The sequence below is a fragment of the Procambarus clarkii genome, chromosome 86 (genome assembly GCF_040958095.1).
Source record: "Procambarus clarkii isolate CNS0578487 chromosome 86, FALCON_Pclarkii_2.0, whole genome shotgun sequence".
Lineage (NCBI taxonomy): Eukaryota > Metazoa > Arthropoda > Malacostraca > Decapoda > Cambaridae > Procambarus > Procambarus clarkii.
Genome location: NC_091235.1, coordinates 1,979,417 through 2,031,090, shown reverse-complemented (window position 1 = coordinate 2,031,090; position 51,674 = coordinate 1,979,417). Strand labels below are relative to the sequence as shown.

The following is a 51,674-nucleotide window of genomic DNA, read 5'->3' as shown; positions in this document are numbered from 1 at the left end:
CCATGCTGCCTTAATTACATGTCTTCACTTTGCTGGCATAATAATCATCAACCGACACCCTGCTGCTCCAGGAATCATCTAACGTCTCCCTGTTGTCATAATCATCAAACTGCTTGGTGCTGTCATAACAATCATCAGACTACATGCCGCTGCAATAATAATTATCAAACATCACCCAGCTGTCAAAATAATCAAACTAAACCCTGCTTCCATTATAATTATCAAACTAAACCGTGTTGCCATACTAATCTATAAACTAAATCTTGCTGACTTAATAATTATGAAAATAAATCCTGCTTTCATAATAACCAACAAACTAAATAATGATGTGATAAAAAATATCAAACATCACCCTGTTGACATAATAATCATCAAACTAATCCCTGCTTCAATAAAAATCAACACAATAAACCATGCACTGATAATAATTACTAAACTAAATCCTTCTGCCATAATAATTAATATACTAAATCACTCTGTCAAAATAATTACCAAACTAAACAATGATGCTATAATATATACTATACTAAATCCATCGACCATAATATTCATCAACCCCCCCCCCCCTTTCTGCTGCCGCAGTAACTATTAATGCTTGTCTGCTTGAATAATAACCATCACACCTCTCCCCAGTATTATAATAATCACCAAACTACACCCCTGTTACCAATGTAATCATCACACTACACCCTTCTGCCATAATAATTGCCAGTCTTCACCCTACTGGCATAATTACATCATCTTCATCCTGCTGGTATAATGCTCATCAAACATCTCCCTTCTGAAATAATAATCACCGAACTAAACCATGATTTAATAATACTTACTATACTAAATCCTTCTGCCATAATAATCATCGAACAAAACCCTTTTGCCATAATAATTATCAACCTCAATCCTCAGCCATAATAATTAATTGTGTCGGGGAAAGGAAGCCAGGTTATACATACGATACATGTTAGTCTTATACCGAGGTTTCTCCCCCCCCCACCCCCATGGCTGAATTACTGACCCCGCCCAGGATGCAACCCCACAACACGCTGACTAACTCCTAGGTACCTATTTACTGCTAGGTGGACAGATGCATGACGTGAAAGGAAACTCCCTAAACAATTTCTGTGTCATATTATTTTATCAGACTTAACCCTCCGTCCTTAATAATCATCAAACTGAACCATATTTCCCTAATAATAATCAAACTAAATCATGCTTCCGTAATAATTATCAATTCAATCATGTGCCATAAAAAAGCCTGCTGCCATAATATAATAAAACTTCCCTGCTTCCCCTATTAATCAAGAAACTAAATCCTACCTCCATAATATGTATCAAATTAAACCCTGTTTCCATAATAATTATTAAACTAAATCCTTCTGTCATAATAATCATCCGATTAAACCCTGATGCCACTTTCAAAGTATGTTCTGCCATAATAATCATCAAACCATAGTTCTAGCTTTGAAGGCATAATTACATCAGTTTTCACACTACAGTACTTCCATATTTACATCAGTCTTCACTATAATAATCATAAAAAAAAACTTTCTGTGATAATATTTATCAACTAATCCCTGCTGCAATTATAATCACCTTGGAAATCCCTGCTGCCATTAAAATTTTCTACGTAAATCATAATGCCTTAGTAATCATCAAAGTAACCCCTTTAATTATAATACCTTAGTAACCATCAAAGTAACCCATTTAATCATAATAATCATCAAAGTAACCCATTTAATCATAATAATCATCAAAGCAACCTTTTTATCATAACATTCATCAAATTAACCATTTTATCATAATAATCGTCAGAGTAAATCCTCATTCTACAATAAATATCAAATTAAATATTGCTACCATAATAATCATCAAACATCATCCAGCTGCCATGATTATCATACGTCGCCCTGCGGCCATGATAATAAATAAACTTAGCTCTGCTTGCTTGAAAATAATGAACCTTCATAATGTTGAAATAATAACCACCAATCTTCACATTAATGTTATAATGTTCCTTAAACTTCACCATGTTGCCATACTAATAATCCAACTTCACACTTCTACCATCATGAACATAAAACTACACCCTGCTGCCATAATAGCCATCGAACTGTACCTTAATAATAAAATTATCATCAAACTACTTCCTGTTGCAATAATAATCATCATATTACACTCTCCTGGTATAATTACATCAGACTTCACCCTGCTGTTATAATTACATCAGTCTTCACCCTTCTGGCGTAATAATCATCAAACGATACCCTGTTTCCCTACTAATCATCAAACTAAACCTCATTTTCATAATAGTCATCAAACCAAATCCTGCTTGCATAATCATTATCCAACTCAATCTTGGTGCCATAATAATCATCAAAGAATATCCAGATATCCCAAAACTTCAGCATATTTATATTCCAAAATTTTAGTTTGGTATTATCAACTTTTCAGATGATTTATAACTCATGATGTCTGCATGCAAATTTCACATGATTTCTTCTTACTCATAATTTTCATTTGTTACTATATCTGAGGGTGTAATTTTCTCCAACGACTGTAACTGCATGTAACAGTTCCGGTTCTGATGATGGTCACTATGCAGGCTGTCAATTGACAGAAATTATATATGAGAGCAATCGCCAAGGTTGGCTGTATCTCAGGCAGAGACGGTATGGCACCACACCATTCTCCAGACGATCACACAGGTATCTCCCGCCATTGGGTCGTTAGCCTTGCCACTGGGCCGTTAGCCTTGCTGCGGTGCCTGAAAGCTTTTCTATAAAAATGTCTAAAATAAATAGTTCTTACTCCAATTTTAGGTTATTTAGTGTTGTAGCTTATAGGTTCTTTATACCCAAACCCAGTGCCCATTAATTAAACAAAATAAGTGCAGGAGCAGAACTTAAAGAAATGCTGACGAAAAGCCTCTGGCACTAATTATGGGTTTATTCCAAATAATTACTACTTAACTGGGAGCTTGAATTTGTGTTACTAATCAAATCATGCCAAAACTCTCCAAACACATGAGGAATCGTTCCCATTACACTAGAATGAGGAGACACTGAGTCTCTACTCACTTCTATGGGTCACGTGAACTAACGGAACACTTTTGAACACCCCGACATTAACTGCAAATGACACATGCAGTAATCAAAAGGACATTGTTTAGAGTTCCAACAGGACATTCGAGCAATATATCATTCGAGCATTGACACCGTAATACACTCATCAATATATCACAATACTTAATCAAGTCCCTGGGACAATAGTAAACCACTGAATTAAACACGTCACTGAGACAATAATAAACCACTGAAATAAACACGTCACTGAGACAATAGTAAACCACTGAATTAAACACGTCACTGAGGCAATAATAAACCACTGAAATAAACACATTCTGAGACAATAATAAATCATTAAAATAAACACGAATATCTAAAACATTAATAAATCACTGCAATAACACGTCACTGAGACTTTAAAAGTGTAGTGTAAGTCAATAAGCTTATCCCTTAACCCAGGTCCAGAGCGTTCCTACTCAGCTAAGCGTTCCGACACTTGTAGATCACCTCGATTGTTCTGCCCCTCATCTGTTGCAGGTGAAGGAGGTATACTTAATTGGTCTGTTAATCACTGAGATCAACACAAGGCAACTTAAAAAAATTGTATATGCATATATCGTACTTATAGTAGGCCCGGTCCTGACACATCCTCTCGAAATACTTATATCCGTAACAGATAGACAGTGACCATCACCTCAATCCTTCACTTTGTTCATGGATGTTTTAGATTCAACCCGATTCAACAGTCAGTTGCACCTGGTAGCGCTCACATGGATATATCTTTCTCTACAACAGCACTCACTATCACGACTTAGAATCAAACAAATTACACGTATCGTGATTCTGGGGACGAACGGCAGTTAACATGAATGCAAAGGAGTGAGTAACCAACAGGAAGAGTTTGTGGATATTAATGGACACTAAATTGGCCGTGTTAGTTACGATGTAGTCTCGTTCAAGGTCAGCTCCCAGGTCAAAATGAAGTTTGGTGTGGCCAAGAAAGTTTGTTAAGTAAGTTTCCCTTTGTCTAACGGTCTAGTAAACGAATCAACCAATAGCAAGCAAAAGGAGATGCCTAAACCAATGGTAATCCAGTACACAAGTCAACTTGGTCGTATGCTGCCATAGAAAAGTAATCACGGAGGTTAGAGACCTGACTTCCATGACTGTGTGAACTGACCATTCTCTTTTGGGTGCACAATACTGCTCTCTTACTTCCCCCCCCCCCCCTCTCTCTCTCTCTCTCTCTCTCTCTCTCTCTCTCTCTCTCTCTCTCTCTCTCTCTCTCTCTCTCTCTCTCTCTCTCTCTCTCTCTCTCTCTCTCTCTCTCTCTCTCTCTCTCTCTCTCTCTCTCTCTCTCTCTCTCTCTCTCTCTCTCTCTCAAACTGACTGACTCTCATTAGTTGGTGTTAACCTTGCTAAAAATTTCCAGCGACCCAGAAACATGTTACTACATATCTCACCGGCAGCTATCCTAACTCTACTCCTTTACCAGTTACCCGTCTCCTTTACCATAGACATTATATCTCAAATTCAATCGCCTAAAACCAAAGCTGAGAACAAAAATGAAATACCATCTATGGTTTATAAGAGTGCTGCCCCTGCTCTTGCACTACCCATAGCTCTATTATTCAACATATCTCTAAAGTGTCATACTTTTCCTGATAGTCTTAAAAAAGCAAGAGTGACGCTAGTTCATAAAGGAGGCGAGACAACTGACATAAATAATTATAAACCAATATAAAATCTACCTATATTTTCAAAAATATTTTAAAAAATTATATACTAACAAATATATTCTCACTTTGTAAAACTCAACATATTAAGTCCCTGCCAGTTTGGATTCCGTTCCCAAAAGAGGACCAATGATGCCCTTATTAGTCTGCTTAAAATAATCTACACAGCCCTTGGCAAAAATAAGTTCCCAATTGGCCTCTTCATTGACCTGAGAAAGGCCTTTGAGACTGAAAACCATAAATATCTCTTACTTAAACTTCACCATTATGGTAACCGAGGCCTTGCTCTGAACTATATCCGTTCCTATCTCAGTGACAGACACCAATATAAAGCCATCAATAAAATAACCTCCCCCACTCTACCACTAATAGTAGGAGTGCCACAGGGCAGTATTTTAGGACCTCTTCTATTTTTTATATATATCAATTACTTGCCAAATGTTTCTAACATTCCTAAACCTGTACTATATGCTGACGATACTACCTTCATCTATTCTCACCCCAACCCCCACACACTAAATAATAGTATCAATGATGAATTAAAAAAAGTCCACTCATGGATTTCAACCAACAAACTCACACTAAATATATAAAAGACTTACTACATTTTATTTGGTAATAAATCATCACATGAAATTCAACTTCAGATAGACAACGTTAACATTAGCAATAAAAATATAGACCTATAATATAGGTCATTGGCCTATATATAGACAAGGGACTGAACTTCAGCTCCCACAAACAACACATAGTCAAAAAATTTATAAAACGGCCAGGACAATTGTTAAAATCAGATAATATGTTCCCCATTCTGCACTCCTCTCATTAAAATAGGCGCTAATATATCCCTATCTTACATACGGAATCTGTGCATGGAGGTTCAACCACTGCAAATTACCTCAAGTCCAACATTACTCAGCAAAAATCTGCTATCAGAACTATAACAAACTCTGTCTTCAAACAACACACAATCCCTCTGTTTAAGTCCCTTAACATGCTAAGACATACATTCTCTCCGCACATTCTCATGTGCTACTTACATGTACTAAATCTTGTTCCTATATGCCAATCCTGATCTGAAACCTTGCCTTGATAAGTGTAATAGAATCCATGAGCACCATACCAGAAATAAGTATATCTCTGATATTCCCAGATTGAAACAAAATCTGTGAAAGCACTCCATGCAATTAAAAGGACCCAGTCTATGGAACTCACTCTCTGATGAATTAAAAAATTATCCAACCTATGTCTTATTCAAAAGTTAAATAAAAATATACATAATTTCATTCCTCATAGTTTCCTACCTTGTGGTTCAAACTCACACTGTGTCTTGTTCTAACCACTTCCTCAGTATTAGTTCCTTAGACATTTTCTTACCAGTATAATCACCTCTGTAAATTTATGTTGTAGTTATTTGTTGATATTAAATCTTGCTTTAATGTACCTTTTTATCTTCCCTGATATGTTAGATTAATGATCTCCCCGAAACGCTATGCTTGTTAGTGGCTTTGAAAGAATGTACAAAAACCAATCTTATGTAATCTCACCAACCCACTGGTCCTTCTTATGAATAAATTATTATAAATTATTATTATTATTATTATTATTATTATTATTATTATTATTATTATAGATTGCACAACACCGAGTTCCAATGACGACTTGTATAATCCACTAGTTTATCGGAGACTGGGAATGTAACGACTCCTGGAATATCATGGGCGTAGCCAGCCATAGGTCTAGCCATAATAACCAACATGGCAGAACTAGGTCCCAGGCGAGAGGATTCTGGACTATGCAGTGAGATTTCATCCTGAATTACATATCATCATGCACTGACTTGCAAGATGTACTCACTTGCACAACTTAAGACAGTTGTGAAATTCCATTTTCTCACACTTTCCCATAACTTCTCCTTACTGATAACCATACATTCATCTTGTATGGTTAATCACATGACTTTTGATAACTCATAACTTCTAACATTCATGTAACTCTAGAATGTTTAACATCAATATTCCTTCTGTTATCTTCTGCATCTTCTTGCAACATTTTACAATCTTCTACTTTTACCAGACTGTCACTTAATTTAATCCTTTCATCATCTTCCTCTAATGTATCGTTTTGTTACATCACCCACCTGTTATCATCACCTACTTTCTCCATTCCTTGTTTCCTCCCTTGCTTAATCCCTTCCTTCTCTTATGCCAAAGGTATCCCAACATATATTTTGTAAGTAATAAATATACAGTGTAATAAGGAGGCAGGCGGTAGTACAAGTCGCTGTACCCTAGATGTAGTTTGTTCTCAATAATTAGGCGTCAATGATCGTCACTCAATAGCAATACATCAGCAGAAACTATTCGCTAACATATTTGGGAACCGACCTGTGAGATTTATATTTATTTAATTTATATGAATTTATATTTACGTTAATTTATATACTTCGATAGCAATTTGTATAATGATAAGTGGACTGTATTTCTGCAATAATCTCAATCTCACAAATCGATCCTCTACACATTAGGGGGGGTTTATATTTATATATATGCAGCTAATCAAACTACAGTATTAACTACATACATTGAAGAGGTTCCTTATCTTATAGTACAGCAGGCTAGTCCACCAGGTATAACTAGGGTGTAGACACCAAATTATCCTCTTTGAGGTAGCTTCCATCACCCAGTAACTGGTGCACAAATCTTGCTTCCTCGTCTTGACCTGTCAAAAGGGCGCTAGCTGTGAAGCCAGGTTCTATATATGACAAGCTATATCAGAGAAAACACTATACATGGAACAATAAAGACCTGGCTTAATTACCTTTAGTTTGAGGCGATTTCGTGATCTAACCGGACCACCCTATATCCTGACATTAATGGCCATAAATGAATGATAAACGGGTTTCGGATAGACACTTAACTTGAATTTGTAGACAGCGTGTTGATAATGGTACACTTTTAGTTTCCATAACACTACGTCCAAGTAAATTTAACAGGAGCCGAATTTGCTCCCGTGAGCCTCTGTTCTAGTATCAACAATGGCTGCCCTCCTTCCTCACTCTGACGCCTGGCTTACATTGTCCACATGTCAGAAAGTGATAGAAGGGTCACATTTACTCTACTTTAATATTGATAATTAAGTTAATTTATATGAGATGTTTTATGATGGTAAAGTCCAAAGACTAATGTATTTAAGAATAATTCCCAGCAGAATAGCTGGTGAATTATAATAGTATGTGGTGATGATATCTCGTTTTCTATAGACGGTAATTCCACTACAAGTTACGTTTTCTATGGGTAACTTGTTGGTAATACAGCTATTATCTGTATGATTATTAAATGGTGTCGGATTTTCCGACATAATTCCCCAGGGGCTGCTCACGGGTCGAAGTCCTAATTAGAACAGACGAACACCGATACTCCTCCTTCGAATTATTAGATTAATTTGATGTTAGTAGTTAGTAATCACACATTTGTGTGTCTGTTCGTACAGGACGGATGTCCCGTACTAGAGTTGCAGGGGTTAGAAGTCTAATGCGATTTCATTTCCCTGTCAACTCTTGAAAGGCTAATATTCAAGCCTTATTACATATTATTTAACCCAGAAGACTGGATGTGATCAAGTATTACAGTCAAGTATGATTCAGGGACTGCAGTGAGATCAGTGACATTAGATATAACTTGAAGTTTGTTCAGGTAACTGGTCACTGATATATAAACACTGAGGCCCATGGAATACATCTTGATTAAATAATAAATGTATCAAATCAGTCATCAGATTTATTGGGGTTTAATTTAGTTAATTGTTTCAGAAGATTGAATAGCTCATCATTAAAGTAAAGTATGGTTCTGAGACTGCAGTGGGTTCAGTGACATTGGTCGCAGTGACTTGTAGCTGTTTAAGCTACTGTTCACTGATTTGCCACTGAGGCCTCATGAACTCATCTTCAGCTTTAAATGATGATACTAACATCAACCTCTGTTGGTATAGTCAGCTGTAATCTCCTTAGTATAATGCTACTGGAGAAATATAATCAGCTGACAAATTTAGATTTCTATTGGTATTGTTTATCTGCAGGCATAGGTCTCCTCAGGCTTGATACTGGGCCTGAGAGTAATTTACCTCCTGCAGAGTTTAACATGGTTATACCCTGATATTTAGTAGGGCTACCGATGAATCGATGACAATAGTCTGTCCCTACAAGGAGACCGAAGTCGGTGAGGTGATCAGACTTAATATTATCTGCCAATTTTATTCCTCTATTTCTCAGGAATTTGGCTGTTGCTCTCAGACCTCGAACTTGTAGGTCTACTGGTATTTTGTCCACCACAATGGCTTGTACTCGACAGACGTACCTGCCTAAGCGTACTGATGGTTGTACCACCTGGTAGACTTGAGGTCCTGCATCTGTTACAAACCCTGAGATGTTGAATGACATCTGGGCTACAGGCCTTAATTGTAGTTCATCTGCCAACTTTTTAGTGATATATGTTCTTTGGGATCCTTGGTCAAACAACCCACGGGTATGGACCTTGGCCCTCTTATTCAGGATGGTAATTTGGGCAGTAGGCAAAGTCGTATTGCCTTTAGACTTTGCCGAATGGACACTCTTTGTTTGTTGCACCTTGCAGTACTGTACTGTGGTGGGAATGCTATCTTCCACCTTGGGTCTTGAATACGTTAATTTCGTATATTTGCACAGTGCTGCATGGTGCCTACCTCTTCTACACCTGTTGCAGGTGTTGAATTGGGTATCACAATAGTCTATGTTGTGTGACTTGAGACACCTTGCACATCTCCCTAATTCCTGGAGTCGCTCCATACGAGTGTCTCTGGTTGGATAATTAGCACAACAGTATGTTGAATGTTTCTTTTTGCAGAACATACATGTTCCCCAGCCTACTGCACGTTTGGAAGTTACCGGTTTGGGTGAACTAGAAACAGTAGGCTTGGAGGATGCTGCTGCATTGTCAGATTTTCTGCAAATTGATGTTTGAGTAATTGACTGATGTTTATTTGGGGTAGTTGTTTTACCCTTTAATTGACTCTTATTTTCTATTTCTGAAGGCTTGCAAGAGGCTTTAACTTCCTCATTTGCTCGTCGTTTGTTTATGATGGAATGTAAACCTTCAGTGATGTCCTGTACTGTCAGGATGGTGTTATGTTGATGTGCATATAATTCATCTAGTATATCGCTGGACAATTTTCGTTGAAGGACTACTTTGGTCATCCATTCACTAGTAGTTATATCAACCTTAAGACTGAATATTCTTAGTAGTGACTCAAACTCCATGCTGAAGGATTGTAATGAGTCAGCAGTCTGATCAGGTTGAGGTAAATCCAGCAATTGTAGTACTAGATGTATGACAGTTTTCTCATTGCCAGCATTATTCCTAGGAGGCTGGACTGGGAAATTAGTGCTGTCGCTATTTTCATTTACATTTTCTACTACTGGTTCAGCTTCACCTCTAGTTTGGAGGCATGTTAACTTAGTAGCTTCAGGTATTGGGTTTTCAGAAACCACAGAGACTGTGGATAAATTGTCTGAAAACTGCTTAATTTCTGGTGGTATATTATTGGGTGAAGCTGTAGTGGGTGAAGCTTTATCCTTGTTGATTAAAGGATCTAATCTGGCTTTACATTTATTCTCAAAAAGATCCAGATCATCGATAACATTATCTACGCTATTTGATGTACTTGCTATTTGTTCTGATTCAATTATCCTGTGTAAATGTTCCAACCTGCCTTGAGTTTCTTCTTCATATTGTGCTAGGTCAGACAGGAATGGTTCCACATCTTCAACTACTACGTCATCGTGGACTTGATTTTGGTAAGATTTCCTATTTGCTTTCAATATATGCAATTGGGTTTGAATCTGTAACAGTGGTATTTTCAACCGATGATAATTAATTACAGGCTCATATAACAACTGTTCATATTGGTTGAGATCCCTTGTTAGTTGGCGTTTGCTTGCTATTAAAGCACGCTTTGCTTTCTGTGGATTAGTCATGGTGACTTGTTAATTGGGCACCACTGGCTCATAAATTGTGAGCAAGTACTGATGGTAGCCTAGGGTAACATTCTGCATTCACTAGGCAATAATCCTACCTCTACTAGAGGTTAGCACTTAAAATTAATACACATTATATATATATACAATCATACACTAATGATTTGAGTGATAAACCAGTGTCACTGGAAGTACCTTTAGGTTAGCTCTTCTATATCACCCTAGGATGGTATTGACACTAATTAATCACTCAAAGGTGTAATGATCATAAGTAAATTATTATATATACACAACTCAACTCGAGTTGATAAAAATTACACCCAAAATAGGGTCTGCACCATTCATTAATGGTGTTAGGTTGTTGAATATAGTACAACTGACTATGGTAATAATGGGACTTGGATGAACGATAATAGTTCAACTAGTCAGTGTTAATATCCTACCCTGTTGTGGGTTGGCAATTGGTAAATATTATACTGTGATCACTAGTGCAATATATATTAAATAATTCTCTATTTTGGAGAAATAATATACACAATTATTGATAATAGCCTCTTAATTAGCCTCTATGAAACTTCTAATATTATCAAGAAGTATTAAATATTATTAGTGACCTCGCAAAATAAAGTCCACAAAATTCGTAGATAATCTCTCGCGAAATGTAACACCACGAAATCCGTGAACAATATCGCGACACAGTCACTAATTTGGCTGGCTTCTATATTAGCGCTGTCATTTCACGAAATAACACGCCACCAAATATCTGTGGGTGTGCATGAAACCGCTGACGAAGCTGAACTCGGCTGAGGGAGGCTCCTGAGCTTCCTCGAGGCTACGCTGCCGTCTTGACTGCTGGCTTTGTTTAAATAACACTGCACTAGTATATTTAATGAATCCACTGGATAACTGGTTCATCCGGTACTAAGATGACCAAATGTGGGTTCAAAGGACCAAATATTCCGGTTCCGAAGGTCCAAATAATTCGGTTTCGAAGGACCAAATAATGTGGGAACCGACCTGTGAGATTTATATTTATTTAATTTATATGAATTTATATTTACGTTAATTTATATACTTCGATAGCAATTTGTATAATGATAAGTGGACTGTATTTCTGCAATAATCTCAATCTCACAAATCGATCCTCTACACATTAGGGGGGGTTTATATATATATATATATGCAGCCAATCAAACTACAGTATTAACTACATACATTGAAGAGGTTCCTTATCTTATAGTACAGCAGGCTAGTCCACCAGGTATAACTAGGGTGTAGACACCAAATTATCCTCTTTGAGGTAGCTTCCATCACCCAGTAACTGGTGCACAAATCTTGCTTCCTCGTCTTGACCTGTCAAAAGGGCGCTAGCTGTGAAGCCAGGTTCTATATATGACAAGCTATATCAGAGAAAACACTATACATGGAACAATAAAGACCTGGCTTAATTACCTTTAGTTTGAGGCGATTTCGTGATCTAACCGGGCCACCCTATATCCTGACATTAATGGCCATAAATGAATGATAAACGGGTTTCGGATAGACACTTAACTTGAATTTGTAGACAGCGTGTTGATAATGGTACACTTTTAGTTTCCATAACACTACGTCCAAGTAAATTTAACAGGAGCCGAATTTGCTCCCGTGAGCCTCTGTTCTAGTATCAACAATGGCTGCCCTCCTTCCTCACTCTGACGCCTGGCTTACATTGTCCACATGTCAGAAAGTGATAGAAGGGTCACATTTACTCTACTTTAATATTGATAATTAAGTTAATTTATATGAGATGTTTTATGATGGTAAAGTCCAAAGACTAATGTATTTAAGAATAATTCCCAGCAGAATAGCTGGTGAATTATAATAGTATGTGGTGATGATATCTCGTTTTCTATAGACGGTAATTCCACTACAAGTTACGTTTTCTATGGGTAACTTGTTGGTAATACAGCTATTATCTGTATGATTATTAAATGGTGTCGGATTTTCCGACAACATATGCCTGACTGCGTTTCTTCTACCTCTCATTACTATATTCCTTCCTTCCTTGCAGCATCCGAAGCCTGAGGGAGATGGGAATCCTGGACTACCTGATGATGAGGTCGTTGCCTTATGCTGCCTTCTGCTCGAAGCCTTTTAAATCTTCAGAAGCCGCCAGCTCCCAGGACTCAAGGGCACTGGAACTGGCCGACTTCTATGGTGTCTTCGCTGTCTACGCCGTTGGTGAGGAGGCCAATAAAACAATGTGAAAATCCGGTGGTGTTATAGATCAAAGAGGCAGGAGGAAAGTGATAAATAGTGGTAGTATGACATACACAGGAAGTGTTTAAAAGAAAATATTAATAATGGCAAACTTGGAATTGAAATAAACTGACCTGATACCAGATACCTATAGGAGGCTAGAAAATAATTGTAAATATTGAATGAGAGAGAGAGAGAGAGAGAGAGAGAGAGAGAAAACGATGCGAGAGAGAATAAATAACAGAAAAAGTATGGGAGAGAAAAATTATGAAAGAGAAAGATATGAGGTTAGAAATGGAGCCGAGTCGGGGCTGGGGCCCCACAGGGGCCCGCAATGGGCCTGACAGCTGAGTGGACAGCGCTTCAGATTCAAAGTCCTGAGGTTCCGGGTTTGATTACCGGTGGAGGCGGAAACAAATAGGCAGAGTTTCTTTCACCCTGATGTTCCTGTTACCTAGCAGTAAATGGGTACCTAGGCGTTAGACAGCTGCTACGGGCTGCTTTCTGGGGCTGTGAAATAATAAGGAGGCCTTGTCGAGGACCGGGCCGCGGGGACGCCAAGCCCCGAAAGAATCTCAAGATACCCTCAAGAGAGTACTTATGAAAGATACAGTTTGGAAAGGCCTATCAATGAAACACAGACTCAGGAGAAAGCGACTAGGATAAAACTTCATAAATTATTTTTTAGTAAAATGAAAATTAAAAAACTAAATATGTGAGCATATATGATTGCACTTTAAAAAATATGGAATTTATTATTGCTTGATTATTTATGTGTTGGCACTGGAGAAGTTCAGCGCCCCAACCATTGCAAGACTGTACATCAGTATATTGAAAAGTTCTTTTTAGAGAATTTCACATATCCGTGAACCAAGCAGTACTAAGTAGCCTTGTCACCGTATCACAACCTCATAATAGAGGCTGAGACATGCGTGTACTTGTGTTGTCCAACTTTTTCCCAGCAAATATCTTGTTGCATTTTCCTGCCCACTTGATGCTAGTTATGTAGGAATCCGGGTTGTATGACTTTACAAGTCTGCGGTGATCTGGTGGTTGAGTCCGCGACTGGCAAAGCCTTAGTCACAGGTTTGCGCCCACCTTATGGGCCTAGTGGATTTTCACATCAATATAATACATCTTATCATCCAGAATTCTGGGTCACTTGACATCATTTTATGGGAGAAATCTCCACATTACATCATAATTATTCATTATATAACTGTGGGTGCTTCCTCATACAAGTATATAATCAAATAAATATTCGTACAAAATACTGCTTCACTTTGCACAAACTTTTTATGCTAGGAAAACAGGACTCTCTCTATGTCTAAATAATACTCAAAGTGATTTACACAGGCCAAGATTCAACGAGCATTTACGAACACGTCCATCTTTCCTAAATCTTTGGCGGCTTTGTTTACATTTATTAAACAGTTTACCAGCATGGAATTTTTCAAATCGAATGGTATTATTGTTAACAACATCCTCCTAGTGCTTCGGATCCCGTAAATTTTTAAAAATGTTAACAACGCCGCCAACGATTGAGAAAAGAGGTTCAGGGTAGTAAAGTACTTGGGTAACTGCTTAATAAATGTGGCCCAAGGTCTCTAAGTACAAATGATTTGTCTCAGAGTTCAGCAAATGTCTTAGCTGATATATCTAGGGCCAGATTCATGAAAGCACTTATGCAAGCACTTACGAACGTGTACATCTTTCCTCAATCTTTGACGGCTTTGGTTACATTTATTAAACAGTTTTCAAGCTTGAAAACTTCCTATTCAACTGTTGTTATTGTTATAAACAGCCTCCTGGTACTTCGGAGCTCATTAACTGTTTAATAATTGGAAACACAGCCGCCAAAGATTGAGAAAAGATGAACAGGTTCGTAAGTGCTTTCGTAACTGCTTCGTGAATCTGGCCCCTGGGCTGTTAGAAGACATTCTTCACCAAGGACCTTCCGACACGTACGACAACCACCATTTTAGACTTTCCGACACGTACGACCCACCATCTTGGATCTTCCGACACGTACGACAACCACCATCTTGGACCTTCCGACTCGTACGACAACCACTATCTTGGGCCTTCTGACACGTACGACAACCATTATCTTGGACCTTCCGATAAGTACGACAACCACCATCTTGGACCTTCTGACACATACGACAACCACCATCTTGGACTTTCCGACACGTACGACAACCACCATCTTGGACCTAGGTCCTGTCGTACGCCCCGTGATACTGTGTGTCCAGCACGCCCCGTGATACTGTGTGTCCAGCACGCCCCGTGATACTGTGTGTCCAGCACGCCCCGTGATACTGTGTGTCCAGCACGCCTCGTGATACTGTGTGTCCAGCACGCCCCGTGATACTGTGTGTCCAGCACGCCCCGTGATACTGTGTGTCCAGCACGCCTCGTGATACTGTGTGTCCAGCACGCCCCGTGATACTGTGTGTCCAGCACGCCCCGTGATACTATGTTTCCAGCCAGTTTCTGGAAAGTCCCTAAATATGCATCCACCATAATGTAGTTGAAGCAAATATATAAGGAGTCCACTTTTCATTAACAAAAAATTGTCAAGTGATCTGTAAGTTACTAAAAATCATGACATACATGACGGGACTACTTGGCTGGGCGGAGACATTATAGCGACCCTTAGGCGACCAGCTGTGAGAGCTGAAAAGATTACAGAATTTACTCCTTTGACATTTGTAAGAGAGGCCATATGCAATAACCCATGTTAGTATATGACAGGTTCACCACTGAGGCAAGAGGATATATTTGAGCCTGTTTATTGCAGGTTGAGCACTTAGTACACTAAGCGAAATTTACATTAATATATACTCATTATTAATGTGTATTATTTAACCTGGGGTTGATCAGAGTTCATGGGCAAATTACAATATCGTTCAGTCTGCTGCTCGCTGTAATCTGAGTGGTTTGTTGCCCTAAGATTTTATGTTTGGGTTAGGTAGTGTTTTACTAGGAATAATATTTGTTTCAAATTATAGGGAGAAACTATTAGTAACATGTTCTGTTATATTTACAGGTCTTCTGTTGGCCTCTCTTGCCTTTCTTATTGAGGTGATCAGTGTCAAGATGAAGAAATGATGTCTCGGTGATAGCTCACTGGATTTCAATTTCCACCACACCCACGTTTGTCTTATAAATGCCCACTTCACCATCCCACCAGCTACACCAAGACCATCCTAGCCATTCCAGTCACCACAATCACACCCACTCGCCAATCACCAACTATAACACCCGCATGATCATGCACTTAAAGATGCACGACAGGTTCTCGACAGAAAAGAATTCAGTTGTGTTGAACTAGGGATACTATCATCTTTAGAAAAATCAAAAGCCATGTGCTTTGTAAGCGTGACTTTCAAATGAACTTTACGGTACAAAATTCAGAGCAGGAATGGGTAGCAGAATACTAATATCTATAAATATTTACAGAATACAAATGGATGAGAAGCGAGCAATTATGCTTCGAATTTTTTTTTGGACTCCTTAAAACAAAAATCCAGGCCACTAACAGCCTCTCTAGGAAACAAGATTTTCAAAACAAGTACCGGAACTGCTGCCAGAAAAGCCTCGCAGGAGTTAAACAAGATCGAAACCTATTTCAGAAAAATATAACGTGGATGACTCTATGCTTCAATCAAGAGTATTTAGCACAATCAGGGATATAACACGCTGCAGCAGAAGACAAAACTTACACTGGAGGCGACTCCAGTCTCGGAGCTCTGAACGAGCTTCTCAAAATCAAGGAACGAAATAAATCGCCCACATCACCTCGAAGCCAAAGCCCGAGTTTCAATGACTCAGCAGACGAATCGATCCCATTACATGCTTTCCAGAAGGATCTATAGATCAACAGTCCAGCAGCAGCTTTCTACTCACTTGCATGTAGAATGAGAAAATGACTGAAAAAATCGTACAAACTTCAGACGGAGAGGAGTCACCCTTACCACACATGCCAACTATAATAATATTACGGTGATTAACACGGAATCTAAAACAGCATTTTCAAGATCTAAAGCGCCTTAAGGCATCAAACAATGTAAATTTAGTAGTTACAGTCCTCCTCCACATCCAGAACATTCAGCAACAATGATAAAGTTATAATGCATACGAACTAGCCAGAGAAGGAAACGTAAAATGCCATAGATGCTGCAGACAGTAGAGAGATTAACGACGTAGCACGTCCCCTCCATTTTGAATAGAGTGGTTTCGGACACGTCGAAAGTTGTGATAACGATGCGGGAACGTTTGGGGCAACATAGGGTGGCTGGAGGGGACGTGTTGCCAGATGTACGATAAATATAGCAAAAGTAGTGTTCGAGTGAGGTGTATTGTTGTGTAAAGGTCATGAGAACATAGTAAGTTTTTTTTTTTTTTGGGTGAAATGTAACGTTTTCTGTTGAAATTTTTGGAAAAGATACATTTTTTGTTGAAATGAGAGGATGAGATTGGTAGATGGAGAAGTGGGAGGAGAGTGAAGTCTGAAGATGCAGGTGAGTGGGTGAAAGGGCCATAAAGATTGTAAGCTCCGCCCCCAAACTTTTTTGACAGAAAGAGAGAGATCATGTTTAGGAGCAGACGTGATGTGGAGAGTGGTAAGAAGAAGAAAGCTGGGAGGAGGAGGAGAACAATATCAAAATACTGGAAGAATAAGGATTATATAGGGAAAGAGTAAAGGAAGTAGCAGGAGGAGGGAGGGGGATTAACAGAACCTGAAGGAAGAGCAGCAGCAGGAGCAAGGGAGAGTAAAGGAGGCAAGAGGAGGAGGAGGAAGCTGCAGCAGGAGGGAGCCATAACAAACCTGCAGGAGGCGCAGCAAGAGGAGGAGGAGCCGGGGGGAGAAGGGGGAGAGGGGAGAGAGGGGGAGGGAGGAGGAGGAGGAGGAGATGGATGTATAATAAAACACACACACACACACACACACACACAACTTGAAGGAATAGGTCTAGCATGGAATAAGAAGGATTTTAACAGTAAAATATGAAAACTTACGTAAGCGTAGCAGGGCGGAGCAGAGCTGTTTAATGAGGTATCACTCTCACAAAGGCCAAACAAATACTGATGAAAAATGCCGCCCGCTGGAGGTAATACGAAAACCGCAGAATGCCCGTTACCTTTCGTCTCGGCCACGCGCGCACGCGGTCAGTGGAGAAGCGACGGACTGACAGGCTGACAGAGCCTCTCGCTTGGAGGGGGAATATATAAATAATAGTTCGAAAACTGTAAGGATTTTAACAGTAAAATAATGTAAACTTATGTAAGCGTTGCGTAATGGACGCGTAATGAGGTGTATCTCTGACAGGGGCAAATAAATTTTGATCAAAAGATTGCCTGCCTGCCGGGTATAGGTGTTTACCAGCCCTCTCCTCGATAAATAGTTAACCAGTTAACCGCAGAATGGCCATTACTTTTGTCTAAGCCAGACGCTCGCGCTTGGCGGGGGGGGGGGGGGGGGGGGGGGGGGGGGGGGGGGGGGTGGATAGAGCGAGTCACTTGAGGGGGAATGTATATAATATATATATATATATATGTCGTACCTAGTAGCCAGAACGCATTTGTCAGCCTACTATGCAAGGCCAAATTTGCCTAATAAGCCAAGTTTTCCTGAATTAATATATTTTCTCAAATTTTTTTCTTATGAAAAGATAAAGCTACCCATTTCATTATGTATGAGGTCAATTTTTTTTTATTGTAGTTAAAATTAACGTAGATATATGACCGAACCTAACCAACCCTACCTAACCTAACCTATCTTTATAGCTTAGGTTAGGTTAGGTAGCCAAAAAAGTTAGGTTAGGTAGGTTAGGTCGTCGAAAAACAATTAATTCATGAAAACTTGGCTTATTAGGAAAATCGGGCCTTGCATAGTAGGCTGAGAAGTGAGTTCTGGCTACTAGGTACGACATATATATATATATATATATATATATATATATATATATATATATATATATATATATATATATATATATATATATATATATATATATATATATATACACATATATATACATATATATATATATATATATATATATATATATATATATATATATATATATATGTCGTACCTAATAGCCAGAACGCACTTCTCAGCCTACTATTCAAGGCCCGATTTGCCTAATAAGCCAAGTTTTCATGAATTAATGTTTTTTCGTCTACCTAACCTACCTAACCTAACCTAACCTAGCTTTTTTTGGCTACCTAACCTAACCTTACCTATAAATATAGGTTAGGTTAGGTTAGGTAGGGTTGGTTAGGTTCGGTCATATATCTACGTTAATTTTAACTCCAATAAAAAAAAATTGACCTCATACATAGAGAAAAGGGTTGCTTTATCATTTCATAAGAAAAAAATTATAGTAAATATATTAATTCAGGAAAACTTGGCTTATTAGGCAAATCGGGCCTTGAATAGTAGCCTGAAAAGTGAGTTCTGGCTATTAGGTACGACATATATATATATATATATATATATATATATATATATATATATATATATATGTCGTACCTAGTAGCCATAACTCACTTCTTAGCCTACTATGCATGGCCGAATTTGCCTAATAAGCCAAGTTTTCATGAATTAATTGTTTTTCGACTACCTAACCTACCTAACCTAACCTAACCTAACTTTTTTGGCTACCTAACCTAACCTAACCTATAAAGATAGGTTAGGTTAGGTTAGGTAGGGTTGGTTAGGTTCGGTCATATATCTACGTTAATTTTAACTCCAATAAAAAAAAATTGACCTCATATATAAAGAAATGGGTAGCTTTATCATTTCATAGGAAAAAAATTAGAGAAAATATATTAATTAAGGAAAACTTGGCTTATTAGGCAAATCGGGCCTTGCATAGTAGGCTGAGAAGTGCGTTCTGGCTTCTAGGTACGACATATATATATATATATATATATATATATATATATATATATATATATATATATATATATATATATATGTCGTACCTAGTAGCCAGAACGCACTTCTCAACCTACTATGCAAGGCCCGATTTGCCTAATAAGCCAAGTTTTCATGAATTAATGTTTTTTCGACAACCTAACCTACCTAACCTAACCTAACCTAACATTTTCGGCTACCTAACCTAACCTAACCTATAAAGATAGGTTAGGTTAGGTTAGGTAGGGTTGGTTAGGTTCGGTCATATATCTACGTTAATTTTAACTGCAATAAAAAAAATTGACCTCATACATAATGAAATGGGTAGCTTTATCATTTCATAAGAAAAAAATTAGAGAAAATATATTATTTCAGGAAAACTTGGCTTATTAGGCAAATCGGGCCTTGCATAGTAGGCTGAGAAGTGCGTTCTGGCTACTAGGTACGACATATATATATATATATATATATATATATGTCGTACCTAGTAGCCAGAACTCACTTTTCAGCCTACAATGCAAGGCCCGATTTGCCTAATAAGCCAAGTTTTCCTGAATTAATATATTTTCTCTAATTTTTATCTTATGAAATGATAAAGCAACCCATTTCATTATGTAAGAGGTCAATTTTTTTTTATTGGAGTTAAAATTAACGTAGATATATGACTGAACCTAACCAACCCTACCTAACCTAACCTAACCTATCTTTATAGGTTAGGTTAGGTTAGGTAGCCGAAAAAGTTAGGTTAGGTTAGGTTAGGTAGGTTAGGTAGTCGAAAAGCAATTAATTCATGAAAACTTGGCTTATTAGGCAAATCAGGCCTTGCATAGTAGGCTCAGAAGTGAGTTCTGGCTACTAGGTACGACATATATATATATATATATATATATATATATATATATATATATATATATATATATATATATATATATATATATATATATATATATACTGGCAGCAGGTTTTCTTTCAAACATGTTTCATTGAATATGACCGCATATTCTGTATTTATTATTTTCTGGTTTAGGGCTTCTATCCCTCTAACTATTTTCTTAGCATCAGGGCTTAATTGAAATAGGAGTTCTCCAAAACTCATTTTCGTACTTTTAAGGTGAAGAAAAGAAGTGATTTGCTATAGAGTGTATTACACTTATTTGTATAATTTGCACGACGTTTCGAACCTCCATGGTTCATTCTCAAGTGAACAGATCTTACAATACTAGTTGATTTTATACCTGCATTAGGTCAGGTGATAATACAATGAAGGTGAAAACATGGGGGGATACATAAGGGATAAACATAGGGGCTGCAGAAGGCTTATTGGCCCATACGAGGCATCTCCTATCTAAACACAAAGATTAATCCAGTGTAATTGGCCTGTTATGTTGGACATTGTCTTCTGTGTTGGCATCGATATGTTCTTGTCTTGTCCTTACTCTCATGGTGGGTAGAGTAAATAGTTCCGTGATTTGGGTGTTCATGGTAGGTCGCTCTATTCTTATGTGAATTGCCTCAAGAATTTGTAATCTTCTTGAATCTTGGGTTTTGTCTATTATGCAAGTATTCTTGTTCAACATTTCTCTTGTTAGAGTAATGTCATGGGCTTGTCTCATGTGATTCCTAGGGGCACCAGATTGAAGATGGCTATCTTCAATCTTGCGGTTATAAAATCAACTAGTATTGTAAGATCTGTTCACTTGAGAATGAACCATGGAGGTTCGAAACGTCGTGCAAATTATACAAATAAGTGTAATACACTCTATAGCAAATCACTTCTTTTCTTCACCTTAAGAGTACGAAAATGAGTTTTGGAGAACTCCTATTTCAATTAAGCCCTGATGCTAAGAAAATAGTTAGAGGGATAGAAGCCCTAAACCAGAAAATAATAAATACAGAATATGCGGTCATATTCAATGAAAATATATATATATATATATACATATATATATATATATATATATATATATATATATATATATATATATATATATATATATATATATATATATATATATATATATATATATATATATATATATATATATATATATACATATATTATTAAATATGACCGAAAAAGTAAGATTAATAATTCAAACACGAACTTTCTCAATGTTTCTTATATTTTTTTCACTGTTGATGGTAACTGAAAAATCAATTCTCCAAAATTCATTTTTATTTCTAGTCTGACGCGACACTTGAACGCGTTTCGTAAAACTTATTACATTTTCAAAGACTTTAGTTTACACACACACAACTATAACTGAACAGAGTTTAAACAGCTTCGATTTTTTATACCTGCATTTGGGTGAGGTGATATGTTACAACAGTTTTGGATGAGGTGAAAACAAACTTTCAACACAAGACAGAACACGAAACAATGGGTATAATATTTTGTAAGTTAAGGGAAGAATGGAAGTAACTGTAAAGGGCCTATTGGCCCATATTTCTTGATGCTTCTATATTGGTGCGGAGTCTTGAAGTGGGTAGAATATAGTTGTGCATTAGTTGGTTGTTGATTGCTGGTGTTGACTTCTTAATGTGTTGTGCCTCGCAGATATCCAGCCGCCTGCTATCGCTGTATCTATCGATGATTTCCGTGTTTTTGTTAAGACTTCTCTGGTGATGGTCTGGTTGTGGGAAGAGATTATATGTTCCTTAATGGAGCCCTGTTGCTTATGCATCGTTAATCGCCTGGAAAAAGATGTTATTGTCTTGCCTATATACTGAATTCTTTGAGGCTTACAGTCCCCAAGTGGGCATTTGAACGCATAGACGACATTGGTCTCTTTTAAAGCGTTCTGCTTTGTGTCTGGAGAGTTTCTCATGGGTAGGTTGGCCGTTTTCTTGGTTTTATAGTAGATCGTCAATTGTATCTTCTGATTTTTGTCTGTAGGGATAACGTTTCTATTAACAATATCTTTCAGGACCCTTTCCTCCGTTCTATGAGCTGTGGAAAAGAAGTTCCTGTAAAATAGTCTAATAGGGGGTACAGGTGTTGTGTTAGTTGTCTCTTCAGAGGTTGCATGGCGTTTCACCTTCCTTCTTATGATATCTTCAACGAAACCATTGGAGAAGCCGTTGTTGACTAGGACCTGCCTTAGCCTACAGAGTTCTTCATCGACTTGGTTCCATCCTGAGCTGTGGCTGAGAGCACGGTCGACATAAGCGCTAACAACACTCCTCTTGTACCTGTCTGGCCAGTCACTGTTGGCATTTAGGCACATTCCTATGTTTGTTTCCTTAGTGTAGACTGCAGTGTGGAAACCTCTGCTCCTTTCCATGACTGTTACATCTAGAAAGGGCAGCTTCCCATCCTTCTCCATCTCGTAAGTGAAATGCAACACGGAACTCTGCTCAAATGCCTCCTTCAGCTCCTGCAGATGTCTGACATCAGGTACCTGTGTAAAAAGGTCGTCAACATACCTGCAGTATATGGCCGGTTTCAAGTTCATGCCGACTAAGACCTTTTGTTCGATGGTACCCATGTAGAAGTTCGCAAACAGGACACTTAGCGAAGAACCCATGGCGACCCCATCTACTTGCTTATACATGTGCCCATCCGGGCTCAAGAAGGGTGCCTCTTTAGTACAAGCTTGGAGTAGTTTCCTTGGAACAAGGAAAACTACCAAGGAAAACAAGGAAATAGCGCCGCGCGAGGCGCTATCCCACCACCATGCCCACAACATTTCTCCAATTACGATTGCTTCCCGCATTGTAAACTAATACGTTTCTCTCTCTCTATCTCACCCTTGTCTAATTAATAGAAGCATATGATTTTGTTAATCAGTAAAGAGAGGTGTAAACTTTGTTTCAGAAAATGGCTAGTTCGAAGCTTACGTTTTGTGAGGCTCTCTGCCCGACCGCTGCGGTTACTTTCTTAACGGTCGACACTGTCCAATAGCTGTGTTAATTGGGTGATTCCTAGCTCTTCCCCCATCCACCTAGTCACATGCCATTGGAGGATAGCAATATGCACATCCATTCTCATCATGATCGATCATTGCTCTATTGGGTTGTCAAAATTCTCATTTGGCAGATTTGAATAGAAAGTTTCGTGTTAAGTCCTCAAGTTGAACGTTCTCTCTTCACTCATTTCTAATGTATTTTTTAGGTAAAAACTGACTTGGCCTCTCTTCAGTATATAAATATCCTTTCCTTTCACATGATGATGTAACTGTTCACATAGCATTTCCTTTCACCTGGTGCATCTGTTTACATGGCAGTTACTCACACACACACACACACACACACACACACACACACACACACACACACACACACACACACACACACACACACACACACACACACACACACACATAAAAGAGAGAGATTTGGTGAACACACTCTTCCACCTTATGGTACTGTTCACATTGCGTTTCCTTTCATCTGATGCAACTATTCACATAACGTTTCCTTACATGATGCAAATGCTCACATAGCAGTTACGCTCATAAAATATAGAGAGATTTGGTGAGCATGACCTTCCACATGATCGAGCCTTTCACATAGCATTTCCTTTCACCTGATGCTGGCATTCAAATAAAGTTTAGTTCTTTGTCATGTTTGAACTCGATGTAGTGTCCGACCCGCTGTTATACGATTTACTACGACGCCATCTCCGAGGTGTGTTCACTAGTGTGACTAGACAGCACACGCGTGTAGAAATCCATCCCTCAGGTTTAGATTGGGGGAAGATAGTAGCTAGATCATATACCTGAACTTTAACAGCCTTTACGGGGCGTGTATGACTGATCCACTCCCTCGAGGCGGAATCCAGAAGCTGACTGAGAATGAGTGCGTGGTACTGTTAGAGCAGGGCTTGGAGAATATCCCCAGCAGTGGAGACACTGGTTACTGGGTGTTGTGTGATACATTACAGGTTAGTCCAGAGGTGGGCAGATACACTGATGGGCTTCCCTTAGTTCTTTCCCATGCGGATATTACAGAGGAACATATTTCACCATACAGTAAAAATATTCTTAGAGATGAAAGGCGAGGGATGTCTAAAAACATCACTAAATTAATTGCTTCTCATCTCCCTCAGAAAGATTACCTAGTCAGTCTTGATTTGTTACAGTTGCTCATGCGCATCGGTTAGAAGCAGCTAAAGTTCACGTCATCTACGAATTTCAGCAGGAGCCCTATCTTAAAGATTTAATTGAAACTAATGTTCGAGAACGTGCCGCCACCAAATGCGCGATTAAAAAAAAAAAATCAAACCGTATCAAATTCTATTTATGGGAAGAGTCTCACCGATGTTTCTAAATATTGGAATAAACACTACTTAGTTAGCGATCGTGCAGCTTTCCTAAAACACGCTTGTGATCCTTTCTTCAAGCGAACTCTGTTGCTGAGTAACAATCGTGTTATCTGCACTATCAAGCAGACGTCACTCTTAGTCAGCATTCCTACCTATTCCGGCTAACACACACTCCAAATTGCTAGGAGACGCCTCTACGAGTTTTGGTATGATGTGGTTAAACCGGCGTATATATATATATATATATATATATATATATATATATGTCGTACCTAGTAGCCAGAACTCACTTCTCAGCCTACTATTCAAGGCCCGATTTGCCTAATAAGCCAAGTTTTCCTGAATTAATATATTTACTATAATTTTTTTCTTATGAAATGATAAAGCAACCCTTTTCTCTATGTATGAGGTCAATTTTTTTTTATTGGAGTTAAAATTAACGTAGATATATGACCGAACCTAACCAACCCTACCTAACCTAACCTAACCTATATTTATAGGTAAGGTTAGGTTAGGTAGCCAAAAAAAGCTAGGTTAGGTTAGGTTAGGTAGGTTAGGTAGACGAAAAAACATTAATTCATGAAAACTTGGCTTATTATGCAAATCGGGCCTTGAATAGTAGGCTGAGAAGTGCGTTCTGGCTATTAGGTACGACATATATATATATATATATATATATATATATATATATATATATATATATATATATATATATATATATATATATTCCCCCTCCAAGTGAGAGGCTCTGTCAGCCTGTCAGTCCGTCGCTCCTCCACTGACCGCGTGCGCGCGTGGCCGAGACGAAAGGTAACGGGCATTCTGCGGTTTTCGTATTACCTCCAGCGGGCGGCATTTTTCATCAGTATTTGTTTGGCCTTTGTGAGAGTGATACCTCATTAAACAGCTCTGCTCCGCCCTGCTACGCTTACGTAAGTTTTCATTATTTTACTGTTAAAATCCTTCTTATTCCATGCTAGACCTATTCCATCAGGTTGTGTGTGTGTGTGTGTGTGTGTGTGTGTGTGTGTGTGTGTGTGTGTGTGTTTTATTATACATCCATCTCCTCCTCCTCCTCCTCCTCCCTCCCCCCTCTCTCCCCTCTCCCCCTTCTCCCCCCGGCTCCTCCTCCTCTTGCTGCGCCTCCTGCAGGTTTGTTATGGCTCCCTCCTGCTGCAGCTTCCTCCTCCTCCTCTTGCCTCCTTTACTCTCCCTTGCTCCTGCTGCTGCTCTTCCTTCAGGTTCTGTTAATCCCCCTCCCTCCTCCTGCTACTTCCTTTACTCTTTCCCTATATAATCCTTATTCTTCCAGTATTTTGATATTGTTCTCCTCTTCCTCCCATCTTTCTTCTTCTTACCACTCTCCGCATCACGTCTGCTCCTAAACATGATCTCTCTCTCTCTGTCAAAAAAGTTTGGGGGCGGAGCTTACAATCTTTATGGCCCTTTCACCCACTCACCTGCATCTTCAGACTTCACTCTCCTCCCACTTCTCCATCTACCAATCTCATCCTCTCATTTCAACAAAAAATGTATCTTTTCCAAAAATTTCAACAGAAAACGTTATATTTCACCTAAAAAAAAAAAAAACTTTCTACGTTCTCATGACCTTTACACAACAATACACACCTCACTCGAACACTACTTTTGCTATATTTATCGTACATCTGGCAACACGTCCCCTCCAGCCACCCTATGTTGCCCCAAACGTTCCCGCATCGTTATCACAACTTTCGACGTGTCCGAAACCACTCCATCCAAAATGGAGGGGACGGGCTACGTTGTCATCTCCCTACTGCAGACATCACAATCCAGCTACAAAAGAACCCTCTGAAACTAGCCCGGAAATAATTCTTCCTGACGGAATACTCAGACCTCCGGTACACATCTCCATGAATTGCCTGGTATTGTGTTCAAATCAACTACATTTACTACAAGCAGATCTAGGAGTGAAGAGCGAGAAACATACGTAATTTGGCTAGGGTTCCCAAATGCTCGGGAGATTGAAAAACTCGACAGAAAAAAATATGAAATTGTTGATGACCAAATGGACATTTTGCGAACCACCATTACCTAAACAGTAATATATTCGGTTCATATATATTCAAACTGTAATACATTCGGTTCATATATATTCAAACTGTAATATATTTAGCTCATATATATTAAAACTGTAATATATGCAGTTCATATATATTCAAACTGTAATATATTCCTGCAAAACAGCACTGAATCATTTGAAAGTTGACACTGTTTCACTGATAAGTGGCACTTGTCACTGGTAGATGACACCATGTCACTGACACGTGACACTATCACTGGAAGGTAATACGGTGTCAATGATAGACGACACTGTATCGCTGGCAGACGACACTGTATCGCTGGCAGACGACACTGTATCACTGGCAGACGACACTGTATCACTGGCAGACGACACTGTATCACTGGCAGACGACACTGTATCACTGGCAGACGACACTGTATCACTGGCAGACGACAATGTATCACTGGCAGACGACAATGTATCACTTGCACACAACACTGTATCACTGGCAGACGACACTGTATCACTGGTAGACAACAATGTATCACTTGCACACAACACTGTATCACTGGCAGACGACGATGTATCACTGGCAGACGACAATATATCACTAGCACCCAACACTGTATCACTGGCAGACGACAATGTATCACTAGCACCCAACACTGTATCACTGGCAGACGACAAAGTATCACTAGCACACAACACTGTATCACTGTCAGACGACACTGTATCACTGGCAGACGACACTATCACTGGCAGACGACACTGTATCACTGGCAGACGACACTATTACTGGCAGACGACACTGTATCACTGGCAGACGACACTGTATCACTGGGAGACGACACTGTATCACTGGCAGACGACACTGTATCACTGGCAGACGACACTGTATCACTGGCAGACGACACTGTATCACTGGCAGACGACACTATCACTGGCAGACGACACTGTATCACTGGCAGACGACACTGTATCACTGGGAGACGACACTGTATCACTGGCAGACGACACTATTACTGGCAGACGACACTGTATCACTGGCAGACGACACTGTATCACTGGCAGACGACACTGTATCACTGGCAGACGACACTGTATCACTGGCAGACGACACTGTATCACTGGCAGACGACACTGTATCACTGGCAGACGACACTGTATCACTGGCAGACGACACTGTATCACTGGCAGACGACACTATCACTGGCAGACGACACTGTATCGCTGGCAGACGACACTGTATCACTGGCAGACGACACTGTATCACTGGCAGACGACACTATCACTGGCAGACGACACTGTATCACTGGCAGACGACACTATCACTGGCAGACGACACTATCACTGGCAGACGACACTTTATCACTAGCAAATGACACTATATCACTGGTAGATTACATTATCACTTGTAGAGGACATTTTATAACTGAGAGGTGAATCTATTTCACCGGTAAGCTACACTATATTACAGGTAGATGACACTACCATTGGCAGAAGACACAATCACTGGTAGATGACACCAAATCACTTGATAGATTACACTATTTCTCCTGCATATGACAATGTATCAGAGGTAGATGACACTGTATCACTGGTGAATGATAATGTATCACTGGTAGATGGAACTGTATATATCTGATATGTATGATACTGCATTATTAGAAGATAACACTAAGTCACTTGTGGGTCATATGCTGCTGATTTACTGGCAGAAGACATTTTAAATGTCATCTAGCATATGACAATGTATAACTGACAGATGACACTGTACGACTAGTAGATGTAACTATTTCACTACCAGATGACACTATCACTAGTTCATAATCCTTTGCTTACGATATGTATCACAGGTAGATGTCTCTGTATCACTGGTAGAAGACAATGAATCATTGGTAGATGACACTGTCCCTATGACAGAAATTGCCCAATTTTTTTCTTCTACACTAATTCCTATCGAATATTAAGAGAGAGAGCGATGCATATAACTGATATATGCAGTCAAAGCAATGATTCATGATCAGTGTTTAGTCTTAAAGTCAATATTTCCACAAAGAAAACAAAATTGAAAAATTAGCTGTGAAACATATGATGTTGCTGCACTTCTAACATGCAGAAAGAAAATGGATCTACTATTTACCATATAGCACCATTATCTTACCCTTCAGCCTTCCTTTCACCATCATAAACACTAGGCCACTCTTATTCACACCCACCAGCCAGCCATTCACCATCATAACCCACATGCCACTCATCATCGTACCCACTAGTTCACCTGTTACGATCATACTCACTCATCACAATCATACCCACCAGTTCACCCTTCACAATCAGACCCACCAGCCCACCTGTCACATTCATACCCACTCATCACAATCATACCTACTCATCACAATCATACCCACCAGCAGTGAAGAGTACGACTAAGAGCAATTAGTTCAGTTTTCTCAGTTATTGCTCATAGGCGTAGTAAAATTTCAAATGCTAAACAGGTATTGCTCATAGGTAAAGTTAAAATTCCCAAAGAGATTAAACAGCACCCTTCCTTCTAATTTTTCAATGACGTCATTAGCCAGCCAGTCTTCATCGTCCCTCAATCAGTCCATCTTTAATTATTGCATATTAAATACCATTTTCAATTATCTTTTATTTAATCCCATTACAAAGATTGAGTGCTTCTTCTAAAACATCAGTTAATTGTATATTAATCATAAGAATGAAATTGCAGAAGAGCTGTTGGGACCATATAGTATCTTCTATTTATTTGCACCCGTGTTGAACAAATCATTAACCGCTGCCGTGAAATTAAATAAAACTGCAGAAGGCCCATACATAAAAAGCAAGGAAAATAGCTCAATGCTCACATCTGTATTTACCAATGTCTTACCTAATGTTAAATAAATACCCTATTGTTACCCCTTAGATTCATCCACTTCAAGCATGTCACCAATTTAAAACTGTTGAAGACCCTAATAATATCCCTTTTTATACCCATTTATTCACTCTTCGCCTAACTATAGAATAGCGTATTTGTTTAAAATATTTTAGTGGAGACCAATTAAATTGTAAGAAAGATTGTTATTGCCCTCAGGAAAAGATTACATATTTATACCTAATATTTTAGTGTATAGCCAAATATGGCTTATTGAGCAAAAGAATAAATGAAACAGCCTACCTCCTATTCATATTAAACAAAGAAGATAAGACAAAGTCTGAACCCACAAGTGTCTCACTCATTTTAACATTAACATTTCTGAGCTCCCTGCAAGATCATGACACAATGCATGTTGAAATTTCCAAACCAAACCAACAACATACATATATTTTAAACATATATAATACTCAAAAACAACCGTTCCCCCCCTGCATTTCATTTTGTTCTTACTTTCTGGTAATTCTTCTACACCTCATTAACTTCCAAAAACATCTCTCCACACAACATAATAACATTAAATCATCTCTACCATATTAAATATTTGCATGCATAGCGTTTTGGCCAAGTACTTAATCCTAATTTTCACACACACACACACACACACATCCCCAAGAAGTAGCCCTTAGCAGCTGTCTAACTCCCAGGTACCTCCTCCACGAGGATATTCCTCCACTATCTGCTGAATTGGCAACCCTACAAATATAAACTTAATTAATATTTGAAATAATTGACAATGATAATAAATTAATTTTAATAATGTAACTTGTAAATAATGGGGAATAATGGTAATAATGAAAGATTTACTTTTCAATTGAATGCTGTGAGAGGGAGAAGCTTCTAAAGCCCCTGAACCAGAACTGGTAGAAGACTCAGCATCTTCTTCCAAATACAGGCAGAATGGCCAGACTTCGTGGATGCAACCTGCAGATTAAATTAACTTTTCACATATAATTTGATTTGTAAAATTAATTTCTTCTGTTGTTAATTTAAATAAAATGAAATATTATTATAATTTATATGAATACTATTGCAGGAGAGTTAATTTTACATTTAATAATAATATAATATAAATAGTAATGGATGACACAAAACACTTTGGAGCATGTGACACAGATCTTGTCATAATGCCTGCAAGGGATGACATTACACTGTGGACAACTTATAACACACTCACACCATGCGTTAGCCATATATGACGTATGACATTCTTAACACTGAACCTTGCATAGGTGCAATTGTTTTTGCTTTAGCCCATTGCAGAAAGAACATGATTCCATGGCTGAGTATAGCTAATGTGAGACACAGAGGTTTGGAGATTGCCCAGGAGTGGCGCTGGCTACATGCACTAGCTGTGAAGGTCTGAGAGAGACAAACCCATGAACTGAGAGATGGGTGTGAGGACAGCTTACATGCTAAGTTGCCAGATATATGAATCTTGGAACGACATTTGGGTCGCATGATGTTCGAGAATTTTTTTTAGTTTTGCTTGTTTGTTCTTTATATTTTTGTTGAGGTTAGATTAAGTTTGTTTAGTCTTACCGCCTCACCTTTTAAAGATTATTATATCTGCTAACTTTGAAGACTTTAATGCCATGAATAATGGCTCCAAATACATCTCGTAGCTTTAAGATCTTTGTTGCAAATGAGTAATGGATCTAGTGTCTGAGTAAGTGTGTGTGAATTTGTTTGTCTGTTTTAGGTTAGTTGGGGTAGGGTTGATAATCTCAGCAAGGAAACAAGACCTTATTGGGCCGCCAGTGATGTTACACACCTCACTGGATGACACAAAACCCCTTGGTGTTAATGACAATGCCACACAATATATGTACTGTGACTTACTATTGAAAACTGTTGTGTATATCGCTTTTCATAAATTATAGAAGATTTGAGAATTCATTGAACAAAAATTTGATATAGTAGAGCGGAATTAATGTTACTATGTTGTGTGGAGAGATGTTTTTGGAAGTTGGGGAACGATTACTAGAGAGTGAGGATAAAAGTAAATCCCTGAACAGTGTTACAGGACGGGTTGTTTTTTTTATTATTATATATGTTTAAAATACATGTATGTTGTTGGTTTGGAAATTTCAATGTGCACTGTGTCATGATCTTGCGGGAAGCTCAGAGATGTTAATGCTAAAATGACCCCTCTATGGTGTTGTCTTGTTGTGGTGAGGGGCTCACGTATACCTCCCTGGGACTGGTGAGGGGTGCCTTCGCCTCCCCACTCCTGCCCCCTCTTTGGGACTCGTAGGGACAGTAGGGACTCTTTGGGACAGTAGGACTCCCCCCTGTTATAAAGAGGGGGGACCACTGGGGACGACGCACACCTTCCTGCACTGGCCCACGCTCGAAATCCCTGGCTGCCTTGGTAGGTGGTATCCCTTGGTTCCAGGACCCAGACTTTTTAAAATTAATTATATATGGAAACCGAAACGACCTCTCTTACCCAGGCTCATGTGATTGGCGACCAGGCCCCCTGAGTCGGACTGTGATGCAAGACTAGGCTCTGTAGCCCCAACTGCATTGAGCCCAGACCAGGCTCTTTCCCCCTCTCCCGCTCCCCTCCCTCCTCTGTGGTAGGGTCGAGCCCCAAGCCCCCAGTGATGACCAGCTCGTCCCCTGGCACGTCACCGTCTCTCATTGTGCCTACTGTGCCTTTTACCTTCTCTCTCTCTCAGGGTTCTCAACGCCGACCCTGCCATGTCCGAACTCGCACAATTCTTTCCCATACTAATATGTACCACGACTTGTTTGGTCCTCCTATGTGGACTAAATACTTTGATCTCAACTGTCTGGATTCTACACCTCCTTACGATTTATCCCTCCATAAACACTTTGCTAATTCGGTAGATGCCTCTGTTACTTATAACCCCGCCCGTCTCTTTACACGTGTCATTGCTGCTCTTTCTCAGGATGCAGCTATCCGCTCACCCCACATTGTCCAGCATTGGGGAGACCCCATTTTAGTCTCCAAAAACGCTCGGTTAAATGCCAGTGTTGGCACTGTTCTCCTTCTGCACCATGTTGCGACTGGTGTCAGGGACCTAAGAGACTGCCACTAGGATATTAAACACATCTTTGAAGCCCAAGGCCATCCTGTCCTCCAGGTGGACACGTTCACTCGACCCCTTCGGTGTCGTCGTCCTCAGCCCCTTTGAGTTGTGAAAATCCCTTTTGATAGTAGAAATTTTCCGCCTTCTAAATGTCTTCCTGGTGCCAGATGCTCCGTTCAGGAGTACATTCCTTCTCCTAGACTTTGCAATAAGTGCTGGAAATTCGGTCATGGTGCCCTCAAATGCACAAGTGCTTAGTCTCTATAGCCCATGTGTGGGGCTTCAGGTCACTCTAAGAAACTACAGAGTGCTCTTCTCCCCAGGCTCACTGCCTCAATTGCGGTGACGCCCACCCCACCTTCTCACGCGCGTGTATCCACTACAAATTTGAGGAAGCCGCCCTCAATTTGAAACACTGCAATCGTTTGTCTTTTCCTGAGGCGAGAAGCCAAGTCTGCTACCTTAATCCTTTCGCTGGCATATTTTATGCTTGTGTGTTGCGTTCCACCTCTCCTCGCCCTTCCCTTCTTTCTCAGTCTCATAACCGTTTCCAGGCCTTAGACCCGAATACGCCCTCTGCCTCCTCCCCCTGTTCATTTACGTTTTGACCCAAGGGTCCCCTCTTGGTTCTCCATCTGTTGTTTCCCCCCTTTCTTTCCCAGTCTGCCATGTCTCCTATGTCTTGTTTCCCATCTCTCCCCGATCGTTCATCCCAATCCTCCCTCATGTCTCTTGGCCTTCCATGCTGCTTGTCTGTCCAGGCTGTTCTGTCCATCGTCGTCCCAGCAATCTTTATGTTGTTCGCTCCCGTTCTTCTCCTGTTGAGACAATTGAGTCTATCGCCCAGTACGTTGTTGCTGGAACACCTGTCTCTTTGAATCAGAAACGTAAGCCTGGCTCCTCTTCTTCCTCCTCCCCAGCGGGTTAGAAGGCATCACTTTCTACCCCGCCCCCTCCCCTCTGACTCTATCATGGCGTCCCCTTCCATTTCGGTGGTCAGGCCCACTGTCCCAGCTATAGAGGTTCCTTTAGCCCCCGATTCTGTCTTGGTTGCTGCCATTGCTGGGGTATGCTTCCCTGTTTCTGCCCCCCTTCCCCTTGCTGTTCTTGACCACCACCTCTGCGTTGTCTCCTACTCCGGGCCCTGTCCATCCGCCTCTGATCTGTCCTTCTGCTCCCTTAACTCCACCGTCCTTACTAAGTTTACTCATTCCCCCTAACCCTGATTTCACTAATCCTGATCTTCTTTAATATGCTGTGTTCTTCTTTACCTTCGTTTCTTCATTGTTCTCTTTCCTTTTGACAATGACTATTCTTCAATGGAATATTCGTGGATTTCATTCAAACTTTCATAAACTCCAACTTCTGATTACACAGTTTTCACCGCTTTGTGTATGTCTCCAGTAGCCGATGCATGGTGCTTGTCCTGGTCATTTACATAGTTATTTCTTTCTCTCCTGCCCCCAGCTTTTGCTGGGGCCCATAACTCTACTGCTCTCTTGATTTGTTCTGATATTCCATTCGTCCCCCCTACTTTTTCAGTCGCCTATCCAATGTTTTCCAGCCTGTATCTTTGGGAGTAAATGGTATACGGGCTGTTCCATTTATCTCCCCCAAATGTCCTGCTTTCTCCTCCTGATCTTAAGTACCTATTGAACTCCTTACAACTAAAAAGTAAGAAGTCTGGTAATCCTACTGTGGTCCTGTTGGGTGGTTTGAACTGTCGGTATACCCTCTGGGGTGATGTTCTGACAAACACCCGGGGCCCTTCTCGAATCGTTTGTCCTCTCTTCATTCCGCACTCCATACGTGGACTCCCGCACTAGCGCCCTTTCCCGTTTTGATCTTTCTCTCTGCTCATCGTCTCTTTACTTAGATTTCACGTGACAGGTTCTTGATGACCTCCATAACAGTGACCATTTCCCCGTCCTTGCTACCTTTTTTTATCTTTTCACCCTCCCCCTTTCCTTCCCTAGGTGGCAGTTTGCCAAGGCTGACTGGAACCTATTCATCCTCCATGCTACTGTCTCCGTCCTTTCCACTCTGTCTCTCCCTCGAGCCCCCCCTCCATTTTCATGACATTATTTATTCGACGCTGCCCTCTGCTCTAAGCCTCGCTCTACCTCCCGGGGCACGCTGAAATTTGTTCCCTGGTGGAATGCGACTGTGCTCGGGCTGTTCACTCTAGGTGTGCAGCCTGGAAGAAACACCGACGCCAGCAGACGGCTGATTCTTTTATTTTGTTCTCGAAGGCGAGTGCTGTGTCCCATAGGACCATCCGTACAGATAAACGTTAGAGATGGAAATCGCATGTCTCCACTATTACGTCCGAAACTCCTCTGCCGTAGGTCTGAAAGAAAATCCGCGAGATAATGGGTAAGTTTGTTCCAGATGTCTCGCCGGTCCTTCATCTCCGTGGTACTCCTGTGGCGGACCCGTTGCAGGTCTCGACTGAACTGGGTTCCCCCTTTTCGACTATTAGCTCCGGTTTTCACCTTTCTTAATCCATCCTTCTTCATAAGCCTGTTCTTGAATCTCATCTCTTAAATTTCCGCACTCATCTCCGACTTCCCTATAACAATCCCCTCTCTTTCTCAAAACTTCAGTCTGCTCTAGCCCTCTGCAGTTCTACGGCAGTAGGCTCGGATGACATTCATTATGAAATGTTTCGCCATCTCTCTCAATGCACGTTTAATTAATTACTGGATCTACATAACCGTGTCTGGGACTCGTCGTCAGTCCCTGAAGGGTGGCTTGATGCGGCTGTTTTAGTTGTTGTTTAAGATTTGCTACTTGGAACAAAAAATTCCAAGTAGCACGGGCTATGGTGAGCCGATGCGGCTGTTCTCCCTATTCAGACACCGGGGTCTCTGAGGAAATCCCCTAAGGACTTCGCCCTATTGCCCTCACGAGTTGCGTCTGCAAACTCTTTGAACTTATGGTCAATGTCCGTCTGACGTGATTCTTGGAATTCTATCACCTCTCCCCTTCTCAATTTGGTTCTCGCAGGTGCCGTAGCACGACTGATGTTTTTGTCAACTTGGAGGTCTATATTCGCACTGTTTTTGCTGTGAATATCTCCTTTTTGACTTGGAAAAAGCTTATGACATCATTCTGAGATTCCATATTCTGTCCCAACTTCGTTCTTTTGGCCTTCATGGTAATCTCCCTCTCATCCTCCAACAGTTGCTCTTTAGTCATTTCTTTAGAGTGAGGCTTGGTACCACTCTCTCTGCCTCTTTTTGGCAATGCGAAGGTGTACCCCGAAGGCAGTGTTCTGAGCACTTCTCTTTTTTCTGGTGGCCCTCAATGGTCTTCTTTCCTCCATTCCTTCTGGCATCTTCTTCGCTCTCTATGTCTGCGATCTTACCCTCTGCTGTCGAGGTGATGATTCGCCTTTCTTTCAACGGCGGCTTCAACTTGCAATTGATGCCGTGTCGTCTTGGGCCACCAATCATGGCTTCAGGTTCTCTACTACTAAAACTTGTGCTATGAATTTTACTCAGGAAGCAGGTTCCCCTCTGTCGTTTTATGGTAATCCCCTTTAGTACAATGATTCTGCTAAGCTTTTGGGGCTAATCTTTGACACTCGTTTTTCTTGGTCGTCCCATATCTCTTGCCTTCGTGTTGAATGCTCTGAGGTCCTTCACCTCGTAAGGTCGTGTCCCATACTTTTTGGGGAGCTGATAGGCGCACGCTCCTCACTTTACATTCTTCTCTCGTTCTGTCTAAAATCGATTATGGTTGCCCTGCTTACTTATCTGCTTCTCCTTCTACTTCTCGCCGTTTTGATGCTCTGCACCATACTGGGTTACTCCTCAGTTCTGGTGCCTTTCGTTTGACTCCTATTCTCAGCCTGTATGTTAAAACCGGCGTCCTGTCTCTAATGGACCGCCGTAATCGCTACTGTCTTCGCTATCTTGTGCGGTCCTTACAACACCCTCACTCTCGCCATGTCGTGGTTTGACTTTTGCCTCTCCTGTGGTCTTTGTTCCTCTTCATCACCTCCCTCTTTCTGTACGGGAGACTCGCCTAAAAAAATTTCTTTCGGTTAGTGTTACCTATATTTCTCATCATCTTGTTCCATCCTTGCCCCCGTGGAGGGTCCCCCTTCCTACGTTTTGTTAAATCCTGACCCAAGTGACTAAAGCTTTTACCCCTCCTTCTGTTCTGAAACGCCTTTTTCTTGAACACTTTTTTTCACACTCCCGCTCAATTTCCGTCTTCACCGATGGGTCTAAGTCTGCACACGGTGTAGGCTTCTCTGTTGTTTTTCATGACCACACCAATATGTATCGCCTTCCTCCGGAGACTACCATCTTCACGGCAGAACTTTATGCTGTTCCCAATGCTCTTCGTCAACTGCTTTCTCACTGTCAATCCTGCTTTGTTGTTGTAGTATACTCTCGCAGTGCCCTCATGGCTCTGGAGTCCTTTAATCTAGTCCATCTGGCGGTTGTCGAGATTCAGCATTGGCTGTTTCTGACCTCCAGTAGATTTAGGATAGTGGAGTTTTGTGGGGTTCCCAAGCAAACTGGTGTGTGTCCCTAAATGAACGTATGGACACTGATGCTAAGGAAGCTATCCACACTTTTCCTATTTCCCATAAAGATATTCCTTATTCTGACTTTTCCCCATTTATTCATTCCTCCATCCTTGCCCAATGGCAGGGTTGCTGGTCTTCTGTTACTGGTAACAAACTGTGTGCCCTTAAGAGTAGTGTGTCTCCTCTTGGCCTTCCTCCTACCACCATAACCGGCGGTGGGAAATGGCTCTGGCAAGGTTGTGCATTGGCCATACACGCTTAACTCACGGTCACTTAATGAAGCGCCACACTGCTTCTTATTGTCCAAACTGCATTGTCTCTCTTATGGTCGTGCTTACCTTGTTGAATGTCCTAACTTCCAGGACGAACGTCTATCTTGCTGCCCGATCGTCCCTTGATAGAATTCTTGGTGAATCGATACTTATACTTTTGATACCTTTCGCCTTATTCGTTTCTGTTCTCATGTTGTCATCCTGAATGATACTTAGTGCCCTCTGATTATTCCTAAAATGAGTGAGACACTTGTGGGTTCAGACACTGTGTTATTTCCTTTGTTTCATATGAATAGGAGGTAGGCTGTTTCACTTTTTTCTTTTGCTCAATAAACCATCTTTGGCTTCAATTTAAAATATTAGGTACATATATGTGATCTTTGTCTGAGGGCAATAACAATCTTTCTTACAATTTAATTGGTCTCTTCTTAAAGAATTTGAACAAATAAACTATTCTATAGTTATTTATTTCTTTATTTCTTTATTTATTTATTTATATATATATACAAGAAGGTACATTGGGTTTGTGAGAATACATTGGATAGTACAGTATTTACACTCTTGTAAAGCCACTAGTACGCGCAGCGTTTCGGGCAGGTCCTTAATCTAGCAGATAATTTTAAGTAGGTAACTTCTATCAGAATTTATAAATGATAAAGATACATTGCACGAGAAAAATGAGATGAGAGAGCTTAGTAAGTATATTAAAGCACATTCTGATTGATTACATAGTTAGGCAAAGAGTGAATGAATAGGTATAAAAGGGGTTATTGATTGGGGCTTCTGCAGTTTTATATTGGTGACATGCTTGAAGTGGATGAATCTAAGGGGTAACAATAAGGTATTTATTTAACATTAGGTATGACATTGGTAAATACAGGTGTGAGCATTGTGCTATTTTCCTTGCGGCTTATGTACGGGTTTTCTGCAGTTTTATATAATTTCATGGCAGCTGTTAATGATTGGTTCAACTCTGGTGCAAATAAATAGGATATACTCTATGGTTCCAACAGCTATTCTGCAATTTCCTTTTTATATTTAGTATACAATTAACAGACTGTTTGATAGAAATAATACATTTTTGTAAAGGGGATTAAATAATTGCAAATGGGATTTAATATATTATCATTGAAAATTGACTGATTGAGGGAGGGTGAAGACTGGCTGACTGATGTCATTGAAAATTAGGGATGACGGAAGTATGCTGTTTAATCTCCTGGGAAAATTTTACTCTGCCTACGAGCAACAACTGTTTCTCATGATAAATTTTATTACGACTACGAGAAATAATTGTGATTCACGTGAAACTCTACTTCACTTACGAGCAATAACGGATATTCACTGGAAATTTTACTTCGCCTACGAGCAATCGCCGATAAAATTGAAATTATTGCTCGAATTCCTACTCCCGACTCAATCATACCCACCAGCCCACCCATCACAATCATACCCATAAGTCCACACGATATAATCATGCTCACCAGCCTACCCATCACAATCATACCCACTAGTCCACCTATCACAGTCATAACCACCAGTCCACCCATCACAATCATACCCACCAGCCCACCCATCACAATCATACCCACCAGCCCACCCATCACAATCATACCCATAAGTCCACACGATATAATCATGCTCACCAGCCTACCCAGCACAATTATACCCACCAGTCCACCCATCACAATCATAACCACCAGCCCATCCATCACAATCATACCTACCAGCCCACCCATCACAATCATACCCACCAGCCCACCCATCACAATCATACCCACCAGCCCATCCATCACAATCATACCCACCAGCCCATCCATCACAATCATACCCACCAGCCCACCCATCACAATCATACCCACCAGCCCACCCATCACAATCATACCCACCAGCCCATCCATCACAATCATTCCCACCAGCCCACCCATCATAATCATGCCAACCCAACCATCATGTTAGCCATCGAACAGCAGTGTGGAGTTTATCTGCTAGGTCCTGTTTTAATTTTTTCGACAGCACCTCGTAGGCATGCTAAAACATTCTGTGGATGATGTCGACAGCACCCTGTAGTCCGTGACTGTTTATAGTTACCTCGCTGATGCGCGGTTCCAGCCATCCCTAGTTTCCTATGACGCCAGCAGCCAGTTTCCATCCTCCCCAATGAACTACAAACTGTGTGTTTCATTGATTGTATGTTTAGTTCCAATTTCTATGATTTTTTATTAAATCAATTTTCATTGATTGCTTATGTCTACCAAATAACCATTCGCACTCATTCATATACGTTACCATTAAGGAAATAAACTGCAGGAAGGCCCATACATAATGCTCAGGGCCTACATAAGTAGCTCAGTCAGTGGAGCACTCATCTCTCATGCTGGAGGTCGCGTGTCCGTGGGTCGACTATGACCATACTTTGGGAAATACTAAATGCTTAGTTGTAATCGACTTTTACACTACTTCCACCCACTGGCTGCAAGTTGACGTGGCGAGTTTGACATGGGTGCCCATCTTCCCCCTGTTGTGCATGTGAACTCCGTGGGCCTGGAGTTCACTAGTCGGACTGGATATCCGGAAATCGAGGTGGTTATGTGTGACATGCTTCGTATCCCGGTGGAGGATATCTACGGTGTGGAGCTTGTAACAGCCCACTGGGTTGTTCTCAAGTTCGTGAGGGAGGAGGAGTACCGGGACTTCCTCCGTCGTTACGTAGGGCGTACGTTGCCGTTGCCGGGTGGTGCCGGTTCTGTGGCAATTTCGGACTGTAGTGGTACCCTGACTCATGGCAGTGTCCATGGGGTGCCCCGGGAGTTTCCCGAAGACCTCCTCCAGTGTTACTTCGGGAAGTTTGGTGCTGTTGTAAGCGTGCGGGTGAACACGCTCTCCTCGGGGAGGTATGCAAGAAGGCGAACGATCATTCGTACATTGGGAATGCGCCTGCGGTCGGATGTACCATCTTCTGTCCGGCTTATGGGATACTACATCTGGGTGTGTTATGCCCGGCAGCCCTGTACCTGTTTCCAGTGTGGCCTGTTGGGACATCAGGCTGCCGGGTGCTCTGCAGCCCCGGTGGCTCTCGTCAACTTGTTCCGGGAAGAGGATTTCCCGCCGCTTCCTCTGGAGGAGGACTCCGGGGATGAGGTGGTGCCCGGTGTGGTTCCTGCGGCAGTTCCAGCTGTCGCTCCATCTGGCCCACCGGTAAGCTCTGGGGACCTCGGGGCACCTGCTTCTGACCTTCGCCATTCGGTGGATGCAGAGGTGCATCCGCATCCGGTTGTTTCCGTGGTGGCCTTGGATGATGCTGTATGGGTGGTGCCTGCATCTCCTGCAGACGACAGTGTGCTTCCCGGGGCTGTCGGGGCGGTGGTGTGTGTGACTCCACCCACGCCCTCTGCCTCGTCGCCTCTGGTGGTTTCCTCATCGACGCGTGCCTCTTCTCCACTGCCGGTTCCGTCGCCCTCGCTGGATGCCTCACGTGTGCTGGAGTCTACTCCTCCGCCTGCTGTGTCTCTTCCTTCTCCGAATCTGGTTTCCTTCGATGGTAGTGATTTTTTGCTCTGAATCGTTGAGGCTGCTGTTCTGCGTGGTCGTGCTGCCCTGGCTTTGGGGCCGCCTGCCGATGTTTCTTCTGGGGCACCGCTTGTGGGAGGTGACGGTTCCGACGATCAACGGCCTCTTTCTAAGTGCCGTCGTTCGGCTCGGGTTGCGTCACCTCACCGAACGTGGGCGGAGGAGCGCGATGCCATGGATGATGATGCTGTGGGCGACGATGTGCTGCCTCCTGTGGTGCCTTCTGTGTTGAACACTGTGCCCCCAGCTGGTGGCTCTCCTCAGTGGGCGGTTGCCCCTGGTGACCGCGACCTCGTCGTAGTGTTGTCGAAGGATGTGCGACGGTGGGACTCTGCTCCTGTTCCGGTTGGCGGGAGCCTTGAGGCGCCTGCGGTGCCACCCTCCGCGGGGCTCGGTGCGGTGCCCAGCGTGGAACGAAGTGCGCGCCCTCGTGTGGGGCCAGATGGGCGGCCTCTGCCCGCTGTTTTGGTATCTCCTGCTTCCTCGGCGGCGATGCCCCTGCCTTCCGTGACGGGTCGGTGGCGCCCTCTTCCGCCGGATGTGGAGATTCCCGAGTATATGGAGCACCCGCGAGTTCGTGAGGGCCGTGCCCCAACGGAACTGGAGTATTTGGTATGGGAGGCTTATAAGCGGAAGTATTCACAGTATAAGTACCGTGAGAAATATCCTCCTGTTTGACTTTTGTGTGGTCTGTGTGCTTGGCTGTGTGATTGGGTGTGAGTCTATAATTGCAGCTTTGTGCGTCTCCTGTGTGGCTGATTGTGCTCTTGTGCTGCTGTAGTGGTGTGTTTCGTGTGGTGATCGTTTATTTTCTGTACTTGTGTCCTTACGGCCTCTGGGTCATTTGCTATGTTTTTGTGCTTTTCTGTTTTTATGTATTTTCAGTTCCCTTATGGTACTGTTTTTTGTTCTTATTGCCTTGTGTTTCTTGCCTTAGGTGTGTGCGTGTGTGATTATTTCTTTGTCCTTGAAATTGCTTTCTTCTTTGTACATATTTTATGCTATTTATGTTCTTACGTGTAGTTTTTGGATTTCTTGTTCATTTGTTGTAACTTTTGTGTATTTTTTGGTCCAATCTTGTTTTTTTCTTGTACAATTTTGTTATTGTACTTATGTCATTTATTTGTTGTGTGTTGTATGCATCTTACGTCCCGTGCTGTCTGTGGGTTTCTTGGCTTTGTCCTGTGTGATTTCCTGTGACCTCTTGTTTGTGTCTTATGTCTGTTTTTCTGGTGGTTTGCTTTATTTCATGTATTAGCACGTTTGTTTGCATTTATTTGTTATTTTGTACTTGTTCCCTGTTTTTGTGCTTTGGTTTTTCTACATATCGCTAAACATAGGAGCAATGTGATTTTTGCACGTATTTGTTACTTTGTTCTTGCCTGTGTTTCTTTATATGTTAATGTATTGTTTATGTTATCTTCGAGTTGATATTTGCCATACTGTACTGTATTTTGTATCTTGTTTGTTTAATGGCTTGTTTGTCATACGTTTTCTGTTTTGTTGTCGGCCCTTCAGGCCGGTGTTTATGTGTATTACTTGTTATGTTGCCTTTGTTTTATTGTACTTATTAGCATGCTTTACATGTAAATATCAAAGTAAAAAAAATAACTTCCATCCACCATTCCATGCCCAAGTCTATCAACTACCGTTACACCCCACCAGCCTAAACCATAATCACACCTGTCACGCAATTCAACACCTTCATACCATCCAGTCCACCAACCAGTATCATACACATTAGCCCACCCAGCACCATCACACTACCAGTCCACGAACCATAATCACACTTACCAATCCAAAAACGACAATCATACCCACCAGCCCAATCATAACCTTCATACCCACCAATATATCGTCTGCATCTGACTTACCAGACCACTAATCACAATCATAATCATCATCCCACCCCTCCAATATTCTACTCACCAATCACCATCATACTAATCCTTCCACTACAATCATTCCAGTCCACCCACCAACATTATACCAGTCTATTCTCCACGATTCTATTGACCAAAAAGTCATACTTATCCATCCACTACCATCATTATCTTAAGCAGCCCTCCACCATTGTACCCACCTGTCCATAATCATACTCACCAGCCCACCTGTCAGAATCATACCCTCCAGCCCACCCACTAAAATTATACCCACCATCCCACCCAACTTCATCACCCCCACCAGCCCACCCCACACCATCACACCCACCAATCCAACCACTACCACCATCACACCCACCACTATTTCGACCCTCTAACCACAAGCCTCTCCCCTCCCACCCCTCACCTCGCCCCTCTCACCACAAGGGTCCTTGTGAGAGTTTTTGTGTAACTTGTGAGAAGTTTGGAATAAAATGTAATTGGTATAAGGAATTGAGCTCGGAAAATTTCTAAGAATTTTCTTTATTCTTTAACCTTTATTCCTGTCGTGATATTCAATTAGGTCGCCTGAGGAAGGACTTGCTTAGCTAACACACCAGTGTAGTCCCAGCAAACAATTTAAGGTTGCCACAACATATCTGGAAAGTATTTGAAAGGATTGGAAACGTTTGTTTTATCGTATCAGATACGAATTTGTGTGTGGACTTAAATAGGTTTCCAAAACTTATAACCAAAACCTACGTATCTAACACTAATTTGAGATGTTGTGGTAACTTTACAATCCTAACATGAATCATTCATAATCCATTCATATACCAATATGAATCTCTTATGAAAGGTTTGAGCCTATAATCTGAACCCTTTAAACATCTTTGTGTTTAAAGTTAAATTTCTTGAAATTAAATTATATTATTTTATATATTATTATTTTTATTATATTTTATTTTATATTATATTATTATTTTCAATTTAAATATTAAAACCAATTTAAGGGTAAAAAAATCTAATAATTTATATTTCTTTTATTATTTACTAACAATTATAATTATTTACTAACGAAGAGAGGGGAGGCTGTACGGCGGAGAGTGGCGGCTGTGGCGGACAGTGGCGGTGGTGGCGGATAGTGGCGGCGGGCGGACAGTGGCGGCAGTGGTGGACAGTAGCGGAGAGTGGCGGCGGGCGGACAGTGGCGGCTGTGGCGGACAGTGGCGGCGGTGGTGGACAGTGGCGGCGGGCGGACAGTGGTGGCGGGCGGACAGTGGTGGCTGTGGCGGACAGTGGCGGTGGTGGCGGATAGTGGCGGCAGGCGGACAGTGGCGGCTGTGGCGGACAGTGGCGGCGGTGGTGGACAGTGGCGGCGGGCGGACAGTGGCGGCGGGCGGACAGTGGTGGCTGTGGCGGACAGTGGCGGCGGTGGCGGCAGGCGGACAGTGGCGGCTGTGGCGGACAGTGGTGGCGGTGGCGGACAGTGGTGGCGGTGGCGGATAGTGGCGGCGGGCGGACAGTGGCGGCTGTGGCGGACAGTGGCGGTGGTGGCGGACAGTGGCGGCGGGCGGACAGTGGCGGTGGGCGGACAGTGGCAGTGGGCCGACAGTGGTAGCGGTGGCGGACAGTGGCGGCTGTGGCGGCGGTGGCGGACAGTGGCGGCGGGCGGACAGTGGCAGTGGGCGGACAGTGGTGGCGGTGGCGGACAGTGGTGGCGGTGGCGGACGGTGGTGGCGGTGGCGGACAGTGGCGGCGGGCGGACAGTGGCAGCGGGCGGACAGTGGTGGCGGTGGCGGAAAGTGGCAGCGGGCGGACAGTGGTGGCGGTGGCGGACAGTGGTGGCGGTGGTGGACAGTGATGGCGGTGGCGGACAGTGGCGGCGGTGGCGGACACTGGCGGTGGCGGACAGTGGTGGCGGTGGCGGGCAGTAGTGGTGGGTGGTGGTGGTGGGCGGTGGCGGGCGGTGGCGGGGCGACGGCGGCTGTGATGGGTGGTGGCGGCTGTGGTGGGTGGTGGCGATCGGCGATGGTGGGTGGTGGCGGCTGGCGGTGGCGGCTTGCGGTGGTGACTGTGGCAACGGGCGGTGACGGCTGATGGCAGGCGGTGGTGGCAGCTGGTGGCGGCTGGTGGCGGCTGTGCCGGCTGGTGGCGGTGGTGGCGGCTGTGGCGGCTGGTGGTGGCGGGCGGTGGCGGCTGGTGGCGGTGGCAGCTGGTGGTGGGCGGTGGTGGCGGCTGGTGGTGGCGGTGGCGGCTGGTGGCGGTGGCAGCTGGTGGTGGGCGGTGGTGAATGCTGGTGGTGGCGGCTGGTGGCGGTGGCAGCTGATGGCGGCTGGTGGTGGCGGTGATGGCGGCTGGTGGTGGCGGGTGGCGGTGGCGACTGTGGCAACGGGCGGTGGCGGCTGGTGGTGGTGGGTGGCAGTGGCGACTGTGGCAACGGGCGGTGGCGGCTGATAGCGGGCGGTGGTAGCAGCTGGTGGTAGCGGCTGGTGGTGGCAGTGGTGGTGGCAGCTGGTGGCGGGCGGTGGCGGCTGGTGGCGGTGGCAGCTGATGGCGGCTGGTGGTGGCGGTGATGGCGGCTGGTGGTGGTGGTGGCGGCTGGTGGCGGTGATGGCGGGCGGTGGCGGGCGGTGGCGGCTGGTGGTGGCGGCTGGTGGTCGCGGCTGTGGTGGGTGGTGGCGGTGGTGGTGGGTGGTGGTGGCGGCGGTGATGGGTGGTGGCGGCTGTGGTGGGTGGTGGCGGTGGTGGTGGGTGGTGGTGGCGGCGGTGATGGGTGGTGGCGGCTGTGGTGGGTGGTGGCGTTGGCGGCAGTGATGGGTGGTGGTGGTGGGTGGTGGTGGCGGGTGGCGGGTGGCGGTGGTGGGTGGTGGCTGGTGGTGGCGGCTGGTGGTGGCGGGTGGCGGTGGTGGGTGGCGGCTGGTGGTGGCGGGTGGCGGCTGGTGGTGGTGGGTGGTGGCGGGTGGTGGCGGTGGTGGGTGGTGGCGGTGGTGGCGGGTGGTGGCGGTGGGTGGTGGTGGCGGCGGGTGGTGGCAGGTGGTGGTGGCTGGTGGCGGCCAGCTGGGACACACCCTTCCCCACTGAAGGTCTGAGCACAACTAACCATATGTCTCTCTCACCACCAGCCCAGTGTTGCCAGCTCACGCTCTCAAAATGTTTCCTTCAAAGATTGTATATTATCTTTGAACAACAAGTTTGATTATCAAGGAAATAATGCATATATTATTGTCACATTAATACTGTGCAATATATTATTACATTCCTGCTAAATAATTATAATTTGAAACAGGACAAAAACATCCTGCCTCCCTGGCCGGTTACCCTCTCACACCTCACACTCTTAACTCACTCTCACTCTCAATCACTCTTATGCACTGTTACTCTTACTCTCAGTCATCCTTACTCACTCTTACTAACTCTCATACTCACTCTTACTCTCAGTCACTCTTACTCACTCTCAGTCACCCTTACCCATTCATACTCACTCTCTCACTCTTACTCTCATACTCTTACTCTCAATCACTCTTACTCTCACTCACTCTCAATTACTCTTACTCTCACTCTTACTCCCAATCACTCTTACTCTCAATCACTCTTACTCTCACTCTTACTCCCAATCACTCTTACTCTCAATCACTCTTACTCTCATTCATACTCTTACTCACTCTTACTCTCACTCTTACTCCCAATCACTCTTACTCTCAATCACTCTTACTCTCAATCACTCTTACTCTCAATCACTCTCACTCCCAATCACTCTTACTCTCAATCACTCTTACTCTCAATCACTCTTACTCTCACTCTCATTCTCAATCACTCTTACTCTCACTCTAACTATCAATCACTCTTACTCTCACTCTAACTCTCAATCACTCTTACTCTCATTCTCAATCACTCTTACTCTCCCTCTAACTCTCAATCACTCTTACTCTCATACTCACTCTTACTCTCACTCTGTCACTCTTACTCTCACCCACTCTTACTTTTACTCACTCTCACTCACTCTTACTTACACTTACACACGCTCTGGCATTCTCACTCACCTTCAGTCACTCTTACTCTTACTGACTCTTACTCTCAGTCACTCTTACCCACTCTCGCTCACTCTAGTTAATAAGAACACGCCAATATAAGACAACAAAACGTTTTCAGATTCTTTCACACCACTTTCCAGCAACTTTTATAATTTATATAAATTATCTTAGGGAATAATACATAAATTATATATTTAAACATGATATTAGTGTTTAGTGGAATGCATAAGGAGTCAAATTGTATTAAAAAGAGCGATTTTTAGAAAATTTGGAAAACTACTTTTTTCTGATCATATTATAACTAAATGGATTTTGAACGTTTCACTGAGCCAATAAATATCATTCACAATTTATTAATGAATTTTACAAAAAACACCATAAATTTTATATTTAAACATGTAAAAACTATTTGTAATACATTAGGAACAAAATAGTTGTAGAAAAACAATTTATTATAAAACCTTTGTGTTTGGATTTTTTGATTAAACGTTTCTCAAAGGCTCTCCTGCACCATTCTCAATGCAAATCATTCCCACACCTATGTGAAGAGATAGACGAACGTTTTCTAGATGATTTGTGTTTGCTGGGGTAAGCAGCTCATTCCTCACTTTGGGACCATGTATGAACAATTGATTAGGCCCGAGCAAACGCCGAGACCCCAATGAAAATTGGAATCCCCTCCACTAGGTCGCTGACCTTAACCATTCGCCGAAGCGAATCTAACGAGTAGGTCAAGGGCTCTCACAACAATAATTTATTGTTGTGTGATGCCGTATATTTGATCCAAAGCTCAGAATCAGTCTCAATTTTATTAGTCGAGTGTGAAGAACATTTGCATAACAATAATAATGTGTGGGGTGTAACGAAAAGACAGCGTTAACCATAACAACTTAGTTTATTCAATAAAGTACTAACAACTACAACAAAACAAAAAGAAATGTCAATGACGTTACTCGAAATCCTTCCTGTGACACTATCAATGACAGCTAGACACCAGCCCCTCGGACTGCATAATGAACTAACTCGAACATAAGCGTGACCACAGAGGAATCAACAAGAAACAAGAACTAACAGATCTATAATCACAATTACAACAAATGACACAGTAGGTTCTGAAACACGTCTCCAGTAACCTCCTAACTGTTCTACGCCTCAGTGCAGTCTACACCTGCAATAGCGGTTGCAATACAATCAAATCAGTAGTCTTTCAATGACAATAACTAATGGGTTCACTGGCAACTCCAGCAACCCTTCCTCAAATTAATCCTTACGTTAACACTCCGTCCCATGGACGATCAACAATCAATAACAATTGATTTACGTTAATAACACAATAACATTTACGTTAATAACAAGGTAACATTTTATGCTAAATTAACAACTCTTACAACTGTCACTAGTAACGTGGAAATTACACAACACTCTACCCGTCGAGCATTCAGTGAGAAAATCCCATTAATCCCTATACTACCAGACAGCTGATTAATCTCTTTACTAGTTAGGTTAATTTACGTTAATCGGTTACTAATCACTCAGCGATGGTAAACTCTGACTTACAATGTCCAAAGTGCTAAGAGAACGGTAATCACTCGTGATTACCTTTAGAGTAATTAATTATTATCCTCAAGATCAATAATTAAACAATTAAAATACGCAACCTTTCACACTGGCTCAGCAATTTACATTAAGGTATGACTTCCGTCTAAACCTTCCATACTCAGACCAATTCAGGTGGCTAATAACAGTAATAAGCACCACGTTTACGTTATTCTAACATGACGTTACTCCTCCCACGAGTCAATCAGTGCCGGTACTTCCGGGCAGATAAGTAACGACGTTACATTAATGGAACAATGTAGCTTTCGTGTGAGTTGATCAAACAAGGATCGAGGTTAATTACTTTGACTTCCTGAAACACGTCAATTACCCGGCCCACTGACCATTAATTACGACAGACAATACTCTAATTCTTATCTGGCTGATGGCTAGGCTCCTCGAGATTACCGTAGCTGCTTGCAGGAAAGTAAATTAACCCAAATGCATTCTACGTTACTCAAATTGTCAAAGAACAAATTCTCTTAAAGCAATGGGCGTTCCCTTGGTTACGTTATATTAATTGCCTCGCAATCACCTCACTGAATACTGGACTTCAATGTCCTACCAGATAACTAGGAGAATATATGTGTACCCAAGTACTCGTCTACAGCCGAGTTTACCCACGACAATGACAAATCACACTAACAAATCACAGTGATTTACGTTACAATCCGGTTGCAATGACAATACTGCAGAACCTAGTAAAATAACATACAGGACATGAACCCTCTATAACACTGCCCCACAATGACTTTACTGAACTGCAATCACATACGTGATGCTCAACTCTAGCAACAATCACCATCAAATAACAACCCCTTTGCAATAACACACACACGGCAAGTACTCTAATTTCCAAATATTAGAATACTGCACACACTTACTTACTGTTGCAAATAACCCCTAGAACATAGGTCAAAATATTTCAATCACCACACAGTAAATGACATAATAACACTGGGCACCGTGACACTATGATTATATATATATATAATTACTGCTGACACATGTAGCCTACAGCTATCAAACGTTATTGGGAACACTAAGGAGATCTCGCACTCCTTAAATCACATGGGTGAGTGATTTATCGATCACGCATGTCGATAAACACTCTCGAGAGTTACCTTACTCGACAGAGTGATGACGGTCTCTCCAGCCAGCCTCGTCACTCACCAAATTCTACCAAAATTACGTTAACACTGCAACCACGATATATATATATATATATATAAATCACACTTTTCATGGCCTTGGGAACAATACAAGAAATTTAGACCACACTGTGGTACACTCCACAATAATCATTGCAGGAATCACTGGCGTTACACATACCTGAGTGTTGGGTACAAGTTTTCAATGTGTTGCATAACCGCTCAAAACCTAAAAAATGATTAACAAATTTAGTTTTTTTACACGTCAACCCGAAGTCTAACCCTAGAGAGAGAAGTTCTTTCTCAATAGCATTAAGAAAAATGCTATTAACACTCTACTGAATAGGGCCTTTGTTTTATGTTCTAATTGGAATAACTTTGATCAGGAAATTATTTTTCTTGTGAAATTTTTTTCAAATAATGGTTATCCTGTGCATATGGTTTATACTTTTATAAGGAATTTCTTAAATAAGAAGTTTCACCCATCGTGTAGGATTACTACAGTGGAAAGGGATCTTAAATATATTAAATTACCATTTTATGGCAGTATTAGCTTTTCTGTAAGGAGTCGTTTGAGGAGACTGTTGCAGCAGTGTTATCCTCAAGTAGACTTTAGATTTATTTTTGTCAACACAAATACCATAGGCTCTTATTTTAAATTTAAAGATAAAGTACCTACCCCCTTGTGCTCAAATGTCGTATATATGTATAATTGTTCCAGCTGTAATGCTGGATATGTCGGGAGTTCCATTCGGAACTTTAAGATTAGGATACTTGAGCACCGGGGATTATCTTTTAGGACTGGATTACCATTGTCTAAACCAGCATTTTCGGAGATTAGAAACCATTGTTATGAGTTTGATCATTCTCTGCTGGAATCTGATTTTAAAATTCTGGACACTTGTATGAATGGCCAGTCAGATTTGAGAGTAATGGAATCCTTATATATAAAGGAGCTGCGGCCTCTGTTAAATAGCAACCTTTCAGCTGTTCAATTGTACACTGTATAGTGCACAGTAGGCCCTGTAATTTGATTTTTAGTTTATTTTGGTAGTTTAATTTTGTTTAGTTTACCATGTCTTTGCCCTTTCTTACTTATTTCAAGTCTTAACATTGTACATTAATATAATCTTTTATTTAGGATACATAATACATTTTTTGGTATTTAATTTTATTTAATATTTGAGTTTTTTATAAGATTTTGGTTAGCACTTTATAATTGTCGTTTATTCTGTTTGTATTTTACATACATTTTTTGTAGATTTGTAGTCATTATATAAATATTTGTTATAGTGTTTAGTATCTATGTGTTAGGTATCAAGTTTGACTTCTGATCACTTCATGTAAGTTTAATGGAATGGTTTG

General features: G+C 41.6%; 2 protein-coding genes across 2 annotated transcripts; one reads left to right on the top strand and one right to left on the bottom strand.

The window, feature by feature from the left end:
* Positions 1-27,539: 27,539 nt before the first annotated feature.
* LOC138358742 (uncharacterized) lies at positions 27,540-31,683 on the bottom strand. Its single transcript, XM_069316910.1, has 3 exons — positions 31,635-31,683; positions 31,030-31,146; positions 27,540-28,042 (listed from the first exon to the last, which is right to left on the bottom strand). The coding sequence occupies exons 1-3, from the start codon at positions 31,681-31,683 to the stop codon at positions 27,540-27,542; spliced, it is 669 nt and encodes a 222-aa protein (XP_069173011.1).
* A 7,889-nt stretch (positions 31,684-39,572) lies between these two features.
* Positions 39,573-40,055, top strand: LOC138358741 (integumentary mucin A.1-like). The gene has a single exon (XM_069316909.1). The coding sequence runs from the start codon at positions 39,573-39,575 to the stop codon at positions 40,053-40,055; it is 483 nt and encodes a 160-aa protein (XP_069173010.1).
* Positions 40,056-51,674: the final 11,619 nt, after the last annotated feature.

Bases quoted from the DNA above. Each gene is read 5' to 3' on its own strand.
- LOC138358741 (XM_069316909.1), top strand. From the start codon at position 39,573: ATGCTCACCAGCCTACCCATCACAATCATACCCACTAGTCCACCTATC.
- LOC138358742 (XM_069316910.1), bottom strand. From the start codon at position 31,683: ATGCGACCCAAATGTCGTTCCAAGATTCATATATCTGGCAACTTAGCA. The intron at 31,147-31,634 runs GTAAGCTGTCCT...TTTAATCTGCAG, and splicing joins TATATCTGGCAACTTAGCAT to GTTGCATCCACGAAGTCTGG. The intron at 28,043-31,029 runs GTAAATCTTTCA...GTCGTCTGCCAG, and splicing joins TCACAGCATTCAATTGAAAA to TGATAGTGTCGTCTGCCAGT.